This window comes from Mus pahari, chromosome 20, assembly GCF_900095145.1.
Source record: "Mus pahari chromosome 20, PAHARI_EIJ_v1.1, whole genome shotgun sequence".
Classification (NCBI taxonomy): domain Eukaryota; kingdom Metazoa; phylum Chordata; class Mammalia; order Rodentia; family Muridae; genus Mus; species Mus pahari.
Genome location: NC_034609.1, coordinates 3901772 through 3959040, shown reverse-complemented (window position 1 = coordinate 3959040; position 57269 = coordinate 3901772). Strand labels below are relative to the sequence as shown.

General features: G+C 43.7%; 1 protein-coding gene and 1 non-coding gene across 14 annotated transcripts; one reads left to right on the top strand and one right to left on the bottom strand.

Moving 5' to 3' along the window:
* Positions 1-18473: 18473 nt before the first annotated feature.
* On the top strand, positions 18474-46910 carry Mmaa (metabolism of cobalamin associated A). Of its 13 annotated transcripts, XM_029532522.1 has the most exons (11): positions 18532-18572; positions 27905-28046; positions 30266-30375; positions 30743-30882; positions 31819-32297; positions 35332-35454; positions 39282-39389; positions 39996-40166; positions 43429-43514; positions 45152-45301; positions 46382-46910. In XM_029532522.1, the coding sequence occupies exons 5-11, from the start codon at positions 31868-31870 to the stop codon at positions 46667-46669; spliced, it is 1356 nt and encodes a 451-aa protein (XP_029388382.1). In that variant the 5' UTR covers positions 18532-18572; positions 27905-28046; positions 30266-30375; positions 30743-30882; positions 31819-31867; the 3' UTR covers positions 46670-46910. The 13 variants fall into 13 exon arrangements, with proteins under 13 accessions (XP_029388390.1, XP_021076239.1, XP_029388384.1 ...); XM_029532526.1 differs by lacking the exon at positions 30266-30375 and having other exon boundaries at positions 30743-30811; XM_029532519.1 differs by lacking the exon at positions 30266-30375.
* Positions 33138-33278, bottom strand: LOC115062744. Its single transcript, XR_003842673.1, has one exon. It is a non-coding gene; the product is annotated as a small nucleolar RNA SNORA48 (small nucleolar RNA).
* Positions 46911-57269: the final 10359 nt, after the last annotated feature.

The window sequence follows — 57269 nt, the reverse complement described above, 5'->3', positions numbered from 1 at the left end:
AGGGTTTCTCTGTATAGGCCTGGCTGTCCTGGAACTCACTTTGTAGACCAGGCTGGCCTCAAACTCAGAAATCTGCCTGCCTCTGCCTCCCGCTGAGTGCTGGGATTAAAGGCGTGCGCCACCACTGCCCGGTAATCTTGGCCATTCTTAAAATGATTGTGATTGCTGGGGGAAGTTTCCTGTCTTAAACTATGGTGTTAATGGGATCTTCACTCTCTACATGGATGAATAATGTCCTGTGCTCTGCCGTCTTGTGGAAAGGCTCCTGTGGACTTCAGTGCACCAGACACCAGGTGATATGGGCAATAGGAACCCACAAAGCACAACATGACCATGACTTGAGGGACAGGGCACACTGGCACAGGCAGAACCATGGGTGTGGCTCAGTGCATGAAATACGAGCTCAGCAATTCTGGGGTCCCTGGTTCAAACCCAACACCAAAGAGAGAAAGAGAAACATCCACACAGAGGAAAACTCAATAGTCTTTAGTCAGCTCTTCAGAAGCACTGGCAGTATGAGGGTGTATTACTACAGACATAGGCACAGGACAAGTTACCCACATTTCCAACAACATGGGTAAAGGATGTCAATGAACCATGAATGTTTTCAATTGTGTAAATGATTATCATCCATTTGATACACAGTGAAACATCTGTTTTGTACCAGCGACTGCCTGGGGTTGCAGACACAGTGCTGGGCTAGAGTAAGACAGATATGGCCAGCACTCCCTTTTATACACATGAGCCTCTGGAAGATGGCATCACTGGTCTGTGCTTTGCAAAGCCTGAGGTGAGAGGGAGTCCAGGCTAGACTCAGGAGGAGAATGTATCTGTGCAATTGGACTTGAGAAGAACACAGTATCAGTCAATTCTGCTGTACATTTTATGTGTGTATGTGTGTGCACACATGTCGTTATTGGGCAGGGAGGCCTGATCAAGAGCACACCAGAGGCACAGTCAGGAGATCTGGGAGCTCTGAACACCATGCCTGCATGATCCCACCATGCCTGTGAGATCCCACCATGCCTGTGAGATCCCACTATGCCTGCGTGATCCCACCATGCCTGTGTGATCCCACTCACTTCCACTCAGCTTCTCTGTGTGTGGAGTTGGGGTGTTTAATTTTATTTTTCTTAAAAGAAAGAGGCCAGGTGAAAGATCTGGTAATTTCCAGACTTAAGCCTACCTCTCAAAATATGGATGTGTGCATTAAAAGTCAAGTTCACATTATATGTCGCACTTTCAACTCTCAAACTTTCCTTTGAAAAACATTTTGATCACTATTTAATCATATGTGCTCTCATTTCCTTGTACATACATGGGAAGAGAAAAAACCGTTAAGCATGTACATATAAAATAAAAACAATTTTCATTTTCACTTGAAATGGCTTGACATCAGAAAACACATATTTCATTATCCCGGGGGTCACTCTGACTAAAGAACGGCATTTTGATTGGTCTTTAAGCATGAAGTACTCCCAGGGGACTTTGGCTACCGGGTTTATTTTCAACTTGAAGGTTTCTAAAATGTTAACATAACACTGTTAGCTATTGCTGTTGAAATATTATTTAAGAGAGCAGATGGGTGAGTCTGTTTGTGCACTCTGTTTACGGCAACAAAAGTCCTCTTTGGGAATTAGGAGATGATTTCTCTTTCAGTCCCTAGAAATGGTGACTTTCCTAGGTTGTCCAGATGATCTGACAAACTGAAAGGAAACCAGCATGAGATCAATAGACACAGTGAGGGCTGCAGTAGAGCTCCTGCCTAGCGAGCAGAGCCCTGGGTTCGAATCCTACGGCTACAAATTCGACAACCTCTAAAATACACTTTTAGAACCGGCTAGCTGTGCTTCTTTATCTGGTTGATCATTATTCTTTGTGCTTCAGTGGGTTTTCCCTTCATTTGTAAGATCCACCGTTTTGAGACCATACCTCTGAAAAAATTAAGTATCCACATATCTTTAAGTAAAGATATACACTCTTGTCTTCTAAGCTGTCCTCAAGATATCCTTGGTTATATCCATGCCTTTGGTTTCTTTTTTAATATTTTATTTGAGGTGCTGGGATCAAGCCCAGGGCCTCTCACATACTAGCACTATGCCACGACGCTCTACTCCTAGCCCGCCACAATTCTAATTCTTCACTAGGCCCAAACCCTCTGCTCTTCAGGAGTTTCAAGTTAGTGGCTCGCTTGACATGGATTTTAAGTGAATCCGTTGTCTCGCCTGCAGGGAGGCCTTCTAAACTGTCTCGACTCAGGCGAGTGTCAGCTGAAGTCCAGGGAAGGTGCCAGTCTGCTGAGTCTTTTTAGTGGCCTTGAAGCAGAAAGCAAAGATGAATGCCACTGAGGTGTGGTGGGGAAGAAGGGATGGGACAAAGGCAAAGGCTGGATCTGTCTCTTATGATCCATCTCTCTCCCTGCCTGGGAAGCCATGCTCCTCCAGCAGGAGGAGACCTCTGTTTCTCTGGATCAACCAGGGTCTTTTGACATCTGAACACAATTGCAAACGGAGTTGAAGTGTACATGGAAGTATTTAGACAGCATGTTCCTTAGAAAATGGCTCTCTCTGAGGATCTCAGTTCAGAGGCCCCATTCCTTGGTACGTCTGGGAAAGAGTCGGGCGCAAAAAGCCTGCTGTTACACACCTGTAGGTGTGTGTGTCAGTTACTTTTCTGTTGCTGTGACAAAACATCATGACCAAGGCAACTTCCAGAGGGAAGAGTTTCTTTGAACTTAGCTGTAGATGGATGAATCAGTAAAGGCCGGGAAGCAAGGCAGCAAGAGGCAAGAGGCAAGAGGCAAGAGGCAGAGCAGGGGCGGGGGCGGGGGCGGGGGCGGGGGCGGGGGCGGGGGCAGGAACTAGAGGCTGGGAGATCACACCTCAGGAAACGGAGCCAGGACTTTAATCTCAAAGCCCACCTGCAGTTACGACTTCCTCTAGCAAGGTGCACCACCCAAACCTCCTCAAACAGCGCCATCGACTGGGGACCTGGGGACCGTGCGCATCCATGTCTGAGCCTACGGGGGCCGTTCTCATGCAGACTGCTATAATGGGAGTCTTCTGTGCTTTTCCGGCTCCTCGTCTGAGCTTTCCGTGTCAGCTGCCGATTACCACTTACAGTCCTGTGTGGTGACACTACAACGTGTAAATCCACGTAAACTCCCTGCAGGTGTCGCTCAAACGAAGCCTTTTAAAGTAATTCTGAGAGTCGTTTCATAAAGCCCAGGTGTGGGGCTGGAGAGATGGCTCCGCAGTTAAGAGCACTGACTGCCCTTCCAGAGGACCTGGTTCCACTCCCCAGCACCCATAGGGTGGCTCATAACCAAATGCAACCACATACAACCCAGTTCCAGGGGATCTGGTGCCCTACTCAGTCCTCTGTGCTTCTTGCATTTACGAGGCCCTGGATTTGATCCCCAGAATCCTCCCCTCAGGAACATAGATAGGAAGGATTCTGAACCCCTTTGCCAATTTAAAATGCATTCCAAAAAGTTCTGCAGTGAAAACTTGTATGGCAGCAATTACTTAACCACAGATCCCATTTCCATGGACCTGTAGGAAATGGCATCTTCAGGTGAAGCTCACAGAAACCCTCTCTGTTTGCATTCAGTAGCAAAGGGCTAACCCAGGCACCTCTGCCACCCAACTCTCACATCAACAGACTCGCAGAGATAAAGTGCAATATGAACGCACTGCCCCGAACAGCAACAAAGGTGCTTCCACTCCATGGCCCAGCCATGTCCACCACGGGTCTCTCCTCAGTGAGGAGGGAACTGGGAACCGTTGCTTAGCTTTGTCACTGGCTTTCCAGACAGGCGGGCAGTCCACTGTGCACAGTGGAGTGCACAGTAAGGCCATGTGTACAGAAGTACATGTGGATACTAGTAGCTGTCTCAAAAGAGAGCCCACAGCCAGCTTCCAGGAGCCTCAGCTTGTCCTTCAGGGTCATCCCTCCTCCCCCACCTGCCCCGTCTGCTCTCACGTCCTCCGTTCTGCAGAAATAATGCTTTCTACTGAGAATGTCCAGCGCTGGCCTCCACAGAGCAGCTCCTGGTGTTTTGGCACTCCCAGGAGTAACAATTTAAGACATACGCAAATACAGTTGTGTTATGATTTTAAAAATACTAATAAGACAGTCCTTACTGAGATATGCATAGCAAAGTAGATTGTTTCACCCACTCTTAAGAATATACTTCAGGGACATTTAGGCTTATATTGTCATTGCCAGCATCCACTGTGGGCCTGTTAATTCATCAGGACTGTCTCCACAGCCCCACCTTCTGTTTCACTCTCTCCATGAATTTACCACTTAAGCACCTCATATAAAACAAATCAGGCAATATAGATTTGTCCTTTTGTTCTTGGCTTAATTCACTTTTCATAATTTCCCCAGTGTTCCTTTAAAACACAACATATTTTATTCACAATAATTGTGATGAATGTAATCAGTCATAAGTCATCATAATTTCATACACAGGACACATGATCCTGTGTGTAACCTTCCCCGAGAGATTTTGCAACAATGTAAAAGATGAAGAGCTTCAGGCAGACACTGCGCTCACAGGGGTCCTTTCTTTTCTGATACTATAGCTGATAAAAAGAGGAAGTCCTGATCTCACAGTTGTTAGTCACCCTGATTGGAAAGATTGTCCCAAACCTCTGCTGTCTTGAAATGCATGGTTCCAACATGACCTCAGAGTATATGTTAGGATTGTTCTTGCTGGCAAGATACAGAGCAGTTGGAAAGAGGACTCAGCAGTTAAGATCGCTTGTTACACGATCTCGAGTTTGGTTCCCACAGACCCTTTACACCCTCAGAACTGATTAATTAAGGGGCTGGAGACTGGGGGATTGCTGGGACTTGCTGCCTTCTAGCCTAACCAAGAAAACCAAGAGCCTTGGGTTGAGAGACAGACCCTGGCTCAGAGGAATAAGACAGTGATGGAGAAGGAGGCAGGATGCTCTCTTCTGGCTTCCATGCATGCACAGGAGTACATGCCTGTACATACGCATGTAAAGAAACAAGTGAACAACTCAGAGCCCCTGGTGCTTTGTCCCCTTGGGATGGTGGTGGCATACAGAGTCTCACTCTACTCTGCTTCTCACATCCTTCAGGTGTGAGAGCGTCATCTGGATTTCCTTTTCTTTATCTGATTTGTTTGCATTTTTGTTTTAACGTGATTATACCTGCATCTCATCTCTGGTGAACGGAAAAAGGTAAAAAGTGTGGAAATCAAATTTGTTAAGACTTATGCTGTGGTTTTGCTTTCATATGAAATTCCAGTAATTGGGGCTGGAGAGATGGCTCAGCGATTAAGAACACTGGCTGCTCTTTCAGAAGACTGGGGTTCAATTCCCACAACCCACATGGGAGCATACCCAGTTCTGGAGCACCCACAGAGACATGCGTGCAGGCAAAAAGTATCTATAAACATATCTTAAAATAAATAAATCTATAAAAAATTCTAGTAACCACAGTCAGGAATATGACAAAGCTTACACTCTGACATGAAGGCAAGGGATGCACCATTGGATAAATCTGCCTTTCTGACGGGGAGAGGGGAGAGATGGCGGTGGGGGTGGTAAAACGGCTTTGCCCCGCCCCTGGTTTCCAAGCCGGAATCAAATGCTTCTCATGCTATGGAGCAGCCTTCTGTTAAGGCTCCTGATTGCTGCACTTACCTCTCAAAAACCACGCCTGAGACAGACCCTGCTGGCAGCAGCTTGAGAGCACAGAGCACTTTCACAAAGCTGTTCTCTGGGGATAAAAACACGGATGAAGGAGCAGCTGTCCATGTCTTGCCTTCGTGTGAACCCCCAGCCATTGATATTGTCTTGCTCTTCTCCTAAAGCTCAGCCTTGGTGGTAACTCGCCTGTAGAATGACCGAACAGGCTGTGCCCCGGGCTTTCTGACCACACCCACTAGTCTCTGTGATTGGGCCTAGCAGAAGTTCTTCCTGGAGGTCTTACGCTGGAGGTATCAGCCAAGGGACCAAGAACTGAGTCTGTATTGCTGTAGTACATTGATTCCCCAGGCAGTAGCTCCAGGGCCTACCTCAGAGGCCAGACACCGTCCCACAGGAGACAGCTGGCTTCTTCCCAATCAGCTATTTGAGTCAATGGACAAGAAGGATGTATTTTGGAGATAGTTCACCAGTTATCCCTACAGAGAAAGTAATGATTTAAGGTACCAGGTAGGAAACTGGATATTTCAAGGCTTACAATAAACCGCTTTTGAGAAATTGACTCATATTCTCAAAAGCTGTCAAGATAGATGAGAAAACCCTGGGACAATTGAGCGTGCAGCTTTTGATTCCTTTATCAATACACTTGCTTGGGCACCAGAAGGCAGGCAGGCTAGCACAGCCAATGGGGTTCTTTTAATTAAACCAACAGGCATTTCTCATTTATTCTACAAGCTCAAATCATGCCTGAGATCAAAGAAGGAACAGTCAGCGGTCCAGTCCTGTCCCCTTTTCTTGTGAAACTGAAAAGAAACAAAACAAGACGTTTGTTAGATCTAAAGGGTATGGGGTATATTTATCACAGGCTGTTGAATAATAGACACCTGACACCAAAGCTCATCTTTCCAAGATCAGCAAAAATGTACAAAGAATTGGATAAAAATTGAATTATTCTTCAGGGTAACAGCTAAGGCTATTAATGTAATCTTTTAAAAATGAATTACCTTATTTGAAATTAGAGCCCATCACTAGATATGATTTTTGTTTGTTTGTCTGTTTGTCTGCCCTGGTTGTCCTACAACTCACTATGTAGACCAGGCTGGCCTTGAAGTGACAGAAATCCACCTGCCTCTGAGTGCTGAGGTTAAAAGCATGTGCCACCAGCACCAGGCTATCTCTTTCCTTTCTGACTAGAACTCTGAGTAGATAGATATAAGGTATATGCTCAGCTCCACATTACGTCCAGTCCTTTGTATTTACCTGCTAGTGTCTCTGTTCTGAATACTCCCCTCTTGTCTGTCTTCAAACATTGTAATTCCCCTTCAGTTGTTTCCTGTATGTCGGTAAATCTGAGACTTGCATTTTCATTGCTGTTTTGCATTTCAAGAAGTTTTGTTTAGTTCTTAAAGCCATGCTAGTTTTATTTGAATATTTCTTAGGTTAGGTTTTGCTGTTTGATATTCTCCTAGCTCTAATTCACCACAGCTTGCTCCCCTGTGCCTTGCTTACCCCATCAGCTGCTTTTGGAACTCTCTTTGCAAATTATTTCTAAAAATCCCTAAGGCCCCAAGCAGAGCTGTCTTCTGTCTGGTGCAGATACTCCACCAACACCAAACCTCGGGCTTAGGGTTTCTCAGCCCAGCTTAGCTTCAAATGCACTCGCGCTCCTGAAACACTCGCAAAGAGATAGTTTCTCTAAGTTGTTCTTTATCTCCTGGTGCTGCTGCATCTGGCATTGAGGCGACTGTGCCCATAAATGCAGGGCATGGCCACTCCCTGCTCAACCTCATCCTGAGCAAACCGCCCTCATGAGCTTGGCTCTGTGGGAAAGTCCCCCTTTGGGTCCCCACCTTGGATCAGCCCTGGGCTCTAATGTCTGTTGTGTGCCCTCCGAAAGGACCAAAGCCAGAGCTCACCCAGCTTAGCAAATGCTCCTAGAACAACAGCAATCACTGTGCTCTGCCAACATGTCTGGCATCCTTTCTCCCTTCAGGCTTTGTTTGGCATTCCTTTTGGTCTCTCTGGGTCCTTACTGCTTTAAAGAGTTTGTGTGATGTGCTACTTACGAATCATTTGTAAGGCTGCCCATCATCCCACCCCCACCATGGGAATGACTGATTTGAATAACTTAGCCAGTCTGCCATATTGTTAAAATGGTAATATCCTTTACAATTAAAAAAATATAATTTTTGTCTCCTTTCTCATTCTTCAAGCATCAGCACTTTGTGGTAGTATTGGGTATATTAGGTAGTAGTAGGTAGTATTGGGGGAGGGTGCTTCCCCTAGGGTGCACTGTATTAGCTTTCCTCTGAAGGCACAGCTCTTAAGTCTACTTTTGAACTAGTGGCTTTTATTTAACATGTCTTATGTTGTTCTTTCTTTTCTTTGTTTCTTTTTTCTTTTTCTTTTCTTTTTTTTTTTTTTTTGAGATAGGGTTTTTCTGTGTAGCCCTGGCTGTCCTGGAACTCACTTTGTAGACCAGGTTGGCCTCGAACTCAGGAATCCACCTGCCTCTGCCTCCTGAGTGCTGGGATTAAAGGCGTGCACTACCAGTGCCCAACCATTGCTGTTGTTCATGAACCCATGGTCAGGTGCTGAAATTGCAGATGTGTTACCACATCTGGCCTTGATTCAATGACCTTTATATTTATGTTTCTCCTAATTTGGCAGGGCAACGTTGTTTCTTTTCTGGTAATTTTTTAAAGAAGAAGTTATTTTTCTAATTTTTGAGTTTCTTTTTACCTAAATAAATGAGTTGGAGTTTGGTTCAGTTGTGCACATTCCATTAGTTTTATTGTTTCATACCCTTTGACCCCTACAACATCCATAGTTACACCTTTTTTTTTTTCCCTAAGAAATGGAATGATCCCCCAACCCAACATTTCCAAATGCTTGGTTCCTGTCCCCCATTTAATTATTTTGTATTAACTTTGGTCTTGCTTTGTTAGAGAATAGGAATATTGTCTGTTTGGGACATTTTAAAAAATATTTTCTGTTTTTCAATTTAGTATGGTGTGTGTGTGTGTGTGCACGCGCACGCGCGCGCGCGCACACATGTGTTTGTGTCATAGTATACATGTAGGTGTCCGATAACAACTTGTAGAGTCAGTTCTCTTCCACCATGTGGGTGCCTGGCTCTTTAATCTTGGAGGCAAACACTTCCCTCCACTGAGCTACCTCGCTGGCCCCAATTCTGAGCCCCAATTAGTGCCCCCATGTCCTCTCAGGTCTACAAATCCTTGTCAAAAAGAAGTAATCACAGTCAAGGTATGAGTGAAGATAGCCAGGCAGACAGGTAGATACTAATTTGTAAACTCTATTCTGAGTTTGCTTTTTGCCTACTTTATTAGTCAGGTTATTAATAACAAGGGGCAGTGAGGTGGCTCAGCAGCTAAAGGCAATTGCCACCAAGCCTGACAACCCAAGTTTGATTCCCAGGAACCACCTGGTGCAAGAGAACCAACTCCCATATGTTGTCATCTGACTTTCACTTGAGAGTCCTCATGAGCATGGAAACACACACACACAGTTTAACAATAATCCTTACTAGGAGTAATACCTATATAAACATACCTAAATGTAAAGATGTTTCCCATACATCACTTTAGCATACTTAATATTTTTAGTAATGTACTTAAAGAGCACAGTACAGTGTGAGGTAAGATGTTCCTCCCTCTCAGGTGTTTATTTCCTTTCTCCTGCCCAATGCTGAACACAGGTTACTTGGTTTTCTGTGATGGATCCTCCATGAAGAATCAAGTTGTCTGTCTGTCTGTCTGTCATGCGTTTGGCTGTCACTTGTGTCATTATTCTTTCCTATATTGTGTCTAAATAGGACCTTGGGGAATTTCGTTATTTTCCCCACTTACAAATCATAGAGTTGAAATAAACGTAAAGATGTTTTGTATTTGGGAACAGAACAGATTTACAAACTGGGAGACAGATGCAGACAAGCATTCCATCTGGGGGAAGGAAGTGGAGGGCTTTAAAGAGACGGGGCAGTGGTGGTGGAGTCACTTGTTTTGAAGGGTTTATACAATTTAGACCACCTTTATCTTGGCGCTAGAAGGCTGCAGTGGTGCTGAGCTGTGTATGGCTGGTTCTGGGGATGGTGGGGATGAGGAGGTAGTGAGTCTCAGTCAGCACATCTGTGGAGGCCTCAGGACTGCACACTGCTGCTGTAGTCTCTGGGCACATGCTTCTCAAACAGTGTCTGCATCCAAGTCGCTGGCTCAGGGCTTCGTTTCTGTGAGGCAAACTGCTGTTTCTCGGGTGCAATTTCACTTTCTTCTCTCTTCGCCAAACTGGGACCATTTAAAGTTGTCTCTCCTATTCCTATTGTACTTCCTGTCTCCTTCCTTAATCATTGTGTTGATAAGATTATTTCAAAATATAAGAGCAAAAATCAATTCTTAAAGAAAACTGGAAACAGTATCTATAAGATAAATAAGAGGAGATATTCATATAACCCTAAGGGTCTGTCTTAGTTAGGGTTTTACTGCTGTGAACAGACACCATGACCAAGGCAAGTCTTATAAAAACCAACATTTAATTGGGGCTGGCTTACAGGTTCAGAGGTTCAGTCCATCATCAAGGTGGGAGCATGGCAGTATCCAGGCAGGCATGGTGCAGGCAGAGCTGAGAGTCCTATGTCTTCATCCAAAGGCTGCTAGTGGAAGACTGACTTCCAGGCAACTAGGGTGAGGGTCTTAAGCCCACACCCACAGTGACACGCCTACTCCAATCAGGTCACACCTGTTCCAACAAGGCCACACCTCTAAATGGTGCCACTCCCTGGCCCAAGAATATATAAATCATCACAGGACCCAAGAGCCACTGCTAATAATTTTGCTTGTTGGCATCTAACATTTTTTCTACAGATGTTTCAACAAGTGAATACAAGCTTTTTCTTTAGTGTGCACATGCACATGAGTGCAGATGTGATACAAGTACACATCTGTGAAGGTGCACACTCTGAAGGCCAGAGGCTGACAGCAGGTTCTATCACACTCCACCTCCATTTTTTGAGATGAGATCTCTTCACTTAACAGGGCTTACGTGTCTGGCAACACTGGCTGGCCAGAGAACTCCAGGGATCTATCTGTCTCTGTGCCCTCAGCCCAGGAGTTATAACAGATGCATGAGGCTGAGTCTGGCCTTTTAAAAACTATTAGACTTATTCGTTGTATTTCACATGTAGGTGTTTGGCCTGCAATATATGCATGTTCCCGTGAGTCTATGTAGTGCCCACAGAGGTCAGAAGAGGACAGATTCTGTGGAACTGGAGTTATGGTTGTAAACCACAGAATGGGTGTTGGGAATTAAACCTAGGCATTCTGAAAGTGCAACAAGCACCGTAACTACTGAGTGGTCTCTCCAGCCCTTGCCTGACTTTTCTGTGGATTCTGGGGCTCCACATTCAGGTCTGCATGCTGGCATAGGAAGTTCTGTACTCACAAAGCCCACCCACCCCCAGCTGGAAGAAGAATTTTATGTTTAAACTTCCCACTGTTAATGTCATAGACATTTTCCACTGCCCAAAAGGACTCACAGAATCACGTTTAAATGCATTCTATCACTTGCTTGATATTGCTTTAATGCTGGACTATAAATTTCAATGATTTTATGTCACTATAAAGTGTCATTGAGTTTTCTTTTTTAAATTGCCAGTGGATGTTTAGCTTTGGGGTGAACATATGCACCATCTGACATCAGTTTCTGATTCAGTAAGTCTAGGGTAGAAACAAAGAATATGCACGCCTGACAACTTCAGGTAATGTTGGTTCTGCTGATCCAAAATGATAATTAAGTTATATTGCCACACTGTAATAACAAAGGAGTGGTTTTAGCAGTCCCTAAAAGGCATTATTCATTTCTCCAAGGTCTGCGCTATCTTTGATTTTTCAGGAAAAAACATAATGCTCTTCCTGGTAAAAAGAGGAAATGGCCAGGCCTGCGATGGGCTTCTGCCCCTTTGCTCAGTGTGGAATCTTACTGCCTGGCATCACGTCACCATCAGCTGGCCTCACTTTGTTTTTAAAGTCAACTGCTGTCATTTAGTTCACTTCCTTCACTGTTTTCCTTCCTGCAGAAACTCTTCGACCTCTGTCCCACATACCTTCTGAATACAGAGGCTCATGTCTTACCTCTGTATTTAATTCCTCTTACCCCTTTCACAGTTGTAATCTTTTCATTCCTTACATTTCAAAAAGTTGCCTTAACCTACAGTCATTTGTGGACCCTCTTTTTAAAATTATATTTTAGAAACCTTTAATTTCTTCTGTTGACATATTTAGCCCTATTGTAGTATCAATAGCAGCATGTGGATGATCTCACTGACACCATTGTGTGGGAATTTTCAGTAACATTGGAAAATTTGCCAATCAGGTGCTAGTATAGACCATGACACCTCATGTTGAAGTTGCATGGTTAGGGGATCAACATAGCTTTGTTATACTCTAGCAAACCCACAGCCAATGGTGTGTAGCATCATCAAGTACGGGATAATGGGGTCGGCATGAGCCTGGCCTTGTTATACCACACAAGAGGTCAATGCTCATCCTATGGACAGAAGTGCCTGCATATAATATAAGGACTCTGGGAACATCTACTTCATAGGGATCATGGGAGGAACATTCAGTAGTATGATACGTGAGGACAGGGGCTAGCCTACAACAGTCCTCAGCTAGGGAGTTGCAAACCAGCTGTCATGTCTGGCTTCCCTTCATGGTGAGACTAACAATGGGAAGACTTTCAGAAAAGAAGACATCCCCAGAGAGTATCGAAAACTGTAGGCAACAGCAAAACTGTTCTCAGAACCATCAGAAGTCAGCATAGAGTTAAAACAGAGTAAAACATAGAAGTGGAAAGACTATCCTTAGAAGGGAAGGAAATGTGGGGAGCAGCTCAGAACACTATTTGCAAGTAAGTTTTAAGACTGAGGAGATGGCTGAAGAGTGGTAAGAAGTGCTGGCTGCTCTTCCAGAGGATCTAGGTTCAATTCCCACTACCCATGTAATACCTCACAATGGTCACAAATCTATTTACATGGGATCTGCACCCTCTTCTGACTTTTGAAGGCTACACACACAAACACACACACACACACACACACACACACACACTTTTTAAAGTGAAGTTTGAACAGTAATCTTGCTAAATAAAGCATGATTGACAGTCAAAAAAAAAAGCACTGAGAGGCAAAAGTCAAACCTTTTCAAGAGTCACATTCAAAAGTACTTTCAAAGTACTTTTTAATATTAAAAATTATTTATAGTTCCAAATCTTCTTAAAAATCTATTAAACCAAAGCTTGTACCTTTATAAATCCTTGGAAGAGATACAGTTAGCACAAAAGCTAGATGTTGCAATTTTTTCTTAATAATGAATTTCAAGTATTTTGTTGGAATAATAGGATGAGAGACGTAGTTGACCCAGGAAACCCTAGGACCTTCCTCCTTGAAACCTTGCCTGTCTATAGACAGAATGAGTCATCTCGCCAGCCAGAAGCTTAGTTTGCAAACAGTAGCTTCCCCACAGTCAGCATTCTACAAAGAATTTTTGTTACACCATCAGGTGCATGTAATTTATATTTTGTCTACTTATTAAATTCATCAAAACAAACAGATTTTCTGTTTTGTCAACTAAAGCCATCAGGGGGGAGGGATGCAAGGAAGACTTTTGTGACTTTTAAATCTGCTGTAATTCTACTTCTGGTATAATATTTAGAGGGGAAACAGCCAGCTTTGGGTGTTTCCAGAGTACTCCTGGCCCAGGGCAGAACCAGGTTAGTGCAATTGTTTGGAAACTGGTACTAAAACCCCCACACTCATTTCCCGTGTGCATCCTCTGGCGGAGGAGAACAGACCTGGGTGTCAGTCTGAACTTCTGAGGCCAACAATCTGGAATGTGCTCATCACTATGTTTATTAAATGTTTTCATTTAAGCACTTTTGTAGTTTCAGAATACAGCTCCTATCTTTCATTAAAAGCACATTGAAGTATTTTGCTACTGTTTAAATTTTTCATATTAAAATCGCTGCTTGCTAGCATGTTGAAATACTTTTATACACAGTTTACACCTATGACCTAGCATTAATTCCAGCAGAATTTGTTCACATAGAGCTGTGAATATTTTAACTCTCTTCTTTCTAATTTTTGTCTCTGGAAGGCTTGGGAGACCCTGGAACAAAGCCAACAGCAGTTGTGTAAGGAGATGGCCTTGTTTCATTTAGGCCTAGGACAGATTCATCAATAAGTATGCTGGTGGCCCCTGGACATTCACAGACAGCAGTATGTAATAAAGTCCCCCCTCCCCCCAGTTATACAGTTGTTTTCATGATGGGTCAGAAATACAGAGTGGGTTCATTATTGCTGGGGTGTCTGTCTTTCTGTCTGACTCTCACTACACACCTGACTGGACTTCAGCTGGCCTAGGCAGGCTTTGAGTTGTGATCCTACCTTAGCCTCCAGAGAAGCTTGAATTACAGGCCTGTGCCATCAGGTGTTTGATTTATTTATGTTGGGTGAAAGTTACATTCTGGAATAAACCCCATTTGACGGTTGTATTTTTTTCTTATTTTGCTGTGACAATCTGCTGGTATTTTGTACAAGGGTTCTTCATCTGCATCTCTACATGCTACTTGCTGGTGACTGCTTCTAACACCTCAGGTTTTATAAGATTATGCTGTCATTACTCCCTCATTCTCCAAGTTTATGTATGACTAACATCACGCGGTCTTCACGTGTTTACTTATTTTATCAGTGAAACCATCTGAGTCTAGAGGGGTTTTGTAAAATATTTAAAATTATTAACTCAAAATTTCTATTTCCTCTTCAGTCAGTTTTGGTTTAGAATGAATTTATTCATTTATTGTGATCTGATTTTATTGGTCTAAATTAATTTGTACTATTCTTCTTTTACAGTTTTAACTAGCGATTTTCAACCTTAGGATCAGTAATCTTTGAGGTGAGCAAAGCTGAGGGACATGTCTGTGTGAATGGCAGGATGCTTCCTGCCCCCCTGGCTTTACCCACTCCATTAGTAGCACCACCTGATTGTGACAACCAAATATGGCCCAGGCACTGCCATCATGCCCTGGCCCTGGATCTGCCGAAGCTTCTTGTCTTATGCCTGTAGAGAAGTGATCAATTCCTCCATATATGGTTAATTTCTCTCTTTATCCTTATTCCTCTAGAATTTCTCCAGGATTTTCCAATGCACAAAAAATAGGCTAGACTCTAACTTGTCCCATGCCCACAGTCTGCTGGCCTGTCTTAGATGCTTTAGCCTTTTCCCTCTACTTTTTAAATAAAGGCTTGAAATACATATTTGTCTACTAAGAATACTTGAGCTACACTGCATGTATTCCTAGATAGTGCTGATGGATATCAATGTACTGATGGTTGTGGACACTGTGTTCAACTATGGCAATACCAAGGGAGTGTAAGTAGTAATACGCATGTCAATCTTTAAGCTTAGACAGCAAGCACAATGACATTAGTCTTAGAAAAATGGCTGGCAGACATTAGAAAATAAGTCACAGACCAACATCACTCATAAATACAGCAAAAGTTCCACACAAAATGCCTTAACATAGTTAGTTGAAAGGAAAAGATAAAATGAGAAAGAATATTAACAGAATAAAATTTAGCTATGTAATTTAAGTATGTTTCCCCAATCAGGCAACATGCTGATACACTCCCAGGTGGGCAGCTTCAGGATTCTCTCTGCTCTTCTCTCTAAGAAAGGTCAGCTGGCCACATCCAACACATTAACCAGGCTGGGAACCAGGGTGAAGTCACTGCCCTGTGCTAAGCACTCATCTGCTGCCACCTGCTGGGAGGCAGAACTGGGCTTCCAGCATCCTTAAAAGGTTTCATAAGCATGACCTTGGATGTACATTGTTGCCTATTCCATAAAAATGAACAGGAAAAAAAAATGCCTTTGGGCCTGAAAGAAATGGATAAATTAGCTGCAGAGAAGATGTGACCTGAATACGAAACGGAGATGCATTCTTTTCCTTCCACAGAAACTAGATGGCATATTTGCACTTCCCATGAAGTGGTTTACAATGCGGTTTCTTAAAATGCTACACTTCAAAAGTACTGATCAAGTGTTTACTTAAAGGTAACTAATGGTAACTAGCCATTTGATGTGGGCTAATGGAGAAATGAAGTGGTTAAGACAAATATACAGATATGTAGGAAAACAGTCAATCTCAAGAATAGAGCAATGGTTGCTGGAGGCAGAGTAATGACCCTTAAGGCCATTACATTCTTATTTGAACTGAGGAGAGGGGTAGCCTTGACTGAGTGGAGACTGCTGGGGTGGATGTGAAACTGTTTGCGACTGTTGCTTACCCCTCTGGTCTCTTTGTTTATAGGGATAGTTTAACCATCTTATGACTCTGTCTCTCGTTCCAATGACTGTTTTTGTACTTTGAGAGCAGAGAATTTATTTTCTAGTCACTTAGGTCCAGATGGGAAATAATTTTGCCCTGGACAGAAACCCAGAGTCTCACCCGTATCGAATTTAGAAATTTTACATGATTTAATCTTTTGAGACTTAGGGGAGATGTTGTAATGCTTTGAAACTGTGCGGTTCCTCTGGGAACAAGGTCTGAATGGATTTTGCATGAGAACATTATGAATCTTTGGGGGCCAGAGGTGGAATGTGGTAGGGAAAGCTTCCCCCTAATACAGATTTCCACATTCTCATCACCAGAGCCTGTGAATATATTTTCTTATAAAATGCAAAGGAACTTGGGAGATATGATTAAGGACCTTGAGATGGCGAGATTATTCTAAGTGGCCCAATTTTGTCACACGAATCCTGAACACTAAAGAGGCTTGGACTGATGCTACTGGCTTTGAAAGAAGAGGGAAGGGCTACAGACCAAGCAAGGCACCTCAGGGGCTTCTAGAAGCTAGAAAGAACAAACTAACACTCTTCTCTCTGAGATTCTAGAAAGGAATGAAGTCCACTGACAAGCTGACTTCAGCACAGGGGGGTTAGCTGCACCCTGACCTATAGAAAACAGTACATTTCTGTTCCTTTAAATTGCTAAGTTTGTACCAATTTTTACGGCAGTAATAGAAAACAAACAGGACGACTGCGGTTACTATTTCATGCAGTATGACTCCCACGTAATAATTCACTTGAAGGAAACAAAGGCATATCTGATTAGTACCCACATTCTGACCTTCTGCTGCCTAGCTGATGTGATTCCCAATTCCCTGAGGCTTACACCTGCTCTGGCTCCCTGTTCTTTAAACACATTAAAGATGGAAATAGGTTCTATGCAAATATGACGCCTTGCTGTAAAGGGCCTGAGCAGGCCAACCTCAGGCGTTCCAGGAGCCTGCAAGGTATCTGGCAGCTACTCAAATTTGTTGAAATGAAAATTTAAAAAGTAACAACTGACAGATTACAAAGACTCACAAGTCTTATACATAACATGGCACACAGCATTGAACAGTAACCAAAAGATCATATGCATTATTTTAGTTGGTGAATTCCCAAACCTTAATATATGAACTTAAATATGATACTTCATTTCCAAACCCTTCCCAGTGCTCTTAGACATGATGCAGCATTTGTTAAGTTCAGATTGTAAGAAAACTATGTCATGAATTTTGTGTTTCTTATATGGGAATGTTTTAATAATTGCTAGATACAAAGTTTCACTGGTTTTTAACTTTCAAAAATATTTTTATGTATCTACAAGTATGAATGTGCTCTACATGTGTGCTTGGTGTTCTCAGAGGCCAGAGAAGGGCAGTGATTTCTTTGGGACTGGATGGCTGTGAACCACCCTGTAGACACAGGGAACCCACTCTGGCTCCTTTGAAGAGCAGCCAATCTGTTCTTATGTTAATATATTAATCGCTGAGCCATAGCTCCAGTCCAACAACTTTGCTTTTAAACATTTACAACTTACGGTGGACGAGTTAAAGGAGCACTTACCGCTGCTGTTTAAGCTGCCTGTTCTTAACGTACTATCCTACCTTTCTCTGTCTCCACATACTTTCCTTCTGGACTGCCTGAAATTTGTAGGTCTCACGTCTTCAGTAATTTTTTTTTTTTTAATTAGCTACAGTGTGGGTGGGGCCCACCTTTAATCCCAGCATTTGAGAGGCAGAGCCAGGTAGTATGTAAACCAGCCTGGTTTTAGGGAGTTCCAGGACGGCCAGAGACCTTGTCTCAAAAACCCAAAATACAAAATCACCATTCAGCCCCAGGGCGCGGTAGATCCAGGTCTGGTGCTCTCAAGGGCGAAGCTGCCCACGCCGGGCGCACCGCCCCGGGCACTGGTGAGGTGCCGAGCACAGGCCTCTGGATGTGGGGCATGTTACGAACTATTACCACGAGCGCATCAGTTTTAAAGAGAGAAAGTGTGGGCCCTCGAGCCACTCAGAGCTGCCATTGTTCAGCCGTGCATTTCGACCGGGGCTGGAGCGGCCGCTCCGACAGGTGGCAACGTGCTCTGCAAAGTTCGTCTACGTCGTCCTCGGGGACCCGTCTCACGTTTCCAGGCGCGGAAGGAGTGGGCCTGGGCACCGCGGCCGCCGAGGGTTGGGCCGGGCCAGCCGAAGCCAGGACGCATTCCAGAGGGGAAGAGCTGAGCCCAGAGCCGCCCTCGCCACCCACTTCCCGCTCAAGCGCATCCCCGCCGCCCGCGCCTGCGCTCGGGGGTGGGGGGGGCCCAGCCTGCTCTCAGCGTCTGCGCCTGCGCGGGAGTGTCACGTGACGCCTGCGTGCCGCCGGCGGCGGAAGGAGCAAGCGGGGCGGGAGCAGTGGGCGGAAGGGGCGGTGCTCTGCTGCGCGGCCTCGCGAGGGTGAGTGTGGGGCCCGGTGCGCGCGGAGGCCAGGAGTCGGGGCCGCGGTGCGTCCTCCGCCCGGGGTCAGCCCCGCTGTCGGGGGCGCCCCCTGGAGGCTCGCGGGGGGCAGCCGGAGAGGATGTGGCTGAGTCGGGGGCGGGGTGGATGTGGTGGGGCCCGCAGGAAGGACTGGAAGGGACTGCGCGCTTTTTCCTTACATAAGAAAAGGCGTCGCCGACGCTGCTGTCAGGTTCCCGGGGGCCGGCTTGCGAGCTCGTCCCGGGCAGCCGGGAAGGACACGGGCCCCGAGGCTGATCAGTGCTAAGGAGCTCCGCCTGCGGAAGGGAGCCTGCTCCGAGGGGAAGGAATTCTCATTTGTAGGGGAGTCAGGGCAGAATGGAAAGTAGGGTTCAGACCGGGAGTCACAAAGCGGTGTCTGGGTTGCCAAACACCGTCGCGATCGCGCCGGTAGCGGCCCACAGAAGACATGCCAACTTCAGATAGGTTTCTCATTTGAAAAATGAAAGATAGCCTAAGAAAAGGGTTTCTCACTGTCGCCTTTCTTAACAGTTCCCTGGCATATATTTTGGAGAACAAAGAGACTATAAAAAGTGGCCAAGCTCGTAGAAAACCAATTTCCAGGAGAAACAACGTTTGGGGGGGTGGGGGTCATCTACAATGTTAGGAAGTTCTTTGACGAAGTAAATATATTCAGGGAAGTAGTATTTTTAATGGGATGGTTCTTTTAAGGCTTTGTTTCCTATTAGAGACTATAAACATGGAAAGTTATATAATCATGAGGAACGTAAATGGTGCTTACAAAATTTGAGGGTGTCATAAGAATATATTTGGAATGGATGGAGCAAGTGAATGGTTGGAATTTGCCCCAGCTGACTGGTGTCATGTGGGAGAAGCAAACATTTAGTCTTGCTGTATGTATGAAAGGTGTTGAGCATTGCTTTAATATCTTCATTGCCGCAGGACTTCTACAGAGACCTGATTTTTCTGGAATATGGAACAAGTATCTATATTTTTATGTGATTCTCCCGTTGGTTTTAATGTGATTGATGTGGTTGAGTTAACAAGCACCCTCTGTGTGCCAGGTATCACCTAAGTTAGTATTCAGAATAACTTGACTTAGAGAAGAAATGATTTTCCCAAAGCCAGGATCATCAGGAGAGGATTTAAGAGAAGAGTGGATTTAAGCAGAAGAGAAATGTCGTAGAAGAGGAAAGATGCCACCAGTCAAATCTGGAAGGTGGGAAGTTGGGAAAGTGAGCAGCAGGTTTGGAAGACGGAGTCTCCTTAGAGGAGGTCTGAAAGGAGAGTGTGAGAAAATTGGGCAGCAGAAACAGACTGTTGGACTTGGTTCTAGGGCTTCAGTGTCTCACAGAAGAATGCATGCGGCGGGGGCCCACTCCCACAGTCAGAATGCCTGGAGTGGGGCCTGAGAGTTTCCCTCTCACAGGTACCCCTGGTCTGGTTTGGGGGATCACTGTGCTAGGATGTGGAGGAATTTGAACAGAAGAACCCTAGATCGTGTTCCCAGATGGATCTTGCTGTGCAGTCCAAGGGCACTGGAGAAAGGGTGGAGAGAAGGGCCATGTTTCTCAGTGTTGATCAGCACGTGCTTGGCACCAGGTCCTGCCCGAGTGCACGGCCATTATTCACACTTGCTGTTCCCCTTGCCTGTTTACATTTGCACAGGAAGAGACTGTAAGAGGGCTCAGTTACTAACTAGTGCTAGTCTCGCTAGCGCTGCAGATTTCTAGAGCAATGAATAACAACATTTAATGGTGAGAGGCTCCCAGCACAAATTGACCTCAGAGTAGAAATTTAGACATGTGACTCTTTCTGGACATAGTGAAAGGCAGAGTAGACAGGAACCGCAGAGGAGTCCTCCCCAGGAACCTCAGAGAAGTCCTCCCCAGGCAGTGAGTGTGTTCTCTGTCACTTTCACTTATCAGTAACCGCCTTAACCACTCTGTAGAACCATTTTAAAAATGCAAAGGGAGAGGTGGAGTTTTGAGCAGGGGTGGAGATGATAAGCAGGTTAGTGGTATCTGACAACATAGTTTCCAAATCAAGATCACTTACACACCAGGTGATTGTGTGGCCTGTGGGTATTGTGCTAGACCATAGACACTGATTGAGTTTAAGATGCCTTTATTGTCATGGTAATTACTGAAATTAAGAATATTCACTTGCTCAGTTCCAAGACAAATATCCTTTGTCAGACCCTGCTGCTGAGCAAACTCCCAATACAGAAAAGTGGGTATGGATCAGATTCTTGAAGAAAAACACACATTTACAAGTATTCTGTTTTCAAAATACCGATTAGCAGACAGTGTAATGGAGTTATGGACTATTATAAAATTATTGCATAAATTCTTTGATTCTGCGGATGGCGAGCTATAGATCCCGAGCACCCATGGTTTATAGAAGACTGCCGTCTTAAAAGTTACCACTGTACATTGTGATGAGGGCCGTCAGAGAGGCGGGGGAGTAACCACACTATGGTTCCTGAATGCTGAAGAGGGTTTTGTGAGATGATGAGAAAGAGCACTTCCCACATGCAAAGACTATGGTGATGGCCACTCTGGAAAAGAGCGGAGCTGCCTCTGGGGTCTGTGTACACACAGAATGGAGACAGCAGGAAAGCAAAGGTTGAGGAGGGGATGGCAAGAATTCCTGGAGGAATATACGGTATTTATGTCACCACTGCTTGCCTGGATTGTAAACTTGATGCCACCAGGAGGCATGTCTGGCCCATATGCCAGTACATTCCAAGTTCTAGCACAGGGCCCTGCATATAGTGGCTTCTGCATAAGTATTTATTGAATGTGCCACTGCACATCATAGAAGAAAACATTTTTATTTTTCAGGTAAGGCAAGGGGAGCCTTGAAGGTTTGAAGGAGAGTATATGAGCATGAGATGCCTGGTAGCGTGGAGGATGAGGAGAGAATGTTCCAGAGGTGGCTGTGGTAGACTGTGGGCTTCCAGACTTAACAGTGTACTCATTGCAGGCTGCATTAAAAAACCAGAAGAGGCAGTGCTAGAGAGGATTATATGTACAAGGGATAAATGTTATTGAGTTATTTGTGTTCCATGCATGTGTGCATGTGTATTGTAAATATATGTCTTATGGCATACAGAGCTTGAAACCTACAACATTAGAGAGATGTGGATGATGGAGAAGAAAGAATAAGTAAGCCAGTTTTGGAAAAAGTGGATGTGAACTTAAAAGGTTATTATCTGTGTAACTCTCTCAGGGGAAGTATGATTAAGTCTTGTTCCTGTAACAAAACAAAGGTTTATTTTGGTTCAGTTTTGGAGACTTTGATTCATGGCCAACTGTCCCTGTTGGCCCTGTGGTGGCACAGTGATTGTGGTGGAAATGTGTGGCAGAGGAGCTACCTGCCTCATGGAGCCAGGAATGAAGGAAAGAAGGGGCTGGGATTCTGATAGCCCTTTTAGGGGACCCCCGTGGCACAGCTTCTGAGAGGTCCCACTTCCTTAAGGCTCTGCTGCCCCTAAGAGCACCAAGGCTTAGTGCCAGGCCTCTCACACATGGACCTTTAGTACTTTTAAGATCCAACCCATAGCAAGAAGTGGTGACAGCTTATTTCAGTATTTATGTCTACTTAGTATTTTTCACTGTATATTAACCCTCTGGCACCCTGGTTTATTAGGTGTGACAGTGCTTTATAGTAAGCAACTGAGTGTTGTAAATACCACAGAGTTCTGTGTTTTAGAAGTGCTTAGCCTACAGATTGTAGGATGAAGCCTTTCTGTCAGAAATCAGGACAATTAACTGAACAGTTTGCTGTGATTAATGGCTACATTCCTTGGTTTCTGTCCTTCACATGAAGGTGATTAGTTACATGAGCAAGCGAGAAGCCCTTCTTCCTATTTAGATCATTTTGTCAGTATAATGGACAGAATCTGCTAGAATGTCAATACAATTACAAACTTATTTTTCTGTCCTGCCTGTGACATGTATATTAAAGATAAAAAGTTGTTCATTAGGCTAAGTTATATTTGCTTTTAAGAAATGTAGTGTCCCCTTTAAAATCAATTTAATTAAATAACAGGGTTAGGTAGATTTATTGGGTGTGACTTTTCTGTGAAATGAAGAACATTTTAAAATGTTAAAAATTTAGTCTGTTCTGTATCTAACTCATTATTGGGAAATCATGCTGACTTTCTAAATTTGACAAAAGTAAAAAACAAATTGTAAACAATGAACATCCAGTTGTAATTATGATAGACCCAAATGTGAAGGCTGTGTAACTTTCTCTTGAGGTCTCAGCGTACAGATCTGTGTTTATGAAATCCCACCACTAGTTGTGAGGCCTTGGGCCTCCACCTCACAGTGCTGAGCTTCTTCACTATACAGTGGGGTTCCTCTGTTGTAGGATTAGTTAGGAAAGTACACATAGAACCTCATCATACGGCACATGAAGTGAAGCAGAGCTGTTGTGTCTGCTGTTCACATAGTCCTAAGAGATGGGGTGCACAGGGGTGGACTGAGGGGAGATCAGCCCTCAGACAGTCTGGAAGGTGTCGGTAGAATCTGGATAGTTTTGTTAGTTTACTGGGGCAGGTAAAAATGACTAACAGTTATTTCTTAGTTCTTGCTTCTCACTTCAAGGACTTTTAAACCCTGTCTGGGTATGAAAGACCTACCTGCCTCCAGAGCAACCTTTAGGCTAGCCAGATCGTTAGCACAGGGTTGTCATTGTCGTAGTGCATCACATGCATGACATTCTCCATGAATAAAAATACTGTCTCAAGATTGTTTTAGGGAACTGCTTTTTTATATGTTAAAGGAAGCTATACTGTCTTTATTAGACGGTTTTTATACATTTTGTTTAGAGAATTTGCTTGTATTATGAATAGATACTTCCATCTGGTAAAGTTCTTATTGAGGGCTTGGTTCTTTCCATATTTATATATTTCTTCTCTGGAAGTTTGGTTAGATGTCAAAGATGTCTCGACTGGCAGTAGGTGCTTGGAAGAGCAGAGTGTGTTTGTAAAGGTTCTCTGCTCACACAGGCTTAATTGCCAGTCAAGCTCTTCCCCATAGGCTGAGTTCCATTGATGAGTCTAAAGAATGGTTTTGAAAGTTGGCCATCTGAGGAGGTCAAGACTACATACTGTCCTTTCTCTGGGAGGACCATCAGCTAATCAAGGAGTGATGAGACCTGGCTAATAGATTTCAAGACAAAGCAACAAATATTGTGTTGCAGATGTGAACAGAAAGTTGTGGAGCACTGACTAGCGTGGTTGACAAGCATGGCTGACGAGCACGTCTAACTGCCTGGGAGGGTCTGAAGGAATGTGTCTCAAGGGTGCTGTTTGTCAGTCAAAATAAAAATTCTGGCAGTGGCCCATTGGGTAACAACTTTCAGGGTGTGGTTGCGCATCCAATCTGTATGATTCTGATAAAAATCAGAGCTAAAATACTAGCCACCCTTTCACCTTGCTTGTAGTTCTTTTTACTAGTTTCTTTTTTGGAAGATATGCTAATATTATGTCTAATTTGGAAGTTGACATGCACACATATTGAATGTAACACTGAAGGTTACAATAAATAGTAAAAGACTCATCAAGTTGATTCCTGGGTTAGGAAGAGATCTAAATGAGGAATGAAGGGTCATAGGTTATGGCAACGATAATTAAATCATGAGTGGTTATTAGACATTTCTCATTTTTAAAAAAATCTAAATTCTAATCTTTAAAAATGATTTAGTGGTTGCTATAGCAACTGTATTAGTTTCCCATTGGTGGTGTTAGTGTATAGCAGATTATCACATTTATTTTCTTAATAAACTGATTTATGGAGGAGGGCACACATGCCAAGTTAGGCATGTGGAGGTCAGAGAGCAACTTAGTAGAGATGGCTCTCTCCATCAATTTTTTCTTGGGTTCTAGGGATCAAAGACAGGTGATGAGGCTTGCCTGCTAAGCACCTGTACCTGCTGAAGTATCTGGGCTGGCCCAACACTTTCATTGTCTTAGAGTTTGGTTAGTCATGCCTGACACAGGTTGAAGTAGCTAAAATCAAGGTGTTGATGGCCTTTATGCCACCCTCTTTTCAGTGACTCCTGCTTCTGGTTTTCTCAGCCTCTCCTCCAGTCAGTCAGCTTTCACGGGTTGTCTCACTCTGTTCACTCCGACCTCAGAGAGCCGACTGGGCCTCCTCATGTCCAGCTGTTCTTTTTTTTTTTTTTTTTTTTTTTTTTATTATTTTCTTTATTTACATTTCATATGCTATCTTTTTGCCTTTCTCCTCATTTTAAAGGTCCTGGTGATGCTACGGAGTCAACTCAGATAAATAGACTAATCTTTTTTTTTTTTTTTTTCACTAGCACCCTGAATTCTATTAGTGTATTTCAGTTCCCCTTTGTAAAGTAATATATGTTCTGAGAGTTGAGGAATTCAGACACATGGGCAGTGTCAGAGATACCATTATTATACACTATAACATTAGGCTGCTTTTTAACAATATGGTCTGCCAAAACTAGATTAGAATCGCCACGATAACCCTGATGTAAGGGAAGTTTTATTTATTTTGAAAAATGCTCTCAACTTCTTCAATCTCTAATCAGGTTTTTTGTTTGTTTGTTTGTTTGTTTGTTTGTTTTTTGGTTTTTCGAGACAGGGTTTCTCTGTATAGGCCTGGCTGTCCTGAAACTCACTTTGTAGACCATTCTGGCCTTGAACTCAGAAATCCGCCTGCCTCTGCCTCCCAAGTGCTGGGATTAAAGGCATTTGCCACCACTGCCCAGCTTCTAATCAGTTTTAAAACAAGCTTGTATCTCATGGATTTAAACAACATGTAAACATTGGAGATATCCAAATTATGCCTGAGCTCTGATTTTAGCACTGAACCTAAGATTGAAATGCATCTGCCATCTCAGTTGGATATCCAGTGGGCCTTAAAAATTAAATCTGGAGGTGGGAGATGGCTTAGTAGATAAAGCATTTGCCATCCAAGTGTGAAGGCTGGAGTTCAGATCTTCAGCTCCCACATAAACACCTCTCAGGCATGGTGACAAGCCTGTATTCTCAGCACTCTAAGGCCCATGGAGGGATCCCCAAATTGAGATAGCTAACTAGACTAGCCAAATTGGTGAACAAAGTTCAAATTAGAGACCTTACCTCAGTCTACAAGGTGGAGAACAATCAAAAACAACATCTGACAACCCCAGCCTCCACACACATGACATATACATGCTTGACCATACCCATGCACACAAACATATCCCCCAACATACAAAATACTAAAAATAAAAATTGAAGTAATTTATCTACCTATCATACCTACCTACCCACCCACACACCCTCCTTCCCATCTATCTATCTATCTATCTATCTATCTATCTATCTATCTATCTATCTATCTATCTATCTATCTATCTATCTATCTTCTGGTCATACCTCATACCTTACCTCCCATTCTTCAGCTTCCTGTGGCTCAGGGATACCTCTTGCATCCCACATCTGGTATGATAACAGTTCCTTCAGACTTCACATGGAGTTTGAACATCACCTGTACTTGGTCCAGGCCACCATCTTCTTGGCAGTTACAGTAATTCCTGCACTGTTTTCTCATCTTGTTGTAGGTAGCACTCCCTGCTACCTACTTGGGAATTTAACATGAAATAGCCAGAGATCCTAAAAACAAAACAAAAACAACAACAAAAAGAAACCAAACAGTAATGAGCTGTAGAGATGGCTCAGCAATTAAGAACACTGGCTGCTCTTCAAGAGGTGCTAAGTTCAATTTCCAGCACCCACATGGTGGCTCACAACCATCTGTCATGGGATCTGATTCCCTCTTCTGTGTTTATGAAAACAAAGCACTCTTATACATAGGATGAATAAATAAATAAATGTGCATAATAAATTCTTTGTCCTGGCTTCCCATCTCATGCATTTAATACACTATCTGTCTGTAAAGTCTGTGTTCATCCTGTCTTTGTCTCTCCTGTACTTTTCCCTGTAGCTCATTCAGATCCAGCTACAGTGACTGACGGACTGACAGTACCGTGACTCTCTCCTAAGAACGTAAACCCCATGACGGCAGAAACACTTTCTGTTCTCCATGATGGCAGAAACACTTTCTGTTGTTGCGGCTGTGTTCTCAGAGCCAGGCTAATGTATGGCACATAGTGAATGCTCAAACAGTCATTGAATGAATGCTTCATAATTTTGGTTTGGGGTTCCCTTCTCCCCTCAATATATTACTTTGGGCTTGATTTGGTAACCAGAAGTACTCACTGTAAGACCTTTTAATACTAACGGACATGTTTTACATAGTTCTAATTTCAGACAGCATGTGGGAAGTTCAGACCAGCTGTATCTTGTCTCTGCGGTTGTTTTAAAGTAACTACCGAGTACCTGATGTGTCAGCTTTACAGAGTCTAACGTGCAGGAAGCTCTTTAATCTGGCTTCTGTTTACAATCCCTTAATGCCACACCCAAATCTATGTTCTCCACTTTTCTTTCATTTCCTCACTAAGGGCCCGTTCTCAGGTTTCTCACTCTGGCCTCTATTGCTATAGTCTCATCACTCCTCTATTCTCACGGTGCTTCTACATGTATATATGACTGTACACTGCTGCTGCTACTACTATTACTACTACAACTACAATAACAACAACTACTACAACTAAGATTGATTGTGTTGCCCATGACAATAGACAAAGGGTAGTTTGGGCCTCAGTTTTTTGTCCAGGTTCAAACCTCATGTCTCCTCACGAGTTTTGTCTATCCAGGTCTTTTGCCTTCACTGACTTTCCCAATCTTCTCTAGTCTGGCAAGGACTAGACCAAGTACCTACACTGAATTTACACATTTAAGGCCTCAGCCTGGAAACCCTGCCCATCCTTCTATAGCATGTTTATTCTTTTAGACTTAGTCCTGGCATTGACTCCCAAGTGACTTGGACTCCTCGGTGAGCGTTAGCTTCTGTGGTGTTGACTTTTCCCTGAGCACTTTGGGCTTTGGGCTGTTGGCCGCTTTGTTTTGTTTTGTTTGGACATGGTGTGTCTTATTTCATGAGCTCTTGAAGTACTAAGGCTCTATCACTGAAGAAAATGAAGTAGTCTTTTTAGTAAGCTGCAGTAGGGTGACTAGGAATCTCCACAGGATATGTCCACGTCCTAACCCCTAAACCTGGAAATGTGACCCTCCTTAGAAAAGCAGTCTTTTTGTTGGAATTTAGCAATGACTTCCAACATTATAGTAATTTGTTAGAACTTGTGTGAGGAGCTAAGTAGAAGATTAAAGCAGATGGCTCTTATCTGTTACTGTTCTCATCACTGACCAAAATGCCAGAAACAGGCGACTTAGGGGAGGAAAGCCTTAGTTTGGCTATTGTTCCAGGTGATCTCAACGCATTATGGTGAGGAAGACATGATGGCTGGAACAGACGATGGGGCTCCTCATATCACCCAGGCATATAGAAGGTCAGAGCTTGGGGCCAGAAGCAAAGAGAACCAATCATCACAGCTTCTCCCACAGCCAGGTACCACATCTTAAAGGTTCTACAGCTTCCTAAAACTGTCAGCAGTTGGGGACCAAGTAATTCCACACAGGAGCCAAAGGGACCGGGTCAGATTTAGGCTGGAGTAGCAGGAGCACCTAGCAACATTTCTGTCACCATCTATGTTTCACTGTTATTCCAATGATCTGGGAACTACATATTCTCAGGAAAGGATGACTGAATAAAAACAGTTCTTGCCGTGAAATCTCTCTCTAGTTATACTTGTAGTGTTGATAAGAATTGTATATAAGGGTATGCTGAAAGAAGCTTTTAAAGACAGATTCCTCTTATTTTTTCAAAGGATTTATTTTAAAAAATTAATAAATCTAGTGTGGTGATGTACACCTTTAATCTCAGTACTTTTGAAAGGCAGAGGCAGGTGGATTTCTGAGTTTGAGGCCAGCCTGGTCTATGGAGTGAGTTTCAGGACAGCCAGGGCTGCACAGAGAAACCCTGTCTCAAAAGCAAACAAACAAAAAAGTACTTTATTAGTATTGGTGTTTTGTTGGCATGAATGCCTGTGTACTTGTATGCAGGACTCTCAGAGGTCAGAGAGTGTCTGAACCCCTGGAATCTGCCATGTGGGTGCAATCCAGGTCCTCTGGAAGAGTAGATAGTGCTCTTAACTGCTAAGCCATCTCACTAACCCCTAAAATATTTATTTTTATTTTTTAATTCCATATTGTGTGCATATGTGCAAGTGAGTACAGGTTCCTACAGTGGCCAGAAGAGGGTATCAGATCCCTTGTAGCTGGAAGTAGAGTAGTAGAGCTGCCTGGTGTGGGTGCTAGGAATGAAACTTGAGTCCTCCGTATGAGCTTATGTGCTCTTAACCACTGAGTCATTGTTCTGGCTCCCACTTTTTTGTTGTTTTAAGTATGTGCAGGGTAGTGATGGATGTTTAATACTTTTTACACAGTTTTAAAAATTGTCCTTTTACCACAGTATTTTCTGGGACTGTTTCTTCCTAGAAGACTCAGAAGTCACACACATAGTCTCACCAACAAGACTGTCTAAACATGAGCTGAACAAGGACAACAATAGACATCTTGACTTGAATGGCAAAGCCCATAAGGCCTCCACCCTATGGCAAGAACTACAGGCAACTAAGGACTGCTGAGAGAGGGAGAGAGAGCCTTCCCCAGGGAAGAGCACACCATTGGCTGTCTAAAACCAAATGGTCACTCCTCAGAGCATACATACAGATAACATTACACAGACTAAGCAAGTTATATTTAGGAATATATATATATATATATATATATATATATATATATATATATATATATTATACATGCATGTAACAATTAATGGAAAGGTGCCATGGACTTAAAAGAGAGCAAGGAGGGGTCTATGGAACAGTCTGAAATGAGGAAAGGGAAATGATGTCATTATCTCAAAAATAGTTGTCCTTTTAGAATAAGGTTAATTTTATATAAATAGAAGTTATAATACCTTTTTATTAGAGTTCTTTAGAATAATAGAACTTATGAAATGAATAGAATGACTCTATATATGTATTTATAGGTATATCCATGCCTACATATGCCTATGTATATACATAAATCATATATATGGCTTATTAGAATAGCTTACAGGCTGTAGTTCAGGTATCCAACAGTCCAGTAGTTGTTCAGTCCGTGAGGCTGGCTGTCTCAGCTGGTCTCCAGTCTACCCTGGAATCCTGTAGAGGTAGGGTCTCACACTCATGAAGGAATGGTTTGCTAGCAGAGCAAGACCAGTCAGGAAAAGAGCTTCTGACTGTGTTCTTCATCGGCTGCCAGTGGAAGGTGTGGCTCATTACAAGTGGATCTTTCCACTCCAGATTATTTAAGAGAAAGTCACTCACAGGTGGGCCCAGTCATTTGGGTATTAGCTAACTCCAGATGTAGTCAACTAGACAACCAAGAATAGGCATCACAACGTTCCTCAAAATAGAAAAAAGATTTGAAAATCAGTAGCTCTAATCCTACAAATGAAAGGCTTTCCCCATTTCAAGTATCATTTAGAGCAAGTATCTCAGAGCAGTAAAGTAACTCCCTGAGCCACAAAGTATGGGGGACAGCACTTAACTGGACGCGTCTGCATGTCTGTAAATGCCAGCTTACCTCTGGAAGTGGGTGTGTGATCTAGCATTACAGTGTTTTACAAATTGATAAACTGCAAGTCTAATAATGCCAGCTGCTCCGGGCTTCCTACAGGAATCAAGCCATCCAGTCCGCACAGCCACTCTGCTTATCTGTCCTTTTACTGCAGAGAAGATTGCAGTACAGCATGCTTAAGGAACTTGCCCAGAGTCATAACACCACGAGTGAGTGGCTGTGGCTGGTAACTTGTGTCGCATTCTGACTTAACGTATTTAATACAGTGGGGAGTTGTATTGAGAACATGTGGAAAGCCTCTACCTAGTTCTGCAGTAGCTCCGACCTGAGTGTGCTTACCTACAGAGGCTGGTGCGGGGCTGGGAAGCAGCAGGCGAGCAAGCGCCAGGTGCTTCTGACCGTCTCTGAGACACACCGGTCTGCTCACTGCCCGGCCCACGCCATCTACTTCACATTAAGGCTTATTGTTGTTGACTGTGTGCTTATGTCAGATTACTCAGGGTGCCTCTCTCAGTACATGCATGTACCTAAACTTGTACCTCAAGTGCCGCATTCCTAATCACACTTCTTATGCAGAGAATGAATAAGAGGCCAACGGCAGAAGGAATCTTCTGAAAGAATCTTTTGTGCATGCCTCAGAATCGGGTATGTTGACCTGAAGAAATCCTTAAGATGAATGCAAGAAAAACATGGCAGAAAATATCTACTCTAATGAGGTTTTGTATATTATTTTTTACATTTGCTATTTATCCTTATTCTTATGTGTGCACATACACACACTTTTGAGCATGCCACAAGTAGAGTGACCACTGAAGTCAGTTCTTTCTCTTGTGGGTCCCACGAATGGGACTCTGGTTGTTAGGCATCTGTAGCAAACACTTTAAAAAAGGCCTTGTGTTGGTTTTGTTTACAGGATAATTTTAATGTGAACTCTATTTTACAATAAAGTAGTTCCATGTTTTGAGTTATTCTTAGTACTAACTATGGCCAAGGAAGTCCTCTCCTAAATTTTAGTGTCTTAGTTAGGTTTCTGTTGCTGAGATAAAGCACCATGACCACATGCAGCGTGGGAAGAAAAGTTTTATTAGGTTTACAGGTCATCATCAAGGGAAGTCAGGGCAGGAACTAAAGTCAGTAGCCTGAAATGAAGCCGAGACCATGAAGGAATGCTGCTTTCTGGATTTCTCAGTCTTCCAGTTGGAGTCCTGGAGAGCTGGTGGTCTTCAGTCTACATTTAAACCCTAAAGAAGTTGGCTCTAATGGTGGCCAGTAGAGTTCAGTAGCAGGGTAGATGAACTTGCCAGTGAGAGTGAGGGCAAGCAGGCAAAAAAGCAGCGTTTTCTTTTTCCATGTCTATGTGCGCTGCCACCAGAAAGTGTGGCCTAGATCTAGATGTAAGGCGGCCTTCTTGCTTCAGGTAACCCGATGAAGACACTCTCTCCTAGGGCGTGCTCAGCAGCCTGGGCTTTAGTTATTTCCAGATGGAGTCAAGCTGACAGCCAAAAGTAGTCATCACATATCGTATCAAGGGCTCTGATCATTCCTGTCTTAGGGTGCAGGGAAACAGTATGCAGGAGTGCTGTGCTCCCTTGGGTTTCTACTTCAGGATTTTAATTCTGTTGAACTCAAAAATACACTTTCCTTCCTTCTAGGCCATTCATAAATCACACTTAAGTCAGAACATATCCAGTTACAGACAAAATGACTATTTCCACGCTGCTACTTTCTCCTTATTGGCATTTGCTAACCCGCCTCTCAAGAATGCCTTCCCCACGGCTCCTTCACTCAAGTCACCCTGCGCCGGGACCCCCAGGTGCTCTGCCAAACTGTTTTGGACACCACTGTGCTAAGAGGGTGCTACTGTTTGACGGCTTCAGGAGGACGTTATGTGTCCAGGCAACCTTGAAGGACCACACAGAAGGACTTTCCGATAAAGAACAAAGATTTGTGGATAGACTTTATACGGGTTTAGTTCAAGGACAGAGAGCTTGCCTAGCGGAGGCCATAACTCTCGTGGAATCGACTCACACCAGGAAGAAGGAGCTGGCTCAGGTGCTTCTGCAGAGAGTCTTAGCCCACCAGCGGGAGCAGGAGTTGCGGAACCAAGGAAAGCCCTTCACATTTCGAGTAGGTCGGTTTTCTTTTCCGTTGTTCAGGAAGTGGCTTTGTAAGTTCTTCTTTTAAATACGTCCAAGAGGTATGAGATCAAATTGAGATTTCTTTGCTTGATATTTGGATGAAATATAAATGCTGTTTTTTATAAGTATTAATCTTTATACATGGTAAAATTACCATGAGCATTTGAAGCAAATCTGTGTACTCAGGAGGAGTAAGAATCTTGCTGTGGATTCCAGAACCCAAATATACTGGATGACTGTTAAACAGGGTGCTCTTATTTGGCAGTCTTCTGTTTTTGCACCCCATCCATGATTAGTTACCCTCGTCATGTTGGAAGGCTGCATCTTGGCTGCTTCATTGGCCTTTCTGTACACAGGCCTTCCTTCTTCTTCTTTTGTTTTCTTTAGTCTTGCTATCTAACATAGGCCCACCCTAACTGTCCATCCTCCTGCCTCAGCCTCTTGAATGCTGGGATTCCAAGCATGTCCTATGACCATGGATGTCGACACTTGACCCCTGCATAACCATGGACCCAGACATGGCAGCTCAGGCTAGGACCTCTCCATGGCCCCAGGTGACAGGACTGTCCACTCACAGCAGACTGCTCCTCTCCAGTTCCGTCTCCTTCATGACGCTCAAGCTGCTCCACTTCTCTTTCTCTCTCATCTGACTGACACACATACACACTGTGGTAGCTCCCACTACAGGCTGGACACTTGGTTGGTGGACTCGTAGGTGACATCTTCTGTCCTTGTGCCTGGTGTGGTGGCAAGCTGGTGTTCATTGCCTCTCTTGTGCCATGCACTGGAGAGCGGGTCTGTAGGTGACGTGTGGATTTGATTTGATTTGGTTTTTATGAGTCCTAGGCATAAGGCAGCTTTGGCCACCAAGCCAGGCATCGAGCTAGGATGAACAGAGGACTGCCATCTGCTTTGTCCCTGACTGATAAAGCACAGTGCCACCAACAAGGTGCCTCTACTCATTGCCAGGGGGGAGGGAAGAGACACTTTTTATTACGCTGCTAGGGTGGCTCTCAGCCTAGCCATCTCCGTACTGTGATTTTAAAGGAGAGAAATTGTAATACTGTCTGTATTTAAATGTTCATTTGACTTTTTGGGTTATTTGACTTTGTCCTGCGATTGTGAGTAAGCTTGCTACATTTTTTAACCCTGTAATGTTGAATAGTTGAGATACATTTCTGAGCAGCAGGGGTTCAGCAGGGCAGTTTGGGTGGGCAGAGTGTCCCGTGACAGCGAAACAGGCGCTTTGAACCAACTCTTCCGTTAAAAAGAACTTGAGATGGTGGGATAGTGCAGGAACTTGTGGGCAGTGAGTAGATGCACACAAACATTGACATTGTACTGGACTTTGTATCATAGTATATTGGTAACATAGAGAATCAAACCTCCTAGGATTGGATACGAATGCTTTAAAGATGGTTTTCACAAATAGCTAGCCAAACAATCTCTGTAGTTGTCGACACATTTTACAGTCCTTCCTCTACCTAAAAGAAGAGACTCTCGTTTTGAGAGTACTACACTTAGTAGTTTTCTCCTTGGAGAGAAAACCCAGCATGACAAAGTCTACTTATACTCAGCTAGAGAACCCTTGAAGAGACAAGTGTCCAAGGGATATGTCTGCTTAGCAGCTTACACAGACCTTCTTGGATCTTTCTGGATAGCCTACCCTGATCTTAGGCCCGATTAACTCAAGTCTTCAGTTATTTTATCATCATCGTAAATAAAAGTAACACAGATTTATTCAGCATCTATAAAGGTGCTTGTGATGGAGATCTGCCATGAGTAGTGAGGACCTAAGCCTTCCACACACTACATACACCTTTGAAGATTGTTAAATGCCTGTGATTAATATCCTTTATTCAATGGGAACAGCTCTCATGCCCTGTAGTGTATGTGACACACTGTACTAAACATAATCTCATCTAATTCTTAAAACAACCTGCAAAGACCCATACTCTTGCAGTAGCTGCTGTCCTGAGGAGCCTGCTGAGGCACCAGGGAAGGTGAGCAGCACAGGACAGCCCACAGACCTTGGGTTTGTGAGGATCTCACAAGGATGAGACACACTGACCCCACCTGCTATGATCGACTGACTGACTCTCTCTCTAGTAGGTGCTTCTCTGCCATTTTGAACACAAGTAGTTTTTTTCACATTTCCTTTTATTAGATATTTTCTTAAAGTTATGAGTAAAAAGAAGAATATTTGTATGGAAAATTACTTTCTCATTCACTGGCAATTTCTAGAGTAATGGATTGCTTTTCCAGTGGGCAGAAGCAGAAGGGGGTGTGTGGAATAATTACCCACCATGATGAGAGGAGAGCAGATGGAGAAATTCTGCACCCCGCAACACAAGCAATAATGTCTGTTCCCAAAGATCTGCATTACAGGAAAAGGGCAAACCACATCTTCTGATTGGTGAAAGTGAACTTTGTGATCATACAAAACTTGCAATTTTTCCTCTTTATCTCACTGCTACTCAAAAATTAGATAAAGATAAGATTTTTCACTTACACTTTAAGGCATGTTAAAATATGTCAGTTATGATTTTCATAGACTAGATGAAAGTACTCATGATGTTGATTTATTTATTTATGGTGACCTATAAGTCACCAGGGCACAGCAGCTAGGCCCCACCCCAAAGACTTCCAAACAGCCATTCCCAGCCCACTCCAATCAGGGCAGTGTCCAGGTTGTATCTTACAGGAGGAAAAAGAAAAGAAAAGAAAAGAAAAAGCCCAAGGTCAGGCTACCAAATCCCTGATCTTGCCCCAAGATCAGACCATGTAACCTCTTTAATCCCAGGCCACCCTGGAAAGCCCCCACCCCAAAGAAACCCTGTGTAAAGCATACATCCTGCTCAGTTCTTTGCTCCTTGCCTGAAAAGAGGCAGCCAGTCTCCTGTGTTTTCCTCCTATTAAATGTCTTGTGTGAGGTTTGTTGTGTGGTGTCACTTTGTTGTATTCCTTGGCTCCCGAATGCCAGGATACCTTCATCTGAGCTGTAACTCAGACCTCTTTCTGCTATAGGACTGTCCGGGCCCCCTGGAGCAGGAAAATCAACATTCATAGAATGTTTTGGGAAGATGCTGACTGAGCAAGGACACAGATTATCTGTGCTTGCTGTGGATCCATCTTCTTGCACCAGTGGTGGTGAGTATGGCTGGCTTTTTTAACTGGACAGCTAGTGGGGACTCTGATACAGGTTAGTGGGAATTGGTAGTTGGGTGGCCTCTAACTGCCAGATGAGTTCGGTCTCCTGAAAGATGCCATTTCTGTTCTGCAGAGTGATGTAAAAACTCTGAGACTTGGTTAGGAGGTTGTGCACTCCACAGAGGGGCCAGCTAGTGGGTAGCTCGGTGGCTACTCAGGCAGGGTGAGAGGGGCCAGCAGATGAGGCTGGCCAAAGGGCATGTGATAGCCTCTTGGTGACCATGTCTAAGACCAGGCCCTGTTTGCAGACTTGGTTTCTCCAGTGGTCTCTGCTTCTCTGTTATTATCTTCATTGTGTTGTAGCATCTCTTCAATTAATCTTGAGGGGAAAGTACAAGTGTTTATAGCTTATCATCTGTCTGCTCTCTGTCCAGCGAAACAAAGCCCCTGAAGGGCCCTGTAGCTCACTGCTGTTCCCTACAGCACTCGCTCGGCAGAGCAAGCACACAGTGCACTGCACTCACTTACTGGAGTGAGGTCATGCATTCATTCCACACTCACTTGCTGGAGTGAGGTCACACATTCACTCCACACTCACTTGCTGGAGTGAAGTCACGCATTCACTCCACACTCACTTGCTGGAGTGAGGTCACACATTCACTCCACACTCACTTGCTGGAGTGAGGTCACGCATTCACTCCACACTCACTTGCTGGAGTGAGGTCACGCATTCACTCCACACTCACTTGCTGGAGTGAGGTCACACATTCACTCCACACTCACTCGCTGGAGTGAGGTCACACATTCTCTCCACACTCACTTGCTGGAGTGAGGTCATGCATTCACTCAACACTTAATTTGCAGCTCATCAGAGATAAATGAATGTAAACTTAGCTCCCTAAGGACCATTTAAAGAAAACATACAAAGTCTTTTCTGTAACTACCCAGGAACCATTTCCCCCTTCTCTCTCTTGAGTTAAGCTGCTCAGATTACAGCTATTCACTGAGCTGACATTGGAGCTTCTTCTGTAGGTGGGGCACCAGCAGAGGGGACTATGCTATAGGGTGAATATGACACAATGCTCTTGACCTTGCTCAGTTCATGTCTTTTTTTAAATTATTTTATTAGATATTTTCTTCATTTACATTTCAAATGCTATCCTGAATAACTCCTATACCCTCCCCTCCACCCTGCTTCCCTGCCCACTCACTCCTACTTCTTGTCCCTTGCGTTCCCCTGGATGGGGCATATAAAGTTTGCAAGACCAAGGGGCCTCTCTTCCCAACGATGGCTAACTAGGCCATCTTCTGCTATGTATGCAGCTAGAGACACGAGCTCTGGGGGTACTGGTTAGTTCATATTGTTGTTCCACCTATAGGGTTTCAGAGCCCTTCAGTTCATGTCTTATGAGGGAAAGAGGCAACATAAGCAGTCACACTATAGGGCGTGCTCTGAGGGGCAATACTTGGTATTTAGTGAAAGTGTTTGTTTTGCATGCTGTGGTGTACTTCAGAAAGCAATCATACTTGAAAGACCTTAGGTCAGGAGAGAAGTAGATAACAGTTCTTATTTACTGTTACCCTTTACTGAGGAGTATGGCTGAGAGCAGTCAAAGGGTTTGGTTCATGGTAATAGAACGTTTAATGGTAAATAAAATTATACTCTAGTTCCAAGATTAATCCTTGTCAATTTGTTGTCTAGGTTATTTACTGTTTAAGAACATTGCTAAATGATCCTAGCACAGGCCTTTAGTCCAGATAGAGACAGGCAGATTTCTGACTTTGAGGCCAACCTGGTCTACAAAGCAAGTTCCAGGGTAGCCAGACTACACAGAGAAACCCTGTCTTGAAAAACCAAAACAAACAAACAACCAAAGGAACTTTGCTACATGAAAATTAATGAAAGGTTTTCATAAATGATTCTAATTTTTGTACAAGTGAGAAGGCCTTTTCCTCCCCACCTTCATGGTCTAGAGTATTTTCCATAGAAAAATAAAACAGTAGCTTGAAATAGAAATTAATAACAGACCTCATGTTATATCTTGTGATTAAGCGTCACAGCACATAGCTAGGAGGCTCCTAACCTTTCTTTTCTATGTGTATGTGTGTAAGGGAGACACAAGAGTGAAGGTCAGAGGTCAGCCTCAGTGTCATCTCTTGGCTACTGTCCATCTTGTTTTTGAGACATACTCTCTCACTCTCTTGGAACCCACCAAGTAGGCTCTGTCGGCTGGTAGTGAGCTCCAGGAGTCCATGTCTGCCTTCCAGTGCTAGGATCACAAGCGTGGGCCACCAGGCCTGGTTTTCTTAGGAGTTCTGGGGTCAAATTCATTTTCTTGTGCTTGCAAGACAGCCACTTTACTGACTAAGTTGTGGTTCTTAACCTAATCAAACTGAAAATGAAGGGTCCTATTCTTAGGGTTTTAAAAAAGTATCTGTAATTCAAGAGAAAAATAGGTGCAGTTAAATAGAATGTTACAAATGTGAATTTGCAGTCCGTATAAACATTTATTTATTTATTTATTTATTTATTTATTTATTTATCTATCTATCTGTACTTGTTCTTTAGAGTCATTAGCCTTCCTGTGATATAGCATTGAGACCACCCTGGGAACTACAGCTAACATTTTGGGTTCACTGGCAAGAACAGTTCTATGGGAGACTAAGTTGCTAATGCTGTGTTAAGTGTGTTAGCATCCATAGGGTAATACGTAGATATAGCAGATTGTGCACTTCTGCAGGGATGATTTCTGTAGGAAAATACTTTAGGAAAGGTTTTATGTAAAAAAAAAAAATAAGGAAGTTAAGGTATATGGTAGGCATGTGACCTAGAATTAGTACCTACTAGAAGGCTCTAATGTAGAATAATAAAGGAAAAGGGCATGCCTTTAAGGAACTCAGTCTTTGCTATCTCATGGTGAGTGTAAATGGTCAGGTAGGACTATCCCCATTCCTTGTATGTAACTGTATGGCAAAAGGTTAAGAGCACTGGATGCAGAGGACCCCGTTCAGTTCCCAGCACCTACACCGGGTAGCTTACAACCACCTATAACACTAGTTCCAGGAGATTATGAGGCCAGTACCTCCAACCTCCAACCTCCAAGGGCACCTGCACATATTCACACAAACTCGCCTGTAGACACACGCACACGCACATGCACACACACACACACACAATTAAAAATGATTAAAATCAAATATGTTTTTAATTACAAAAAAAGGAAGTAGAAAAAGGTACTACTAGTGTAAGGGTTTAATTCTTTCAGAATTCCAAGTATTGCTCTTTGCTCAAATGCCACAATTAATTAAAAAAATACAATTAGTCTATTCCCTGGGTATCAGTTGAGTACTACGATAACCACTTTGTTTAGCATCAGTGTACAGTAGCTTCAGGATGAGGTCATAGGCAGGCAATGTAAGCTATAGCTAGAGTACATTTTCTCAACCTTGGCACTGGTGACACTTGGTGACACTGATGGCAAGTCTTTGTTGGTGGCAGAGATTTGTGGTATGTGCAGTAGCATCCTGCCCCATTTGTGACAGGTAAAGCTGTCCCTAGATACAGCAGATTCCTGTGGGGTGGTGGAGGGGCGGACCCTGGTTGGAAACCATCACATGAAGGAAATGAAACAAATGCTGTGAACCTGAGATATGTTGTAGGAAAGTCCCCATCTTACTGTGCGCTCCATGCAGGTGAGGAGGTGAGAAATAACAGACTAGCATAAGGCTGATAAAATGCTTCTGTACAATGAAGGCAATGGGGAGGGGAGCCTGTCTTGGTAAAAGGGAAAGGAGAGGGTCACCAAAAATTTTCTTATGTCCTCCAGGGCGCCAGCAGATTGCAGAGCAGTTGCTGTGTACTGTACAGATTTACAGCAAAGGACATGTCATGAGAAAGTTCCAGAAAGACTCTGAAGGAAGAGACTGTAGTGTGTGTAAGATAGATATGGTCTATTATGTTACCAGGTTTTGAAGCACATGTTCCATTCCTGTGTAATGTCGTTTGAACCTCAGCATGACTTATTATTCCATTTATGTAAGAAAGGAGGGGTTTGGGAAGGTAAAAATAACACCCCAAAATGAAGTAGCAAGGACCCTGATTTGACCTCTTGTAAATTAGTGACAAGAGTCTGGTGACCATTAGTGACCAGATGTCCTAGTAGGACACCAGCAAAGAAGCAGCCACACCAATGTGGAGATGGCAGGGAAGAGACACAGTGCTGGGCCGGAGGGTTGGCTTGGGGCTGGAATGCCAACGTTGGTCAAGGAAGGTAAGGTAGGGGTGTTGCCTGGGGCATCGGGGGCTTAGATTTGAATCTCTGGTCAATTCAAGGAGGCCTTGTTGGTTTCTAGGAGCCTGCAATGATCCACTACTTAGTGCAGTGTGAGGGTAGAGAGTGAGCTAGAGGAGAACTCAGTAATGTGACATACACCTCAGGCTTGGGAAGAGGGACCGTAAATCACGTCCTCTTGCAGTTTGCTGATTGTTAATTAGCCCGTACAGCTCTTCCATGATTGTAAAATGTAACTGTGTGTTTTAGGGTCCCTCTTAGGTGATAAAACCCGGATGATTGAGCTGTCAAGAGATATGAATGCCTACATCAGGCCCTCTCCTACCAGTGGGACTCTAGGAGGGGTGACAAGGACCACAAATGAAGCCATTGTGTTGTGTGAAGGAGGGGGCTATGACATCATTCTTATTGAAACCGTCGGTGAGTGTAATACTCTACTTCACAAGAATAGTGTACTTTCATAATGAGTGCTATTTAAAGATGACTAACAACTGACTTCATTTAGTTCACTCAGCAGATATGAACTATAATTAGATCCAAGGTATTGCCCCACAGACAATGTGAGTACATGGGCTATGTTCCCTACTCACAAGAGCCTGCCATGAAAAAGGTGAAAGTGAGCCCTGTGTCTGCACAGCTGATATCTAAGCCGACATGTTCTATGTGCCAGCACTTGAATGACCTTGGGAAGTAAATCACAGCACCACAGCACGCGTGGGAGCATGGTGCTGGCTATTTCCTCCATAGCACAAATGCAGTGCATATAACTGTGTGTGTGTGTGTGTGTGTGTGTGTGTATATATATATATATATATATATATATATATATATATATGCATCAAACGAGAACCCCAGTACTTCACACTCTTGTGGAGAGACAACCTTTTGGTTTACTTTGTGATGAATGTATATGATAGAACCCAAACCAGTGTTTAGGGGAATCAGTGAGGACTTCCTGGAGGAGGGAGGGTGGGATTTGATGGTAGGGGATATGGCATATTTGCACAGACACAGTGAGCAAACATGACTCCTTCGGAGAGGTGCAGCTTGCTCAGGCCACTCACAGTACTGCGGGCAATGAGATGCTTGCAACAGGGGCCAGGGGCAGTTTTTCCTTATATGCTCTGCCAAAGTTTTCATTTTCTCTGAAAGGAGTAGGAAGCTAGAACAAGGGAAGCCACATATATGTTTGGAGGGAACTCCACAGCAGAATGAAGAATGATTAGAACATTTAGAGTGGAGGTGGAAGGCAGTTAAACTATGGTGTCAATCAGAAAGGAAATGGGGAACACTACATCAAGTAAACATAGGACCAGAGAGGAGGAAATAATTCAAAAGCATTGACAGTAAGCTGGCAGGACACGTATAAGAGATGAAGAAGGAAGCTTTATGGAGCTGTAGAGAACACTGTGGAAGATGGCAGGTAGGAGAAGGCAAAACACTATGAGTTCAGTTACCAATACATTGCTGTGACATGCTTCTTAGGTGTCCAAGTGATATTGTTTTAGGAGACTGGGTGGTAAATACAGACCTAAAAGTTATCAACGTGGGTCATAGTTCCACACTAAGTTATAAATTTGGTTTACATTAAGTGAAGGAAAGTGGGGATAATCATGGAAAGTAGCCATATTGGTTCACTGGGATTACTGTCCTAAACAGGGACTGAGCAGCTTAGACCGCGTCCATGTGCCTACTCACAGCTCTGGAAGCTGAGGCCCAGCGCCAGCACGGTTGCTCTGTGCTCTCCTCCCTTGTTTGCACATGGCTTCCTTCTTGTGCTCTCACATGGACGCTCTCAGGCTTACGCACCCTGGTGCCTTCCTTCCCTTTGGTTAGCACCCCATCCTCATGACCTCATGTAACACTGTAGAGCCCCATTTCCATCTGCAGTCCTACTGAGAACTGGGGTTTCCACAAAGGATCTGAAGACATGTTTAACAGCCTTAGAAAGTCCACCATTTAAGATTGAATGGAGGAGAATGAGAGGAGAGGGCAAGATAAAAGCCAAGTGTGTTATCTCAGAGTTGTGTATGGCTGCCTGTCCTAGAGACTCATGAGAATGGCCACTCAGATAAGAGGGGTTGCTGTCTGGTAAGTGAAGAAGCCCTGGGGCAGGTGCTTGAGAACAAATCTAGTTCTACACCTTCAGTCCTTGGGATGCCTCTGGCATGTCTCTCCACCCTTCACATGGAGTCTGCCTCAAGCCTGCTCAGGATGGAAAGGTGGCAGACAGGAGGAAGGAGAGGGGATAAGAAGCATAAAGTGGGACCCAGAAGAGGCACAGCCGGCTGACGTTGTCTCCCTCAGATGACTTGCCTGCAGCCGTTCTGCCCACCTTTACTATCACTCTCTGCTCAGATGCCTGACAGGACACCTCACACTGGCCTCTAGGGTGAGGAAAGAAAACACACAGTAGGTAGCAGAAAGAAAACACACAGTAGGTAGCAGAAAGAAAACACACAGTAGGTAGCAGAAAGAAAACACACAGTAGGTAGCAGAAGTATCTGCAACAACTAGAGTTTCCAGGTGAGCGTTTGAGCTGGGGCTGTGGATCAAAGCATAGGCACTGAGCATCAAGGAAGGTTTCCCAGAAAACTGACCATATAGAGAAAGCGAGAAGGTCTGTGGTGGCTGAGTGAGGCTTCAGGAAAGAGGATGGAAAGGAGCTCTCTTCAGCATGACTGCTCCAAGGAAACTGCAACCTGGTAGACGCTAAGCTGGCATCTGTTCATCCATGGAGGGCACTTCCTTAGTCTCCTCTGTGACGTGGGTGCCCTGGTGACAGTAGCTCCTCTCTCTCTCTCTCTCTCTCTCTCTCTCTCTCTCTCTCTCTCTCTCTCTCTGTGTGTGTGTGTGTGTGGTGTGTGTGAGTGTGTGTGTACACGTTTTGCCTGCATGTATGTCTGTGTGTTCCTGTCACCCACAGAGACCAGAAGAGGATGTTGGATCCCCTGGAACTAGAGTTGTGAGCCACTAACTACGTAATGTAGGAACAGAGCTGGCTCTGCAAAAGCAGCAAGTGCTCTTGACCACTGAGCTTCCTCTCCGGCTCCATAGGGGATGGCTTTTATGAGACCCTTCAGTGGTACTTGTCTGCCATTAAGAGGTCTCTCCAAGAATGTTTAAAGAGGAGAGAACTGGGGGTTTGCATAAAGGTGGAAAGTCGAAAAGAGATGAACATAGTGGCAGACATGGTTTTAGACTAGAGTCCGTCCGGATTCAAGCCACTTCCTGATGAAAGAGAGGCCAAGAGAAAGCTTTAAGAGCAGGAGAGAATTGAAGTCTGGAGGGTCTCCATCCAAGCATCCACCTGGTGAGAAGCAGGAAGGTGTGCTGGCAACTTAATCCAAGTTCATGCTAATAGCATTTGGAGGTGGGGCCTTTGGGGAGTAATTAGGATTAGATGAGGTGATGACCATGAGACCTCTGTAATGGCGTTTGTGAAAGCGGGAGGACACCTGCATCAGCGCGCTTGCCCTGTCTTCCCCTAGGATGCTGTCTGCGAGGATCCCCTGAGCAAAGGAGCTTTTCCTTTATCAAGTCCATGCTGAGTTATAGCAACAGGGCTTTAAATGTATGACCGTGAAGATGAGCAATTAAGTGAAACAGAATGTAAAGGAGCCAGTAAATTTGAAAAAAGCAAAAACAGTATTTTAAATAAAGTTGTGATTTAAATTTCCAGGTGTAGGGCAATCGGAGTTTGCTGTGGCTGACATGGTCGATATGTTTGTTTTATTGCTGCCTCCAGCAGGAGGGGATGAACTGCAGGTAAGATTTTTGGTGCTTCGGCCTCCCATAATCTCTGAAAGAACAAATGTGCAGTGTAATATTATTGCAAATTAAGTTGAAGGTAGTGTTTGAGTAACATCATTCCCATTGGCTAGAGGCCACGAGGCCACAGGCTGTTTCTCTGTATGTGTGGTTTGTTTTTCTCAACTAACAATACTAAAAGATGTGACTCCGAGCTACACATACAACTTAAACGTTTCCCTATACAGCACAGAAGTACGGGAGTCAATGGAGGGCTTTGGTCCATAGAGACCACAGCATCATAGGTGTTTGTACAAGGCTTGGCTCAGAAGTAATCCATATGATAGACACTGTTGGGTAGCATACATTGTATAACAGTACAGCACTCTCCCCCTCCCCCTCCGTCAGTCTATCAGTAGCCAGCCCAAGTCTGCCACACTTCCTTCCCTTCCCTCACTACAGACCCCAACTGGGTTTCCAGGTGATGGGTACCGCCGAGCTGAAAAGCTGAAGGGTCCCACTTCCTCTCAGGTGCAATAATTCGTGGGAATAACTCACAAAATTCAGGAAAATTCTACAATCAGGTTTATGATATACTCTAGCCTAATGAAAAACAGACACACAGAAAGGGTGTGCGTGTGTGTGTGTGTGTGTGTGTGTGTGTGTGTGTGTGTGACTTAGACACACCCACACACTGTGCAAAGGGCTGGGGACTCTGTGGGTGGGAGAGAGGTAGACACACCCATGATTATATGAAAGGGTTTTTGATTCCTTTTTTTTTCTTAAAGTGATAGAGCCTTTCTTGGCTGTGGTAGGCTTAACCCAGGGGACTAAGGTGTTAGGTAATCAACAGTCACCAGAGTGACTCACAATGATTATGGAGTTAATTGTCTCATGCTGATGAAGAATAAGGACTGGTTGAGGGGTGAGCAAGTGAAAATTGATTTTATTGAGGAAAAAGGACTCTTGAGTGGGAGGGGTTGTCCCAAGAGAAGGGGACCGTGATGCTGGTTAATGGTCTGTTTTGGGACTTACGTTGGGCAGTGCATAGAACCTGAGATGCTCGTTACTGCGACTTATCATTCTTTGGGCACATCATGAACCAGTCAGTGAGCACCCCCCACCCTTGTGTGTCCCCTTGGCTCAACTGGAGGAACGTTTTGTTCATCCCGACTCAGTGGTTATATGCTTCCATCCCCTTTTGTACTCTCAGCTTGCCTTATTTCCTTGGTAGGCTACTGATCAAGTCACTTCCCTTCCTTGTGCTCGGGCTAGGTGACTAGCTTACAACCTACCACTCACCCTCACTCCCTGCAGTGAGCTGGGCCACTAGCTCTTGTCTCCATAAGATGCTATGAGCCGCCTCCTGTCACCATCATGTTTTATCTTGATTATCTGTCTATTCAGCATCTGGATAGATCTCACCAAGTTAGTCTGTAAATTTGAAAGGGATTTTACAGATGACTTCCATAGTTCCAAGGGCTGGTACATTTAGCTAATTCTTGTCAGTTATTATTCTGCCACATGATCTCAGAAAGACAGAAGAAATGACAGTAGAGTGACTGGAGTCATGGCATCTGCTATTGTCCTGTTCTCAGGGTAGTTGGGAGCAAATGGGATGCTTCTGATAAACGTGCTTCTTCTGTTCTCTCTAGGGCATCAAACGGGGGATAATTGAAATGGCAGATTTGGTTGTTATAACTAAATCTGATGGAGACTTGGTTGTGCCAGCCCGCAGGATCCAAGCAGAGTATGTGAGCGCACTCAAGTTGCTCCGTAGGCGCTCGGAAGTCTGGAGGCCAAAGGTTGGCTCGTGTTCCTTTCTGTGTTCTTCACTGAGTGGACTGTGTACCTTAGCAGAGAGGACATAGGTCTCATGCTAGACATATACTCAGCCTTTGCTTGAATGTAAAGACTACACTTTGGAAAACTATGACAAAGCCAGATTTGTAGCACTAATTTTAAATAGACTCTTTCAACCACAGGATGCCAAAAACTAGAGTGAGGTGACAGCTAAGCCTGCTCAGCACCCATTAAACCATTTAGAAGTAAAAGGAGGTTAGTCCTAAAGGAACTGTCCTTAAGATTATGGAATACTAAGCCGGGCAGTGGTGGCGCAAGCCTTTAATCCCAGCACTTGGGAGGCAGAGGCAGGCGGATTTCTGAGTTTGAGGCCAGCCTGGTCTACTGAGTGAGTTCCAGGACAACCAGGACTCAAACAAACAAACAAACAAAAAATTATGGAATACTAATGGGCTGAGTATATTAGGATTTGGGGAGCAGAGCAAAGGCTTGCGATGTGGGACCTTCAGTCATGTTATTTTCAGTGAGTTAAGAAAATGAAGAAAAGTACTGTGGGAAGCAGTGCACTCACATTGACTCTGGCAGCTTGTCTACGTTGTGAGAGCAGTGAGCCCTTTACTACTGTGGGCTTCTCCGGTGACTCCTGTGTGGGGGTGGCTATCTTGTCCATGGAGGTGCTGGGCACTTGCTCAGCCTTGCCCTGATAGGACAAGGAAGGGAGCTCATCCTCAGCTTGGCTTCATCTCTGGCCCCTAGGCCCCAGGGAACCCCCCCCCCCCCCCAGGGAACCCTGCTATCCCACGAGGCGCAAAAGTTCTCTGGGATTCCCTTGATCATCTATCTATCCAAGCCATCCTAAGTTAAAATCTATTTCTGAGCTAAGAATTGGGCCTTAAATAGGTGTCTTGCTTCTGCCAGGCTATTAGTAATCCAGCGTGCATGCTGCAGTGTACGCCAGTGTTGCCGCTCTGACGGAGCAGCAGCATCCCATTCCGGTCTTTTGTTTCTGTAAATGCTAAGAATTCACTGGCAAGTCGCAGACAGCTTGTGACATAATAGTTCTGCTTCTGCTTTCTCAATAGGTGATTCGCATTTCTGCCAGAAGTGGTGAGGGCATCACTGAGATGTGGGACACAATGAGAGAGTTTCAGCACCAAATGCTGGCCAGTGGGGAGCTGGCTGCCAAGAGACAGACACAGCACAAAGTCTGGATGTGGAATCTCATTCAGGAAAACGTCTTAGAACACTTCAAGACCCATCCCAGCATCCGAGAACAGATTCCCCTGATGGAGAGAGAGGTCCTCAGTGGAGCCCTCTCCCCAGGACGAGCAGCAGACTTATTGCTAAAAGCTTTTAAAAGCAGACACTAATAAATTTATCCCGTGTAATCACTTTGCAGAGTTTTCCTGAGTGCTGAATATCCAAAATATCACCTGCATGTTTATGCCATTACACCTGTATCGTGCCCCGGCTGGGAACTGCTTGTAACCTTGAAGCTGTGGGTGGTGTGGTTAGACACACAGCAGCTGGGAGACCCTGCTGTGTGGGACTGGTTCCACTGTAGCCCTTCCTTATGCCCTGACATGCTGGCCTGCTAAGAGTTTCTTCTCAAGATTCAAAAGTGGAGGAAGCTTGGGAGGTGAGAGAAGACCTTACAGTTTGAAATGGTTACATCAATTCTCTGTTCTCTGAATTGCCAGAGAAAATATAAGCCAGAATGACCACATTTCTGAAAACTTCTTAGAGGCTAGAACAACACACAGCAGGTTTCTTAGAATTGAAAGCCCTGATTGACATTTAGTGTACCAGACTATTCTAAGAATTTCTGAAGTGGCCATGTATACTTGTAACAAAACACTTGGGATGATGTGAGTCCAACTTTTTAACTCCACTTGGCTGGACTTAGAAGGTGTCGTCTCCATGACAGTGGAAAGGGAAAATCAGCTACAGAATTGGGCCCCAAGGTCCCTAGAGACTCAGGTAGAATTAGGACAGTTCAGGGTCACTTAGTTTGAAAATTATGAAATATTTCTGTTTCTACTTGCCTTTCCTTGGCCAATTTACTTCACATTAGACCTACTTGTATGTGTGTGTGCATATGTATATATGTAAACACACACTTTGTATACTTGCATGTGGTGGCAACAGGTCATTGTTGGTATGTTTGTGTACTATTGCTGTCCACTTGTTTTGTTTTGTGTTTGAGACAGTGTCTTACTATGTAGCCCTAACTGGCCTTGAACTCATGCTGTAGAGCAGGCCGATCTTGAGCTCAGATCCACCTGGCTCTGCCTCCTGAGTGCTGGGATAAAGGTGTGCACCACTGTGCCTGGCTTAGCCACCTTTCTTTTTAAAAGAAAAATTCTCTGAATCAAGCTCAGCAATTCAGCCCCAGGGTCCTGTCCTCTGCCCTACAGCATTACAGTGGTGGGTTATGGGTACAAAGCGTGACACCCAACTTTGTGTGGGTCCTGAGGTCCTAGGGATTCTAAACTTGGACCCTTAGGCTTGCACAGCGAGCACTTTCCAAACAGCTGTGTCCCCAGCTGCTGGATGTACATTTTCTTGATGCTGAAGAACAGATCAGATCTACAGAGGAAGCGCACCACAAGGCAAGAGGCTGACCTCTCAGTTTAGGCTTTGTGTTTAAACCAGACCCCATCAACTACTCTAAGCCTGAACATGTAACCTAATGTGTAGGCTTCAGCTTCCTACCTGGCAAAATGGGGTTGGTGGACAACCTAAGGAGTTGGTAAGGATTAAATTATTCAGGAAAATGATTTAATTATCATGGAGGCATATAGGAAATACTGTTTGCTATTTTATGCTAAAGTTGTGGATCCCTAAAGCTACATGAACCTTTATTTATAATTTAAATTTCTCCATGGTTTTATTACTACCATCATGTTCTGATGATATTTTATGATTACCTTTACAACCCCAGCTCTGCTTAATTCTTTGAATGACTTAAACTATTTGATGGCAGTTACAACTGTGTACATTTGGGTAAAATTATTTCTAGGTATAAAATGTCTCCCAAATAAAACACCCTTTCAGCAGTTTTACACATACTGTATTCTGGACTCTTTAGGATATTTTACACAATGTGTCAGGATTACTCTTTCCAACCTTACTGGTTCCTACCTAAAGTCAGATTTCTTGAGTGCTAACAAGCACTCACTGATATTTATGTAAAATCTGTGGGCTTGGCATACCTATGTTATAGATGTAGGTTATAAGATGCTCAGGGAGGTGAGCCAGGAGAGATTCTTGATTTGAGTAAGGACCACCATTAAACCTATCAGATGAAAACCGGATGCTTAGAAACGTCCCGATTGGGCATCTCATAATTTCCCTTAAATAAGCTATTGCAGGGAATAACTACCTTCCATGTGTGGTGGTGTCGGTGGTGATGAGGTGCCACTGCGTTGTAAAGAAAGCTAGAAGGGGTGGGTGGCTTCTATCAGCACTAAATTTAGCAAGGTGACCTCCATTTGATCTCCATATCCTTTGAAATGACGCATATGTAGTTATAAAACTATGAAATAAGCCCCACCCCCTCCTGTGGCTGGGAGAGACCAATCTCTAAAGGATGTTTCACCCATTCTTTGGTTTGCTATACTACTGTAGTATTTCTAGTTTCTTTTTCTCTTTAAGTCAGCTTCATTTTGCTAAGCTCAATAATCCTTGCCTTTCTCTTTGTCCCCAATAGGAGTTCTACAGTAGTTCTACTGGGCATCTGGCCTGGTCAAATGCAGCAGTTTCGAATTGCTGTGTGTTGATGTAACTATCATGGACCAGACAAGCAAGTTAAGAAAATTAGTTCTCCACATTTACCAATTCTGTTATCTGTAAAACTTTGGTACAGTAGCTACTTTAGGCATCACTCAGAGAATTAAATGAGAACTGACATGGTTGGTACTTGATAAAGGGCAGGCAGTGATTAAAATGTTACACATAGATGTTTATCATGGCTCTTTCCCCACTACAGACCTTCATTTCCTTTCAGATGGACGAGACCACTTAACCTGCCAGTTGCTCAGTTTTCCCACAGTTAAGTGAAAATGATGATCCTGTGGTGTTTATACTAATTGTCAATTTGATGACTTTTTAATCACCCAGAGACACATCTCTGACCATGTATTTGAGGGCATTTCCAGAGAACTTTGGCTGAAGCGCACAGTAAATGTGAATGCTACCATACCATGGGCTGGATATGGAACTGAATAATAAAGAAAAAGCCAGCTGTTTGACCAATCACTCACGCTCTGGCCACTACACTCCCAGCGACTCTTACAGTAACTAATGCTGTGCCATCAACCAGAGCTGAACGTGGAGTATCTGGATACCATTATTGGAGAATAAATAGTAGTTGCCTCTTAGGAAGCTTCAGGGTCAAATGAGTACAATCTTCCTCCGTCTTAAAAAGATAGTTTTTTTCTAGAAAAAATTCTTGCAGGTTAGTTTCATTAGTTAAACCTATAACTATCAGGGCAGGAGAGATGTCTCAGTGGTTAAGAACAATTTATATTCTTGAAGAGGACTCTGTTCAGCTCCCAGTCCCTGTGTGGTGATTTACAAACATCTGTTCGTAGGGATCTGATGCTTTCTTCTGACTTATTCAGACACCTGGCATGCACGTAGTACATATACATATATGCAGGCAAAACACACAGACATACTTTCTTAAAGACAAGTAAAAGGGGGAAATCTGGGCATAGTGGTACTCACCTTTAATCCACTTACTTGGGAAGCAGAAGCAGGGCATGGTAAGGCAGAACAGAATATTCAAAAACCATGGGAAAAGATCAAAATATGCTACATACAAGTTATGGATTCCATGGAGAGGAGGAAAGGAAATCATTTCTGAAACTCCTGTTAGAATTCGATTATTTTTGTTTTTGGAGACAAGGTCTCTGTGGCCTGGCCTGAAGCCTGCGTGTCTGGCTTTAATTTTTTTTTTTTTTTTTGAGACAGGGTTTCTCTGTGTAGGTGCTTACATACTTCAGGATAGTACCAGAATTATGAGCAACATGAACACTCACTAAATAACACAACTAACTAGCAAAGTGCTATCCCTTTGGTAAGACAGAAAATGGTGGACAAATTGAGATCTTCCTTGTTGAACAACAAGCAGGAAGTTTCTAAGCTATTTTAATTTCTACTTTATTTCCTTGGTTAGCCAATTACTAAACTTAAGGTCTTTTTTAAAAATCCTACTTGGAGTGAACCCTGAATGATAGTTACTGTCCCATGAAACTCAAAGTTTTGGTTGATTTATTTGCTTATCATTTATGGTATGTTTTATATAAATAACATAAAAATAATTGGATTGAATATGATAGAGTTATTTGTGAGTATAAAATGTGGATGACATAGGTTAAAGAACATTAATATTTACACCTGATGTGTGATAAGGTATAAAGCAATAGTATAAATTGGGAAAATTGACCTTGTTGGCCACTTTAGTCTCGTGAAGGTGTGTACAAAAAAGTGTGCACAAAAAGTCTTCTACTCTTCGCAAGATTAAGTGTTTAAACTAATGTTATTTTTAACACAGAAGAAATCCTGTGATGTCATCATCAAAGTGTGGAGAAAATTCTATAGCTATCTAGAAGAATTTCAAAGCCACTTTTTAGCCTTATCCTGTATCTTGTTCTGTAAGAATGCAATTGTTTTAGGGATCAACTCCCTCAAGGATAAAGTCATCTCAGCAGGTGTGGTGGTTTGAAAGAGAACAGCTGTCATGTGTTTGAACGCTTAGTCACCAGGGAGTGGAACTGTTCGGGAAGGATTATGTGGCCTTGTTGGAGGAAGGGTGTCATTGGAGGGTGGGCTTTGGGGTTTTCATAGTCCACACCAGTCTCAGTTCCCTTCTGCCTGCTGCCTGTGGATCAAGATGTAAAGTTCTCAGTTACTTCTCCAGCACCATGCCTGCCTGTCTGCTGCGTTCTTCCTACCACGATAATCATGGGATGGGCCAGCTGTCCGGAACTGTAAACAGGCCTCCCACATTAAATGCTTTCTTTTATAGGAGTTGCATTGGTCATGGTGCCTCTTCACAGAAAAAGAACAGTAACTAAGAAGCAGACATAACCAAGTTTTGCTCTTCAGTATTTCTACATGCAGGAACCCCTCTGCTTTCTGCAGAAAACTTGCTTCACAAAACCACAAATGCAAGTTAACTCTCATAAATAATACTCAATGGCTGGCAGTTGTTAATTTTCTGATAGGATCACCTTAGGTTAAATCACAAGCTCCCCCAGAACAATAACACCCCCATTTTACAAAAGAAGAAATTGAACATCAGTGATATTAGGAAATAAATCTCAAGGCACTGTTCTTAAAAGTGATGCATGATCCATTCTTTATTCGAATAGTACTATTTTAGAAGTTGTAAGCACTTCATGAACTCTATTTTATTCTTTCTATAAGTCAGTTCTGTGACAGATATCTGCATTTATAGACCGTTCCATGGTACAGAGCAGGTAAGGCCCTGCATATAATTCAGATAGGAAGGTCCATGGTATTTTCATTTTTAAGTCCTTTCTTTAGCTTTAGCTTTGGTATTTTGTAGTAGAGTATCTTGAGGGACTTCTCTGTTGACTTTCTGCTTATGCTAGAAGGTAACACTTTAGAAGTTAATAATCAACCTCACACAAAACAGAAGTCAGTTCTATCGGCTTCTGGATCATGTAGGCTAGAAATGGCACATGTAATTGTGTGGGCAGAAAGAACTGCTCATCTAACCACACAGGGAGAAGAGTGGGGGCACAGCCAGCCTCAAGAACACAGATTTGGGGGGGGATTCTCCTCCTCGCCCCCATTCTGTGCATCCTGGCTCCACCTTCCTAGGTTCTCCCACATAGCTCGAGATGAGGCAACCTACAGGACTTAGCAGAGGAAGGATGTCTCCTATCTCTACACATTTGAGTCCAAAGGACTCAAGGAAGCACTCAGATTAGCTTACCTGACAGTTTCAGGTCTCTACAAGGGTTCTATGAGTACCAGGAAACACTCGAAGTTTGGGGAAAGCCCAGTTTCTACAAGGAGAGCATTGGTAATACAGGGAAAAGTAGGATGCTAGGCAGACAGAACAAATTTAGAACAGATGCTTTAATTCTGTTTTGAACAAGTGACTTAGAAATTGATGGTTTGGGCTGTCTTAGAGTGAAAGATCAGGGAGCTAGGGATTTAGTTCAATTATGGTGCTGGCCTACCATGTGCAGGCTTCCGCATGGAAAAGCAATGTGCTCATAATGAAAATGTTTAATGATTGATAGCATACCAGCAAAATAGAGTTTATACATTCAGCTGTCACGTGTTCAAACGGGTATGGTCATAACATTCTTAGCTACTGGGAAGGGTCTTACCTGACCCAGTTTTAAGGACTGCTTATTTTTCCTTCTTACTAATTGACCTTTCCTTATAGTGAAGATACATCTGAAAATATGGAAGGATCAATAACCTAAAGTCGAATAGTTCAAGAAATCCTGGTATCTTTTGAGTACTATTTGTTATCTCTAGTAAGCTGGTAGATTTTAAATTCTTTTCCCCCAGCCTGCTCTGTATAGTTGAGGGAGTCCCTCTGTGACTCGGGGGAAGCAGTAAACTGCTTCCACAGGTTGTTTGACTGCACAGCTGACCTGCTCAAGAGAACTAAAGAAAAGATGGGTTTATTTGTAATTTAGAGAATCTCATAAAACCCAAAAGGCAAAAGGCAAAGCTCAGCCTTCAGAATACGGAGGAAGCAAGGGCTTCAGGCTCAGCCTTCAGAGTACGGAGGAAGCAAGGGCTCCAGGCTCGGCCTTCAGAGTACGGAGGAAGCAAGGGCTCCAGGCTCAGCCTTCAGAGTACGGAGGAATCAAGGGCTCCAGGCTCAGCCTTCAGAGTACGGAGGAAGCAAGGGCTCCAGGCTCGGCCTTCAGAGTACAGAGGAAGCAAGGGCTTCAGGCTCAGCCTTCAGAATATGGAGGAAGTAAGGGCTTCTGTCTTAAACCTGTAAAGCCCTTGAGAAGGCCGGCTCCCTTCTCAAGGAAAAGCATCAAAAATGTCCCCGGAGGGGTCACATGCTGAAGGTTTGGGTTATGGTGGGAGGCATGGATATTCTTAGAGCAGCAGTTCTCAACCTGCGGGTCTTGACCTTTTGAGGGCCAAATGACCCTTTCAGAGGGGTCACATAAGACTGTCAGAAAACACAGATATTCACATTATGATGCACAGAGGTAACAAAATCACAGTTATGAAGAAGCAATGGAAATAATTTTATGCCTGGGGCTCCCCACATGAGGGAATGTATTGCAGGACCACAGCATTAGGAGGGTTGGGAACTGCTGCTTTTGAGCACGGGCACATTTTACATTTGAAGAGTACATTGGGAACACCCACTCTCTCTCATATTTTCTCTCCTTCCCTCTCCCTCTCTCATTCTTCTGCTCTCTCCTTCTCTCCCTCCTCTCAGTCACTCACTGGCTCTCATCCCTTGATAGACAGTAAGTGACATTGTGCAAATGCACATTTTTTGCTATTACTATCTGCTTCTTCTCAGGCCTAAAACCACAAGGCCAAGTGACTATGGACAATCCTCTGAGCCCCTAAGCTAAATAAGTCTTTCATTTAAGCTGATTTCTCAGATAACATTTTATCTCAGTTCCTATCGCCCATAAATATGTTCAGAGTTCAACCCCTAACCATCAATATCCCGAAAGGCAAGAGAAAACCAGTGTGACCAGACACAGCAACCACCACAACTGGAGCCCGAGAAAATACGGCAATCAGAATGATCAAATTTGACATAGTTGTGACTAATATGTTAAAGACTCTAGTGGAGGTAAAGAAATACCACATAAGCAGAGGCACACCATGAAGCTCTGGAGAGGAAATGCTACAAATAGAAAACTAGCAAAAAATGAAGACAGTCTTCGATGGATTCCTCACAGACTAGCATGGCCAAGAACTGGGATCCGGGAGCTGGAAAATCAGTCACCTGGAAACTTATAAATTAAAATGAAACATCAAAAGATGACAAGGTAGGTCAGAGCATTCAGGAACCATGGAAAATATCGAAATATACTACACACAAGTTGTGGGTTCCAGAAGAAGAAGAAGGAGGAGGAGGAGGAGGAGGAGGAGGAGGAAGAAGAAGAAGAAGAAGAAGAAGAAGAAGAAGAAGAAGAAGAAGAAGAAGAAGAAGAAGAAGAAGAAGAAGAAGAAGAAGAAGANAAGAAGAAGAAGAAGAAGAAGAAGAAGAAGAAGAAGAAGAAGAAGAAGAAGAAGAAGAAGAAGAAGAAGAAGAAGAAGAAGAAGAAGAAGAGAATTTTAAAAATTGAGATAATGTTTTAGAGTGAGCCAAGATGGATGACAAACATCAAGCCACAGATCCAGGAGCTAAACAAGATAAACTTAGGAGACCAAACAAGATACAAATCAAACAAACAAAAACAAAAGTCGAAAAACTCCACATGCAGCCACACCACATTCAAACTGCAGAAACCCCAGCACTTGGGAGGCAGAGGCAGGCGGATTTCTAAGTTCGAGGCCAGCCTGGTCTACAAAGTGAGTTCCAGGACAGCCAGGGCTACACAGAGAAACCCTGTCTCGAAAAAACAAAAAACAACAACAACAAAAAAGAAACCCACTCCTAAAGGAATGGAGTCAGTGCTTTGTGGAACCCACACTGCCTCTGCCATGGCTTGCGTTGAAACCACGTGACCTCCGGCAGGGCGTCGATCTCTTTTCTGTAACTTTTTAGACTTGATTCAGCCATAATTGATTTTCATGTAGACCATCAAAAACCCAGCAAGCTGCAATTTAATACCTCAGATTTTTTGTTCCAGATTTTAAGTTCTTAGCAGAAATCTGACTGGCTTGTTCAACTCTGGGAGGCAACAGAATTACTGAGGAAGAGACTAAATAGAGTCTATTGGTGAGGAGGGCATGGAATGAAGTATGGATGTGCTTCCTGTGTATTAATCAGGAACACGGCTCCATGTCCTGAGGTCTGAGTAGATCCAGCGGTGATGCTCGCTCTTACCCTGAATCAATCCGTTGGGAGATAAAGGGGTGACTTGTTTAAGCAGCCAGTATTACTCCTCTTCCATTATTTTCACCGATCTTTCAATAGGACCGTGGAGTTTGCACATCAGTGTCCTCCATGGACACACACGTTTGATCACTTGATCCCTTGCTGATGGCGCTGCTTGGGAAAGTTATGGAACCTTTAGGAGGCGGAGTTTTGGTAGAGGAAGTCTTCACTGGGGGCGGACCTTGAGGTTTTATAGCCTGGCCCTACTTCTGTCTTCTCTCTGAGTCCTGTGTAGAGATGCAATGGGATTGGCTAGCTTCCCACACCTGCCAACATGCCTTCCCTAACTACCTGTCTCCATATCCTCCTGACCACATCCTGCACTCTGTGCCACATCCTCCACCCCGCCCCCGCCACATCCTCCACCCCGCCCCCACCCTCGTCACATCCCCCTTACACAGCCCCACAGCCCCCCCATCCTCCCCACCATGACAGACTTTATTCCTTCCTCTGGAACCCTAAGCCAGAGCAAACTGTCTTCCCCATAAGTTCATTTTTTGGTAGATTATTTTATCACAGCAGCAGAAAAGAAACTAATATCCATGGATTAGAAACAATTTGTTAAGATAAATGTATTACCTAGAAACCAGTTTCACACACACACATACGCACACACAACACATTCCCAACAATTTCCAAGTATGCAGCTACATATTGTTAACAATATACAGACTGTTATGCCATGGTGTCTTAGTTGGGGGTTGGGGTTTTATTGCTCTGAAGAAACACCATGACCAAGGCAACTCTTTTTTTTTTGTTTGTTTGTTTGTTTGTTTTTGGTTTTTCGAGATAGGGTTTCTCTGTATAGTCCTGGCTGTCCTGGAACTCACTTTGTAGACCAGGCTGGCCTCGAACTCAGAAATCCTCCTGCCTCTGCCTCGCAAGTGCTGGGATTAAAGGCGTGCACCACCACGCCCGGCTTTTTTTTTTAGATTTTTTTTTATTATTATTTACATTTCAAATGTTATCCCCTTTCACCAAGGCAACTCTTAAAAAGGATAACATTTAATAAAGGCTGGCTTACAGTGTTAGAGGTTCAGTCCATTATCATCATGGTAGACATGGAAGAGTCCAGACATGGTGCTGGAAGTGCCAAGAGTTCTAATTCTTGATCCAAACTTATGGGGAAGACACTATTAGGAAGAGGCTCTCAAAGCCCATCCCCACAGTGACACACTCCCTCAAACAAGGCAACACCTATTCCAACAAGGTCACACCTCTTAATAGTGCTGTTTTCCATGGGCCAAGCAAGTTCAAACCACCACACACAGGTTTCCAGAACTACTGTGATCCTGAATGATTCATCGCTGGATTTGAATGTGTCCCCCAAACAACTTGTGCTAGGAATTTAATTATCATTGCACATGTGATGCTCTTTTACTTACTTTCAGATTATAGCCAAATAAAATCATTCTATGTTGAAAATATTAAGTATTCTAGTCAACTAAGAGTTACTAGAACAAAATACCTGATGTAACTAACAAGCTTCCAGTTTGGGAGGTTCAGAGGCATGGTGCCCATATCTGCCTGGTGCTGGCAAAGGCAGCAGATGACAGCCTTGGGAGCACATGTTGGAGCAGTCAAATTCCAAGGCAGGAAGCAGAGTGAGCGACTGAGTGCCACATCATTTATCAAGGGTATGGCCCAATGACCTAAGGTGTCACCTCTCGAATGGTACACAGAATTTCCCTATATCACCACTCTGTGCATCCCGCTGTTACATAGGACCTTCAGGGGATACTTATCCAAGCCACAGCAGGAAGTCAGATGCCTGTGACATAGTTAAACCACCAAGAATCACGGCTTAGCCTGGCCCTGGCCCACCTTTTTTTTTTTTTTTTTTTTTTTTTTTTTTTTTATTGCACATCTTTTTGTCAGTTTCTGTG

Excerpts from the sequence above, each read along its gene's own strand:
- Mmaa (XM_029532530.1), top strand. The coding sequence starts at position 31,868 with ATGACTATTTCCACGCTGCTACTTTCTCCTTATTGGCATTTGCTAACC. Across the intron at positions 39,390-39,995 it reads AGGAAGAGACTGTAGTGTGT|GGTCCCTCTTAGGTGATAAA; the intron begins GTAAGATAGATA and ends TGTGTGTTTTAG. Across the intron at positions 43,515-45,151 it reads CAGGAGGGGATGAACTGCAG|GGCATCAAACGGGGGATAAT; the intron begins GTAAGATTTTTG and ends TGTTCTCTCTAG.